The sequence below is a fragment of the Rutidosis leptorrhynchoides genome, chromosome 3, assembly GCF_046630445.1.
Source record: "Rutidosis leptorrhynchoides isolate AG116_Rl617_1_P2 chromosome 3, CSIRO_AGI_Rlap_v1, whole genome shotgun sequence".
Classification (NCBI taxonomy): Eukaryota; Viridiplantae; Streptophyta; class Magnoliopsida; order Asterales; family Asteraceae; genus Rutidosis; species Rutidosis leptorrhynchoides.
In genome coordinates, this window is record NC_092335.1 from 45,743,366 (window position 1) to 45,815,454 (window position 72,089).

Genomic DNA, 72,089 nt, shown 5'->3' on the forward strand with positions numbered 1-72,089 from the left:
TTGACAACATTAGTCCTTCGAGTTTGAAAGCGGGTGCGTGAATTAACCAAACAAATTATTTCAAAAACGCAAATTAACGAGAGATGTTATAATCGAACAACGGAAATATTGAAAACGCTAATTAACGGATGATACGAATTTAGATAATGAAAGATATTATCTAAAAAAAAGACGGCGTTAAAATGAATTAACGAAAAAATGCGGGATGTTACTGATCGGTCCTTATTTGACACGATCGTTTATGAATAACAACGTGAAAGTAACCATATTTGAGTGAAAAATGAGATACTTTGATGTGGTTTTGTGTTTTATAGGTGAGAAAAGAAGTTAGTGCAAAAAGGTGCGAGAAACGGCATTTGAAGTCGAGTTGTGGAAAAAGTTGGAAAAATCAGAATTTTTACACTGGAGTAAAATACACCAGCTTTCAAGTAAAATACGCCAGCTTTTACGCCAGTGTTAATATGGGCGTAAATTACGCCAGCCCGACGTAAATTACGCCAGCCCGACGTAAATTACGCCAATGCAAGTTTCAAAATCATGGAAAAAATCATTTTTGGGCGTACAATTACGCCAAGATTTTACGCCAGTGCAAATATGGGCGTAAATTACGCCAGGCATGGCGTAAAATACGCCAATGCAATTTTGCTGCCGGATTTTGAGATATTTTTGCTTTGGGAACAAGTTATCCATTCCTTATATAAGGGAAACCCTTAGCCACGAATTGGGAACCTTTTTCATCAGTTTTAGAGCCAAAAACATCAACCCTAACATCAAATTCATCACCTTTTCAAGGATCAAAGGCGTGTTCATCATGGTTCATCAAAGATTCATCATGTTCTTCATAATCATCATGCTCGGCTAAGTGCTATTCTTTATTCCTTCCATTGAACAATTGTGTATTTATCATTTCATTCAAGTATTATGTGATTCATGAATTGTATTGAGATTGATTTATGATTTGTGAATTGATTAAGTAATTGTTTAATGCAAGATTTTTGATCTTTATTATTACAAGACAAGTTATTGTGATTTAACAATTGTTCTAAGTCCACATTTTGTTAATCTATTTAGGGATAAAGACTTTTGTATAAATTGCGTAACTTGTGCTCATAATAATGTTTTTAATGAACCTAAGAACCCATGTCTATGTGACTTAAACAAAAGCTTGATAAATATAGTGCTTGCTTGAATGAATTATACCAATCGGGATTTGGAAGGGATAAAGCTTTTTACCTATTGATCACAACACATCACTTTTAATTACTAGTTTCAAGCTCTTTTCTTAAACTTCATAAAGTTTAAGTCTTTTTTATTTAAAGTGTTTAGTTTAGTTTGAATTTAGTTTTAAATTGCAAAACCAACTCCTGAAAATTGCTTGCTTTTGACCACAATCTCCCGTAGAACGAACCTTACTTGCCCTAACTAGTTTAAGGTAATTAAGTTATTTTTGACGGGTACTTCGACGCCCATCAAATTTTGGCGCCGCTGCCGGGGAGGTGTGCGCTTGATTGCAAGCTCTTATCTGTATTTTGTTTTCTTTTAAATTTTGAAAAAGCCATAAAAATTATAAAACCAAAAAAATCCAAAAATATTTTCTCATTTTATTAGTTTTGTTCAGTTTTACGCGTTGTGTTTTCTTGTTTGTGTTTCTTTTCAGGTAGGCGGAAATCCTATTTGCAACAATGGCAGAGAGAGACGCACGAGGTGTGGATTCGTATTACCAACCGGGTGATTATGAAGATCACTCACCAATTGTTTATCCCTCTCCGAATGCGGATAACAACAGAAGATTTGAGGTTCGCCCTCAATTGATTTCTATTTTGCCAAACTACCGAGGTATGGCAACGGAAGAACCTTATGAGCATATCACCGAATTCAATGAGATTTGTGCTACAAATCAGGTAAACGGGTTCATGGATGAAGAGGTACGCCTTCGCCTATTTCCTTATTCTTTAAAAGATAAAGCAAAGCGTTGGTTTTTGTTGTTACCCGCCCGGAGTATCACTACTTGGGAGGTGATGAAAAAGAAATTCCTTGAGGAATTCTACCCGATAAGTAAAACTTCGGATATGCATATGCAAATAAAATCTTTTAGGCAATTGACAGATGAACTTTTTCATGAAGCATACGAACGTCTGAAGGAATTACTTAGATCTTGTCCCCACCACGAAATACCAAAATGGGAACTTGTCAAAGTTTTTTATGATGGTCTTGACTCGCAAAATAGACAATTCCTATTAGCGGCTAGTGGTGGTGTGTTTATGACTCGAAGTAGTGAGGATGAATGGGCATTTTTTGAGCAATTGAGCAAGGGTTCAAAAACTCAAGCTTCGGTTGCACGGCAAACTCACAATTCTTCCCATGTTAACCACGTGTCTAACTCGGGAGGGTCGACTAGGAATTTAGAAAAGGAATTAGATGAGATAAAGATGTTGCTTCCAATCTTTAACAACCCGAACCAGTGTGGTAGTGTTAATTTTGTGCAGGTTCAGGATGTGTGCTCGATATGTGGTGATGCTTCTCATTATGCAAATGGTTGTAAAAAGGGGATATCATTAGGGATAGAAGAGCAAGTGAACGAGATTCAAGGGCGGAAGTATGATCCATATTCCAACACCTACAACCCAGGGTGGAGAAGTCATCCAAAATTTAGCTGGGACAACAACAACACAATGAATGCACCAAACCAACACCAAAACCATTACCCGAACCAAAAAAATAACCAATACAAAAGGCAAAACCATAACTATCAAAACCAAAATTTGTCTCAAAATAATCAACAAAGTCAATCCTGAAGCACGGATGCTAGGATGGAGTCATTCATGGAAGAGATGAAGAAGACTTTGGAAATTCAAAATAAGTCAATTGCGGCATTGGGTAAGCAAATTGGTCAAGTGGCGGAGGAAAAGGCAACACGAGAATCAGATACAATTCTGAGTTATACATTACTTAACCCGAATCATGAATCACAAGGAAGAGGACATGAAGTGAACATGGTGGGCACTTTAAGAAATGGAAAGGTATATGATAACAAGTTAAAAATGCCCAGGGAATCAGAAATCGAGTATGGACCAGGTAAGTCTCCTATTTTACATGATTTAAGTAATAATGTTAATGAAGTTCCGGTGGATTTTGGGGTTGGGTTAAATGTTGAAAAATCGGTAGTTGAAAAGTTTGAGGAAACGGATATGGAGACTAATACTATTCCATTTCCCAAGACTTTGGAGTCCCCGAACCAATTTTCTTATGGGAAAAAGGGACCAAAAATAGATGATATGTGGGAAACGTTTAAACAAGTAAAAATCAATATTCCACTTATTGATGCAATCAAATAAATTCCTGCATATGCTAAGTTTTTAAAAGATTTGTGTGTTCAAAAACGGAAACTCAATGCATCATTGCCCAAAAAGGTAAAATTAACTGAAAAAGTGAGTGCGGTCATTTCTGGTTCACTTCCACCGAAGTTTAAGGACCCGGGTACACCGCTAATTTCGGTTACGGTGGGTAATGTTAACGTCAAAAAGGCTTTATTAGATTTGGGGGCTAGTATTAACATACTTCCATCAAGTTTTGTTAACCGGTACGAGTTGGGAACTTTAAAACAAACTAATATTCTCATCCAACTTGCGGATCGGACAATGAGAACTCCAAGGGGTATGTTAGAAAATGTGATTGTGAAAGTGGATGACTTTTATTACCCGGTAGATTTTATTGTTATGGACATTGAGACTAACTTTAGGGAGACCCAACCGACGATCATTCTTGGTCGTTCATTTTTTGCCACAATTGATGCTCTTTTCAATTGTAGAACCGGAGTTATGGACATTTCTTTTGGTAATAAGAGATCACGAATTAATATTTTTAATTCATTACATACACCGGATGTCAAGGATTGTTTTTTGTTAGATACTAACCATGAACAGGTTCAAAAGTATGCACCGAATGTGAAAGAGAAAGAGGATGTAAGGAAATTTAGTGAAGAGGGTAAGATGAGAGAATTCATGGAATCTCAAATAAGAACTAATGCAGAAATTTTGATGAGTCAACAAGAGTCGATCCAAAATCTTGAGCGCGGGTTGAAAAATCTGAGTCAAGTTCTTGAGACCAAGTTAAGTTCGTCTATTACCACCACTTGTTCATTGCCGGCGAAGGAAACCGTGATAGCAGTATCCACATTTGTTGGGGTAGATGAAAAAGTTTCTAAATGCGAACAGGATGAACAATTGGTAACTCCGAAGACGATTGAGCATGTATCTAGTGATAACAAAATGGCGAATATGTGTGTTCAGAATGTGTCTGATGATACACTTGAAAAATCTGAAGAATTCAGTGGAAAAATAGTCAAAGTAATGGAGGGAACCATAGAAAAACTTGTTAAAAGGTTTGGAGGTCACAAAATAAAAATGAATAAGAATGTGAAGGTTAATTCTCAAGTTGATTATGAAGTGTCTTCCAATTTAGAGGATCTTGAAGGGCCTAAGTGTGGGGGAGACAATGTAAACTCGCCACATAGTTCTGTGAGGCATGATAGTGAGTGTAAGGAATATGGGGATGACCCGGTGATTGATCGTTCTATGAGAAACTTACATAGAAGGGTTCATGATGCTAGGAGTAGAGGAGACGAAAGTTTGAGTAACCGTCTTATGTGTAACTTGTCTCCTAAAGAAAAAGATAAATTGTTTGAGTTAATGCATGTCGCCAAGGAAGATGATGCATGGTTGGAGTCTAAGTTGAGGAAAGTTCGAAAAATTGAATGTTCTCATAGAGTGAAAGAAGGAGGAATCTTCTACAGTCCCGGAATTAGCTGAAGTAGAGAACGAGTCGCGTGCACGACTCAGAAATAAAAACTGCACGAACTATGTGTAGAGTTTTTAAGTCTCCTTTATTTTATTTTGACTTTATTTCTATTTTATTTATTTAGTTAAATGAACTTTGTGGGAATGTTCACTGCAAGCCCTCACGAGACAAAACTCGTCCACTCGAGGGAATAAGATGGTTTAAAGGCTTCTTGCACACGCTAAGTGCAAGCGGGATCCCTACGAAAGTGGGCTAGTTAGATTTTATGTTTTCTTTTGTTTTTGTTTTGTAAGAATAAAGTTGGATGGAAGGAAACATGTTATATGATGAAATGGGGAGTCAGTGTGCTTGTTACGGTTGTTATGGAAGTTGATTTTATTCCAGGTAATATTGTTCTTTTTCTTCTTCTCTTGTTCAAATTCCTCACTTTTACTTAAAAATTATTTTAACATGCATACGAGGACGTAGCATGGTTTAAGTGTGGGGGGGAGGAAGGAAATTTGCACATTTGGCTTAGCTTGAAAAAGTTTGTTGTTCAAAGGTTGTAAGAAATAAATGGTTTTAAATTACCTAGGTGGTCGATTTTTTTTTTTTTTTAATGCTATAATTGAGATGTTGACCCATGAGAGTACCCATAGTGACTAAGAATTAACTTGAAAGTTTTGGACTTGGCCGGTGAGGAATGATAGTGTTAGGTAATTTATTGAAAGCATTTGACCTTGTTGACCTCGGCTAGGTAACTTTAAGAGATTGTATTCTCATGGAGAAAAGAAAGGATGAAAATGAGATCCCACTGTTGTATTCTAGGTAACATGAATGATAAAGAAACACTTTAGGATTTTCTTTTTAAACCATTTTTTTTATTTTACACCATTTTTAAGCCAGTCCACCCAGGTCGTTAGTACACGATTGTGTACTAGATTCAAGTACTTACCATTAGCAGCCTGAACCTTTAGAATGAAAACCAAAGAAAAACCAACTTCCCATTCCTACCCTTAATTTTTGGGTTATTAATGTCGAATTAATCTTACTTTATCTTGTTTAGACGCGGTAACATTAGGTGACAACGCAACTCATTTTTGCTAAGACATAATTGGTTTAAATTTGAATTTCAATTATAACTGGCTATCATGTTATAGTGTTTGTGGTTTTTTGACTAATTCGACTCAGAGTGGTTTCCTAGGTTCCACATTGGATTCCACGATTTACTCATTGGTACATAAGTGCATAACCATAATAATCGTCACTGGTGCAACCCTTATAGAGTTTACTCTTTCCTAGGCAAAGGTCGAACGGAAGTCCTTATATCCCAAGCTATGACAATGATATTCACCATATCCAACACCCATCATCTACATCCTACTTATATCTATATATCATTGTCACCGTCACCACGCATTCAACGTTACATGAAAAAATGTTCCAAATATGTTACATCATGTGCGATATCATTAAAAAAAAAAAAAGATGAGGAGGAAGTGAAAGAGACGAATTTAAAATATATGCCAAAAATTGTGAAACAAGTGCCCTAAAAAGCATGGACCACTGAGGCATAGTAAAAAAAATTAATGAAAAAGAGAGTAGAAGAAGACTATGCCAAAAATTATGAAACGAGTGCCTTATAAAGCATGGACCACTGAGGCATAAAATTCATTCTCGTTGAAGTGTAAAATCAAAGTAAGACTTCTCATAACCTCACAAAAGAACCTACACTGTTCATGTAATGTCGCGTAAAAATGGGCAATGTAACTAATATCCGTTTCACCTGGCTTGTGGTATAAGGTATTTCTAACTAGACTTAGGAGGTTCATTGGTCTAATTGAAATTAATCGTTTTTAACGAACCTTTATGCACTTAATACTAATGTAGACAAGGGCATGAGTTTGGTTATTTACGAAGTTAAGGAGGATAAAACCACAAACATATGTATGATTCTAGTTATAGTTGACATTCCGGTTTAAGTTTTTTTTTTTTATCTTTGTACGAATGAGGGTCACGTTAAAATTTCTAAACCTTATAAAGTTTGATTGGTTCGACATTCGTAACTATTTTACACCAATTTTTATCCGAGTCATGACCAACCCAATAAACTTAACCGGATGTAATTTAACCCATTTTGTGTTTCTTTTGACATGCTACCTAGATACATTTGTATTTATTGTTAAGAGATTAAGTATGGATCATGAAAAAGTTGTGAAGGATATTTGTTTAACTTAGTTCTAAGTGTTGATCTATTTGTTGATTTGGGAAATGATTGAGGCTTATAGTGTTATGCATAGCGTTGGAATTAGTAAGTTAAGGAAATGTCCTATGAGGAAAAGTTTTGTGATTGATGCATTGGTGGTTGAAAAATTGTTTGAGGTATTGAGTGACTGACCCGTATTGCCTTTACATCTCAATTAATAGTTAAAATTGTTTTGCGAAAAGTTATTTGAATTAAGATCACCTAAGTATTGTTGTCTTATAGTTAAAAACAGATTTGCTTGAGGACAAGCAAAAGCCAAGTGTGGGGGTTTGATCGGTCCTTATTTGACACGATCGTTTATGCTTAACAACGTGAAAGTAACCATATTTGAGTGAAAAATGAGATACTTTGATGTGGTTTTGTGTTTTATAGGTGAGAAAAGAAGTTAGTGCAAAAAGGTGAGAAAAACGGCATTAAAAGTCGAGTTGTGGAAAAAGTTGGAAAAATCAGAATTTTTACACTGGAGTAAAATACGCCAGCTTTCAAGTAAAATACGCCAGCTTTTACGCCAGTGTTAATATGGGCGTAAATTACGCCAGCTCGACGTAAATTACGCCAATGCAAGTTTCAAAATCAGGGAAAAAATCATTTTTGGGCGTACAATTACGCCAAGATTTTACGCAAGTGCAAATATGGGCGTAAATTACGCCAGGCATGGCGTAAAATACGTTAATGCAATTTCGCTGATGCCGGATTTTGAGATATTTTTGCTTTGGGAACAAGTTATCCATTCCCTATATAAGGGAAACCCTTACCCACGAATTGGGAACCTTTTTCATCAGTTTTAGAGCCAAAAACATCAACCCTAACATCAAATTCATCACCTTTTCAAGGATCAAAGGCGTGTTCATCATGGTTCATCAAAGTTTCATCATGTTCTTCATAATCATCATGCTCGGCTAAGTGTTATTCTTTATTCCTTCCATTGAACAATTGTGTATTTATCATTTCATTCAAGTATTATGTGATTCATGAATTGTATTGAGATTGATTTATGATTTGTGAATTGATTAAGTAATTGTTTAATGTAAGTTTATTGATCTTTATTATTACAAGACAAGTTATTGTGATTTAACAATTGTTCTAAGTCCACATTGTGTTAATTTAGTTAGGGATAAAGACTTTTGTATAAATTGCATAACTTGTGCTCATGATAATGTTTTTAATGAACCTAAGAACTCATGTCTATGCGACTTAAACAAAAGCTTGATAAATATAGTGCTTGCTTGAATGAATTATACCAATTGGGATTTGGAAGGGATAAAGCTTTTTACCTATTGATCACAACACATCACTTTTAATTACTAGTTTCAAGCTCTTTTCTTAAACTTCATAAAGTTTAAGTCTTTTTCATTTAAAGTCTTTAGTTTAGTTTGAATTTAGTTTTAAATTGCAAAATCAACTCTTGAAAATTGCTTGCTTTTGACCACAATCTCCCGTGGAACGAACCTTACTTGCTCTAACTAGTTTAAGGTAATTAAGTTATTTTTGACGGGTACTTCGACGCCTATCAGTTACATAATACTCTCTTCATCTATTGCTTTGAATACTACGGAGTATATATAAGTTCATTCTGCTGATAGGTTCAAGTTTATTGAACAACAGTTTGGCATCACCCAAAGGGAACTAAACTACTCACGCGATCATCTTCTCGCAGTTGCATAACCCGCTCTCAATTGCTGCCCTGGAAGAAACACGAACCAATTTCACAGTTGCATACCCGCAGGTATACTCGTTCACACGCATACATTTACTTAGTTATATATTATATAATTAAAATATTTTAATGCATTTTCATAATTATTCGCAGGTTTATGTGTTGGTAGTTGGTATCCATGACAAAAAATTAAAAGTGTACATTTTGTAAACCCGTGGATCGTGGATCCTCTCGTATCGCGGGTACGGGAAAAAAATTACCCGTTGGAGGGTAAACGGGTTCCCGCAGGTATCGAAAAAATCTTGGCGGGCGAGTCGCAAGCATTAAATATCTGTGCCCGTTGTCCATGGATGTCATCTCTACTCAAGATCAATCATGTCCAGAGTCAATGTAATATTCGCATAAACTCGTCGTCATCGATAAGGTTTGTCCCACCATCCTGATCAGCACATGAGTCGCTCTGACATTCGCCCCTCATAAACTAAAACAATGGAATAACTAGTATCTCCAAGTTTACACTAAAAACCAGTGCGCGCCACGTTAATTATCCATTACTTTAAACTTATAATAAGAAACTATGACTTTATTTCTTAGCCGATGTAAGACGGAATGTTACCATACCCTCAAAACTCCTATCTAACTAGTGAGTAACTTAAGATAACTACCCGTGTTTCTCTCATTTTTACTTCAAATGTATAGCATAACGATCATTACTTTATCTTTTTTGTTTTGCATGTTTCTGGAAATTTTATTTTGACACGACACGATCTTATAAAGTCTAGTTATCTTGATAACGTTTTGTTTTTCCTGAATTATTGGATGGGTACGTCATACCTTTTATGAAAAGAAAACATAAATTATTTAAGAAGTGGAATCTAAGACGATGAGAACTGGAAAATATATCAATAATCGTATGCAAAATTCCAAGAATTCCACGAAAAAGGACAGGTTTGTAAGAGCACTAGTTAACAAGACTACGTATTACCGATCTCTATCTATATTCATCCATATTTAGTTATTTTTATTGATATATAAAAACAAACTTATAATTTCTGCATGTGACTATTTTTTCCCCATTAAATTAAAATATCAAATGAATAATTGAACGGAAAGGGTGATTAATGTCACCAGTGGCGGCTTAACTAGAATTTTTTTTCATCCGGACAAAAAAAAAAATTAAACTGTAGCAATTTTTTTGGACAAAATATGAAGTTTTGGGGCAAAAAATTGAGGTTTTTGAGCAAATTACGAAGGTTTTTGGGCAAAAGTTGAAGATTTTGAACAAAATTTAAAGGTTTTTGGTCAAAAGTTGGAGAATTTTGGGCAAAATTCAACGGTTTTGGGCTAAAATATGTTGGTTGTGGCAAAAAAAAAAAATTCACCAGGGGCAAATTCGAAAAACCCAAAATTTTAACACTGAAAAAAAATCTACTGGATGCGGGCCCCTTTGGCCCCATGTATTTTCGCCACTGAATGTCACTACAGTTTATCTATTTAATTAAAACTAAATGTTATGGATATTTCAATATTTTTTGATAAACTTTTTTACTATATTGGAGCGTCAAAATAGTACTTATACTACTCTGTATAATAAATACTGCGTATATCATAATATCATATCATAAAATTACATTGATGAATACTTTTTACAATTATTCGTCGTGTTTGATTTCTTTGCTTGTATCGGTTACGGGGTTTCATCTATTGATAATTGATGAACACCCTTTAATCGTTATTTTAGTAAAAAAATAATAATCATAAAATATTATATAAAAAGACTAACTTATATTATATAGTTGAAAAATAACATTTAATTAACCAATCACTGTTAAGGCGATGTATCAGCAGGGCCGTCTCAACATTTAGAAAGCCCTGGGCAAAAATAAAAATGGGTCCTTACACACGCTAATTTGTTTTAATACATAAAAGATTATACTAAATTTATCAATACGAAAGAAGTTTTCAAGAGAGCCGTAACAAATTTTTTTCTTATCAAATATTTATTCGACATTATTTTATTTAATTTACTTAACTGTTCGACAATTCTTTTATTATCAAATAAATATTAAAAAATTTGGGCTCTTTTGATTTTTGGGTCTTAGGCGGTTGCCATTTTCTCTATGCCCGAAGACGTCTCTGTGTATCAGAGTTAGCACCATGTAGAAATTTCTACTCCGTAATTTATTTGTAAATAAATTTACGTAGCTTTAAATCGATTGTTTATAGAATCAAAGTTTATATTAAATTAAATTCACACGCGACTATTCAAAAATAAATGTGAGTATATAGAAAGAAAAAACAAAAAACAAAAATTATGTGGTCAACTCCAAAATAATCTACTCATCCATATTATATTTCAAATAATTGAACGATCATAGTCAAGAAGTGGACGTGAACTTGGAGTTGCAAGAATTAGTTATTTAAAAATTGATATTCTTTTGACATAATTTAAGATAGAAAAATGGAGAGGTGTGTGAGAGAGAAAAATAGGAGTGAGAGAGAGGGCGAGAGTAATCACAATGCGAGCACGTTTAGAGTTCGAGAGCACTACAATGGGAGATTTCAAGATCGATTAACTAGGCTATCCGGTATCCAATTGACATCCTTCATGTTCTTCAACTTCCCGGAAGATTGGAATGTTACGAAACTTTGGAGAACTTTCAAATGTTTCGGTGACATTAGGGATGTATACATGGTGGGTAAGAGACTTAGAAATGGCAAGAGGTTTGCGTTTGCTAGATTCGGCAATGTCAAAGATGCAGATCGTTTGCTTGGTTCGCTGAGCAACATAATGTTTGAGGACCAAATCCAAATCTTAAAAGCAACAGAAAGGGGTGGGGAAGGCTGTTTTAATCAATCAGGTAAAGGGTCCAGTCCCAAGAGACCCACCCACCATAGTAACTTCTGTAACTCCTTCAGAGATGGGCGTAATTATAGGGATGTTGCGGGTAGCCACTATGGTGATCTTAGGGACAAACTCAACAAAAGAGACCTTAGGGAGAAGATTAATAAGATTCATGAGAATAAAAGTGAAGCTTATTCGAGAGAAAGTAAGAGGTGTTAAGTCAAAACTTGGGAATGTAATAGGCATCTGGCGAAAAGATCGATTGTTGGTGTTCTTAAGGACTGGAGAACTATTGAACAATTAATCGGGTTATGTAGAGCAGAAGGTATTACCAATTGTGACATTAAATATTTAGGAGGGCTTAATATATTGCTTGTCTTCTACTCCTCCGTTGAAGTTGATAAAATCCTAAGCAACAAAAATCATGTCTTGCATAAATGGTGTTCCAAAACCTATTTGTTGGGCATGTCTATCCCTGTATCGAGACGTTTGGTATGGCTCGACATAGTAGGCGTCCCGGTGATCTGCTGGAATGAAACCACATTCAAGAGAATTGCTAGTTCATGGGGTGAAGTTCTAGAGACTGATAATTGTCAGGTCACATGTGATAATCAAGATCTTAACGTTGGTAAAGTACTCATAATCACAGAACATATGTCAAAGCGTATTGATGATATCGTCAGTGTCAAAGTGGGTACGTCATGGGTTCAAGCACAGGTCACTGAAAGCCCAACCATCCCTGCCAAGCTTGATATTAAGGAGACTGAAGTTCTCACTGGTAGAGACAATACTGATGATGAAGATGATGAATTTGTGGATGACATGTTTATTGATAATTCTGATAACGATGAAGATGTACTTAGGGATGAATATGAATCTGACTTCAATTCAGATATGGGAGATCACAATAACAATCATAGTGTTAACTTTAAGTTTCCCGTTGATGATGCTAGGGTTGATGATGGCAATCGGAATCGAAAAGTTCAAGAGATGGAAGATGAAGAATCTGATTGTTTGGGGATTGAGAACCTTTTCCAAGAAAATCTTAATGATTACGGTGCTGACAACTCATGGGACAGAAGTAACAGTGCTGACAACTCATGGGACAGAAGTAACGGCGCAACAGATTCCAATGAAAATTTAAATTCTTCATCGCCCCCAGGTAACATATCCCAAAATGAGGGTTACGCATGTAATGGATCACCCAACTCTTTGGGCCATGTTGATAATAAATTGGGCTCGAAGTCACCTGGCCCAAGTGATGTGGATGATTCCTTCTTGGACTGTAATACGGAAAATGGCCCAACTATGCCAAATGGGCAAGTACCTATTCAGGCCAATTCTGTGGAGTGCCATGAGAAACAATATTTGGGCTCACATTGTAAGGTTGGTAACTCAAAAGCTACACCGAGTCAACCTACCATACCAGTCGGAAAAATTGATTGTAACCACGTTTGCAATCCTTCAGTCCAACCTCGCCCAAACCTGCAAAGTTCACAGACTCAGCCAAAAAATTGTGCACAAGTAAAGAGGGATTGTTGTTGGTCAAGTATTCGAAGGTGGAAATCTTCCTCAAGAATGTTAAATGTTAAAAATACGGCAAGGAGAAAGAGACCTGGAAGTAACCCCTTGAGATCAAAATGTACTTCCTGCGCCAATAGAGGGTCATCCTCTTCAAAGGCATCTGGCGATTCTATTGGGAATGATGCAATTGAAGATAATAATCTCATTAGCAAAGACAGCATTCGCGACTATAGAAACAAGCTAGGGCTAAAATGGAAGAAAAAATCTTCCTCTCAGTAAGCTATCTGTCCTTTTTTCGAATTATATTGTTCAATTATGAAGATTATCTCACTTAATGTTAGAGGTTTTGGGTATGGGAATAGAGTTGATAAGTTCGGGTGGGTTAAAAGATTGATTTTAAAAGAAAAACCCATCTTTGTGGCTTTACAAGAAACTAAAATGGGTAGTGTAGACTTAAACTGGATTGGTCGATTGTGGGGTTCGTATGATTGTGACTTTGTGCAAAAAGAGAAAATAGGTAAAGCAGGTGGGCAATTGTTCATTTGGGACTCAAATCTTTTTGAAGCTAAGACTGTTATTAGACTTGACTATGTCATTGGAATCAAAGGGGTTTGGAAAAGTTCAGGCTGCAATATAAATGTTGCAAATGTCTATGGGCCATGTGATGATGTGAATAAGCAGAAACTTTGGAATGCACTGTTTAATTTGATCTCAGCAAATGACGAAGAGTGGGTTTTATGCGACGATTTTAATGAAGTCAGGAACCAGTTGGAAAGATTCAATTGTGAATTTCTCGAGTACAGAGCTGACCGTTTTAATAAATTCATTGCAGATTCTAGATTGATGGAAATTCCATTGGGTGGTAGAAATTTCACGAGGGTTAGTGACGATGGGCTTAAATATAGTAAGCTCGACAGATTCCTGGTAACCGAAAAATTCTACAATCTTTGGAAAGACTTAACAGTGGTGGAGTTGGATAGAGATTTATTGGATCATTGTCCTATCATGCTAAAAGACGAGGAAAGAAACTTCGGCCCAAAACCCTTCAAAGTTTTTGATGTTTGGTTCGACGAAGAAGATGTTAGTGATGTAATCTGTGACGCTTGGAATGTTGCGGTCCCTGATATCAATAGGAAAGATTGCGTGTTTAGAAATAAGTTAAAGAATGTTAAGAACGCCCTTAAAGCATGGAGTAGGAGTAAGTTTAACAACTTAGATGGTGAGATCGATCTATTCAAAACCACAGTTCAGCAACTCGAACTTCAAGCCGAATCACGTGTCCTCACTGATGTTGAATTAGAGCTATGGAGAAAGTCAAGGAAACAGTGGTTAGAGAAGGAAAGAATTAAAACAAACATGTTGAAACAAAAGGCTCGGGTAAAGTGGATTTTAGACGGTGATGAAAACACGAAGTACTTCCACTCGGTTATTCGTAGGAGAAATAATTCCAACACCATACGTGGCCTCACAATCAATGGTACTTGGAATGATTCACATAAGGATATCAAAGATGAAACTTTTAAGCATTTTAAAAGTATTTTTGAAGAACCGAGCATTGATAGACCTAGTCTGGAGGATTTAATATATCCGATGTAAGACCCTATTTCTGTTTCTGACATTTTAGTTATTCGGGACGCCGTCCAAACCTTCGGGACGCCGTCCAGCAAAGAAGGACGGGACGCCGTCCAAGAATTTGGGACGCCGTCCCATGTGTCTGTCGGGCCAGCTGTGAGATTTCAAGATTTTTAGAGGGGTATGTTGGTCTTTTCACATGGTGGCCGGTTTTAAGCCACAAATGGGCAAAGGTTGAGCTCATTCAACCTTATCTTCACCAACAAAACACTCTCAACCATTTTTAGAGAGAGAGCAAGGGTTTTAGAGAGAGAGAGGTGGATTTGGAGAGGAGGAGTCAATTTCTCGCTAAAGCTCGGGTTCTAAAGTTGTTCATCTCGCTCCTAGCTACGTTGTGGTAGCATTGGTAAGCTCAAACTCTGAATTTCATTTGTTTAGATTTGATATTCAAGTTAGGGTTTTGAGTTAGTTTGTTATGAAACCCTTTTAGATGATGAAATGGGTTTATGGTGACTTGTTGTTCTTGTCACTTGGCGGGTTTTGGGTCGGTTGACGATTTGGCCTTGTTTAGGGTTTGATGGTAAGTTTAATCACTAGGTTTAGTGATTATGGAAGTGTTGGAACACTTTTGGATGTGTTTGGTTGCCTAATTTTGAAATGGGTCAAATTAGGGTTTTGGTGTCAAAATGGGTATGACACGTGTTTAACACTTGCGATCGGGCTTAATCGGTGTGTTAGGACCATTTTCACTCGTGTTAGTGGATATTGGTTAGTGTGGGCGCGTTTCGTGCTTGGAAGTGCAAATGGGTCGAATTTGCACTAGGTGTCAATTGGGTTGGTTTGTAAGTCAACCATAATTGTGTTGTTGTGTTTGTGATAATGGATTAGGTACTTTCCATTTGGCTCGTTGCGGATTACTTGGAAGCATTCATCAAGACGACTAGGTGAGTGTTAATATCCTATGTGCATATGTATGTGTAGGATGGGTGCGGGTCGGGGTGAAGTGTTTCTTGGTTATAGAGCTCACTTCACATATAGGTGGATTTGATGGACTTGTGTATAGGTCCAATTGGCACGGTTGTGCGTTTTGATTGGCCACCTTTGGCGGGGTACACAATTTGTGTGTACATTATCACACGCGGTATGATGTGGATTATATAACCCCAATGGCGAAGGGTTAACATTGTGATGCGGACTTAGATATAACCCCAATGACGAAGGGTAGTATTGTGAGTGGAATAATTATACGTATGTGTATATGGCGTATTTATTTGTGAATGTTATGGTATGAACCATCGAGCCGGTAGTGCCATAATGTGTGTGTGTGATAGGATGTGAACCACGAGCCGGTAGCATCGAGTGTGAACCACGAGCCGGTAGCACTATAAAATAATTGATGTGAACCACGAGCCGGTAGCATCGAGTGTGAACCACGAGCCGGTAGCACTATAAAATAATTGATGTGAACCACGAGCCGGTAGCATCGAGTGTGAACCACGAGCCGGTAGCACTATAAATAAATTGATGTGAACCACGAGCCGGTAGCATCGAGTGTGAACCACGAGCCGGTAGCACTATAAAAGAGTATGACTCAATTGCGTATGGTGTGAACCACGAGCCGGTACGCCATCGCGTTATGGTTAACCTTGGGAGTTTTACGCGTTGTTATATATATATTGTATACATATAATGTTGTATTGACGTGATGTAGCTAACCTTCTGGTTGTAGCTTATTGGCATTGTTCGCAACGTTGTTTGCGAACTTACTATATTGTTGGTGTTGTTAGCTTGTGCTTAGTGAACGTACGGTATGCTAGGTTTAGCTTGCCTTATACTTGGATGCTTCGGTATGCGCTATTTGATTATTATTGTGGCGTGTCCATTTTATACATATATATGTATGTAGTATATTTTCACTCACTAAGTGTTAGCTTACCCTCTCGTTGTTTATATTTTTATAGATTGCATGGATGCGGTGGCTCGGGTAAGCGCGAGGACTAGTGGACTTGCGTAGTTGCTTTAGAAGACTTGCCTTTGGATTTGTTTAGGATTGGGTAGCGTGTCCCCAATCTCATGCTCGGTCTATGTTTTGTATAAACTAATGGGTCGAAATAGTCACTTGTGGTATTTTGGGTCGATGTGGGCCCGGTGTCGTAAAACTCGGTTTTTATTATGAAAAACTCTTAGTTTAACCTATTGTAATATATTGTGAAAGTGTGTTGGTTTAAAAGTGTCGGGAAGCGGGTTTTTCACCCGTGTGAAAAACGTAAAACTGATCAGAATCTGGCAGCACATCTGGACGCCGTCCCAGATGGCTGGACGATGTCCTGGTTTTTACAACTGGACGCCGTCCAGATTACTGGACGCCGTCCAGATCAACTGGCTCTAAAAAAAATAATTTTATGGCACTTTTACGGATGGTTAACGGGTTGGGTTGTTACAAGTGGTATCAGAGCATGGTCTAAGGGATTTAGGTGACTTGAGATAGTTGCCTAGACTTAGACTTTTGTGTGTGCTTATTTGTTGCGGGACTTGTAGGATTACGGGTCGGAATGGGTTTAGTTAGTGCCTTGATTGTAGGTTGACTAACGTTTATATTAATAATGCAGATATTATTAATATGCTATTGTGTTGCGATATTGATTCTTGCGTTGTGTTTTGTTTGTGGTTGTGTTTGTTTATATCATCGAGCGAGGCGGTTGTTGTACTAACGAGTCGATGCGGCGTGTGTGCATAATAAGGACTTGCAAACCTTATTACGGGTGCAAATCGTGTCTAACGAGTGATGTACGACGAGTGTTTAGCAAGATGGGACGGTGTTGTGCGTGCGGTTTTATACGTTCGTGGACTAATCGTTTTGCATTCTTTAGAATGACGACACGAAACGAGATCGAGACGAATGACGAGGAGTTTAACTCTAGAGCTGCGGCCGCCGTTGCGGAGCAAATGAGTACGTTTCGAGAAGAAATGGATAGGAAGTATTCCGAATTTCGGGGTAGTAGTGAAATGGAGCGTTGTCTTAAGAGCTTCATGAGGACTAAACCCCCGATGTATGACGGGAAAACGGATCCTTTGGTAAGCACAACTTGGATCTCATTAAGGCTATTTCTTGGTTTTGGGAAAATGTGGAATTCTCAAAAGGTTGTAATGCGTCGTTTGTCACTTTGGTTCCTAAAAAAGTGACCCCTTATGTCTTGGTGATTTCCGGCCTATAAGCCTCATTGGTAGTTACTACAAAATAATTGCCAAACTTCTCTCAAATCGACTTAGAAAAATAATTCCCTCGCTTGTAGGTCCGGAACAAAGTGCCTTCTTAAAAGGTCATTTCATCCTAGATGGTGCTCTTATTGTGAACGAGAGTATTGATTTCCTCAAAAATAACCGAAAAAAGGGTTTAGTGTTTAAAGTGGACTTTGAAAAGGCATTTGATTGTCTTAATTGGGATTTTCTAATGGAAGTCGTGAATAGTATGGGGTTTGGTTGCAAATGGCGAAAATGGATATATTCTTGTCTGAGCTCGGCTTCTATCTCTATTCTCGTGAACGGGTCACCGACAAAAGAATTTTCGTTGGAAAGAGGAGTACGACAAGGCGACCCATTATCTCCTTTTTTATTCATTCTTGCGGCGGAGGGGTTGAACATCATGACTAAAGCGGCAACCGATAGGGGGCTTTTTAAAGGCATTTAAGTAGATAATGACAAAGTTCTAGTTTCTCACTTGCAATATGCGGATGATACCATCTTTCTCGGGGAATGGAACCGGTCGAATGCTTCTAACCTTCAAAACCTTCTTAAATGTTTTGAACTAGCCTCCGGTTTGAAAGTTAATTTCCAAAAAAGTCGTTTGTATGACGTTGGTGTTAGTATTGATGAGTTGAATATTGTTGCAAATCAAATCGGGTGTCAAGTAGGACAATTTCCATTTACTTATCTTGGATTACCTATCGGGTCTAGAATGAATCGAACTAAAGATTGGACTCCGGTAATTGAGAAGTTTAAAAGTAGGCTTTCGAGTTGGAAAATGCGAACGATGTCATTTGGTGGCCGATTGGTTCTAATTAAATCGGTTCTTACTAGTCACCCATTGTATTACTTCTCTCTCTTTCATGCTCCGCCCCGTGTGTTAAATATCCTTGAAAGTGTGAGATGTTCTTTTTTTTGGGGCGGGTCGGATTCGGGTTCTAAAATAAATTGGGTTAAATGGGACAATGTTATTGCATCCTATGGGAATGGGGGGGTTAAATATTGGCGCTCTTAAAAGTGAAAATCTTGCTTTACTTGGGAAGTGGTGGTGGAGGTTTAAAACCGAAACCAATGCACTTTGGGTGAAAATTATTCGTAGTATTTATGGCTCGTGTGGTGGCTTGATGATGAGGAGTGACATACCCCGCTCTTCATCGTTAGGCACTTGGACTAACATCATTTTGGCAGCAAAAGCTTTGGACGATTTGCACATTCCTTTTTGCTCCTCTTTTGTGAAAACAGTGGGGGATGGGACTGCTACATCATTCTGGAACGAAATTTGGGTCGGGGACAGACGACTACGTGACAGATTTCCTAGATTATTCAGGCTTGAAAGTTCAAAAGAGGCTTTGGTGAGTGATCGGCTACAGGTGAACAACTCAGGATCTACTTCGATAGTCTGGAATTGGATCAGAAGCCCATTCGGGGGGTCATCAGGTGAACTCGAGTCGCTAGCTGCACTTCTCTCTAATTTGAATTTGGATCGTAACAGCAAAGATGCTTGGTCGTGGAACATGGCGAGCAACAACAAATTTACGGTAAAAAACTGTCGGCTCTCGTGGATGAACACCTACTTTCGATCGGCAACAACATTATTGAAACTTTCCGTAACAATTTGGTCCCAAAGAAATTGGAAATATTTTCGTGGCGGGTTATCAAGAAGCGTATACCGGTTAGAACGGAGCTCGACAAAAGAGGTATTGATCTCCATAGTGTTAGGTGCCCACTCTGCGATGACGACTTGGAAACTATTGACCATGCCTTAATATTTTGTAAGCACTCAATGGAGTTACGGAATCGTGTTTTCGGATGGTGGGGACTTGGCAACTTCACGAATTTGAGCTCCAACGAAATTCTCCGAGGGATTGCTCCTTCTCAACTATCATGTCGAGGTAAGATGGTGTGGCAAGCGGTTGAATGGGTTTGTGTCTATTTCATATGGTAAAATCGGAATAATATGGTTTTTCGCGGTAAATCGTGGAACGCCCCGATTGCTCTTAATGAAATTCAAACCAAATCCTATGAATGGGTCTCGCAAAGGCTAAAAGGAAATAAATTAGATTGGCTTGTATGGCTTAATAATCCTTGTGTGTATCTTACAATGTAGGTCTAGTCAAAGTGGTTGCTATCTTTGCAACCAATTGGTACTAGTCAATATTTGTGTATCGTGTTGTATGGATGTGAGCATCTGAACCTTGTAACTTTCTCGTGATCTATATTATTGCTTGCCTTTCAAAAAAAAAAAATATTCTTTTGACATAAAGGAAAATACCAAACAACTCCTCCTTAAAATGACAAGATAATGACATAATTACTGAAATAGTCCTTGTAGTTTTAGCCAAATTACTGAAATAGTCCCTTGAGTTTTATCTTAACTGAGATAGTCCTTGTGGTTTTCAAAATGTTGTTGAGATAGTCCTTTTGCTACTGAAATAGTCCCTGGGATTTCTGAAAACCACGAGGACCAAGTAGATCAAAATAAAACCGTGGAGACTATTTCAGCAATTCAAGTGAAACCACGGGAGTAGTAGATAGATTACATAAAGAAACTTCTTTCCAAAAGTTAAATCCCCCGTCAGTATAAAATTTCATGCATAGGGACAACTTTATAAAGTAGGATTATTTGTTTACGGAATTGTATTTATGCTAGTTACAATGTATAAGTGGCATAAACGTGTTTTCTAATGAAAATTTACAAAGCATATTAAGTTGTACATGAATGTTCGAGATGAATTGAACACAATATTTTGTTTTTTCAAAATTAAAATTGTATACGTAGAAGTTATTTGTGGAAAATGGTTAATCTAGAAAACGAGGAAGTAAATCTAAATTGGTGGATAACTTTTTGACGTGATATTATTGTATATTAGTCTAAACGCACTAACATATCTATAAATATCGTCAAATATAACTTTTCCTCAGCTAAATCGATATTGTATATAATATTCATTATTTGGTATTATCTCACATGAGAATTCATAAAAGATGGTATTATCTCACATGAGAATTCATAAAAGATGGTTATTTAGTTTGCCTGTTGGCAAACTAAACATCACAACGAAGAATATTAACGCTTTTTGGCTTTTCTTTTCTTTAAAACTAGTGAAATGACTCGTGAAATTACGGGTTTGTTTAAATGAATTTTATGTATTAAGTGAACGTAAATGCTAAACTCATTTAGTTTAATGACCCGTGAAACCACAGAATCCGACTAAAAAACTCGTCAGCTGAACATTTCATCAAACACCTAAAATGCATATTAAACAATCCACATCCAATCATAAGTGATAATATTGGTTGTCATTTTATTTTAAAAGTGTAAATTAAATATAAATTTAGAATTGGTTTCCTTCTGCCTAACTTTTATACCTTCTCGTACTAAATTCAAAATAATTAATTAAAATAATTCAAAATTATTTAATTTTAATAATTAAAATAATTATTAATAAGATTTAATAATAATACTTAATTAATAAGATTTAACTTTTAATTTAAAATTATTAAGATTAATGACATCATGTAATACCCCGTCAGAATCCACTAACGAAGTATTAACTCCTGGTCCCACAGTTTAGCGGTCACGCCCTCTATATGAGACGTTTCCGAAAAGTATTCGCATTAATCATTAAAACAAAGCCATTTATTAAAGAAAATGTAACTGGAAACATTTGACGTCAATGACTAATGTAAATGAACCCCAAACATCTTAAAAGAAAACTGTTTAAATGCGAATATTTGTTCTTGAAATGAAAATGATAAACATGCTGGATGCCGTCCAGTTCTAGCAGCAAACAGCATATAACTTCAATTAAGCGGAAGCACTAGCTCTATGTACCTGAGATGAAACATGCAAAACGTCAACGAAAACGTTGAGTGAATCTACAGGTTTAGTAAATCATTTTTTAAGTTAGGCCACAAGATTTTTCTTAGAATACATCATAGGAAAAGTACACATTATCATGAACACTTGATTATAAAGCTTTAACCTTTGCGTGAGCCGAGCACACGTCTTTAGTTTACCCTATACTGGCGATAAACCGATCAAGTGTACGAGTAACAACTATATAAGCACATGTTTTTGCGGTAAGGTTTGTCAAACCTAACGGTACCGTCCCTATAAAGTCGAGCTTACAAAGTAACTAATATAATCAAGCTAAGGGATTTTTGATCTGAACTCATATGTATATTCTTGGTAAGTTATTTGTGCCTGATATTGCTCCAAACGAACATATATTTAGTCGTAATATCGTTTCAAAATGTAATGCTTTTAATTGTAATTTCCTTATTTTTAGTTGTAATCGTTTAAATAAATAAGTGCGAAGACGAAAGACGAAGATCGCTCGAAAATGAAGATTTAAAGACGAAAACGAAGATTTGAAAGATGAAAACGTTCAAAATGCTCAAACGTACAAGTTACACTCCAAGTGTTTTAATTTATCGAAGAATAACGTCTAAAAATTGACAAGAGTACAAGTCGCGGAACGCAAAGTACACGATATTAAATTATACGAAAATGCATTCGAGAAATCGGGACCGAGACATAAACCGGGCGTAAACGTACGAGACAATGGAGCAAAAATTACAAGTCAACTATGCACAAGAATATAATATAATATTTATATAATTATATATAATGATATATATATATTATATATATATATATATATATATATATATATATATATATATATATATATATATATATATATATATATATATATATATAATATGTCGACAAGTAAAATGCCAAAAATTTGGTGAGCTGGAATCCGAAGCTCCGCACTCGCGGAGCTGTAAGGCACAAAAGTGCCGCACTCGCGGAGCCGTAAAATTCAAAACTGGCCTGTAAATACTCGAAGCATTCTGCCGAATCCAACCACCATATTTCATATTTCATTTCTAAATCTCTGTTTTTTTTATATATTATTTATATTTATAATTTTAATTTAAGTTAATTTTAATAATAAGGGTATTGTAACGTTTAATTTACGGGTTTTAAGTCGGAGTTCTGTCCGTATACCGCTACGCTAATAATATCGTTATTATCATTGTTATTACTATCGTTATTTGATAATGCTAAAAACGAACATATATTTCATAGCATTATCCCTCAAGAAAGACAAGTTTTTAGTTGCAATTGTTCTATTTACAAGTGATATTCGTTTAAATAATAAAAGGTGAAGACAAAAGACAGATTCGACGAATTGAAGACGCAAACGACCAAAAAGCTCAAAAGTACAAAGTACAATCAAAGTGGTTCCAATTATTGATGAGAAACGTCTCAAAATTACAAGAGTATACGACGCGAAACGCAAAATACAAAATATTAAATTGTACGCAAGGACGTTCGAAAATCCGAAACCGGGACCAAAGTCAACTCTCAACGCTCGACGCAACGGACTAAAAATTACAAGTCAACTATGCACATAAATATAATATAATATTTAAATAATTCTTATAATTATTTATATATTATATAATATATTATAAAAACCGTCGGCAGAAGAAACAACAACATGTGAGTTGGAAAAAGAGGCCATGCGATCGCATGGCCTGGAAGGCAAAAAGCCATGCGATCGCATGGCAGTAGGTGACAGGCCTGATCTATAAATTTCGCAGTTTTTGAGCACATAAACACATCTTTTTCTTTCTCTCTATCATACGATATATATATATATATATATATATATATATATATATATATATATATATATATATATATATATATATATATATATATATATATATATTATATTTTAATTTTAAATGTTAATAATAAGGGTATGTTAGCGAATGTTGTAAGGGTGTAAGTCGAAATTCTGTCCGTGTAAAGCTACGCTATTTTTAATCATTGTAAGTTATGTTCAACCTTTTTAATTTAATGTCTCGTAGCTAAGTTATTATTACGCTTATTTAAGACGAAGTAATCATGATTTTGGGCTAAAAATATTAAGATTGGGTAATTGGGCTTTATACCATAATTGGAGTTTGGACAAAAGAACGACACTTGTGGAAATCAGACTATGGGCTATTAATGGGTTTTATATTAACTAAATGATACCTCGTTAATTTAATATATAGACTTATAATTTGACGTATTTATATATAACCACATATGCTTGACTGTGTACGGTGGGCGGGATATCTATAAATACCAATAATTGTTCATTTTACCGGACACGGAACTGGATTAATAGTTAATAGACTTGTTGAAATAGGGGTGGATTACATTCAAGGGTAATTGGTGTAATTGTTAACAAAGTAGTAAAACATTGGTTTACACGCAGTCGATAACCTGGTGTATTCATTAAACAAAGTATTAAGACCTTGTTATAATTCGAATCCCCAATTAGTTGGAATATTTGACTTCGGGAATAAGAATAATTTGACGAAGACTTTCGCACTTTATATTTATGCCTGATGGACTATTATGGACAAATCCGTATGGACATATCGAATAATCCAGGACAAAGGACAATTAATCCATGGGAATAAACTAAAATCAACACGTCAAACATCATGATTACGGGAGTTTAAATAAGCATAATTCCTTTATTTTCATATTTAATTGCACTTCTAATTATCGCTCTTTTATTTATTGTCATTATATTTAATTGCACTTTTAATTATCGTACTTTTTAATTATCGCGCTTTTATTTATCGCAATTTCATTATCGTTATTTACTTTACACTTTAAATTAAGTCTTTTTATTTATTTAATATTTTACATTAGGTTTTAACTGCGACTAAAGTTTTAAAAATCGACAAACCGGTCATTAAACGGTAAAAACCCCCTTTTTATAATAATAATATTACTTATATATATTTGTATTTTTATAAGTTAAACTAATATAGCGTTAAGCTTGTATAAGTGTATCCCTGTGGAACGAACCGGACTTACTAAAAACTACAATACTGTACGATTAGGTACATTGCCTATAAGTGTTGTAGCAAGGTTTAGGTATATCCATTCTATAAATAAATAAATATCTTGTGTAAAATTGTATCGTATTTAATAGTATTTCGTTGTAAAAATAATACTATTTCCTAGTACACCTCGCACACATCAAGTATTTTTGGCGCCGCTGCCGGGGACAATTCTTGCTTAAAATGCCGGAAGCGCAACGCTATAAAAAAAGATTTTTATTAATTTTTAAGTTTACTTTTATAAAAATACGCTTTTGTAAAAATACGTTTTAAATATTCGAAAATATAAAAAGAAAAACAAAAATATAAATATTTTTAAGAGTTTGTTATATATATATAAAACTATAAGGTTTCTTTATTTTTATTTTGTAAAAATATAAGTTTTATTTAATTTATATAAATATATTATATAAATATATAAAACAGAAAACTGAAAAAAAAATTAAAATAAAATAAAAACTCTCGAGGCCCAGTACTGTAGTAGCCCAAGGCCTGGCCCGAAATCTTAGCTCATGCGATCGCATGAGCCCGAAGGTAAATTCTCATGCGATCGCATGAGGGTACCTGACACGCCACATTTGACTTCTAACATCAATCATTACGGAGTAATTATTATTATTATTATTATTATTTAAAACCCTAATTAGGGTTAGTATTTTAAATTGTTTAATTTTAGTTTTTAGATTTAATTTGTATTTTTAGTTTTAGTTTTTATTAATATATAAAATTAATAGTTTTATAAAATAAATATTATAAAAATAATATTTTTATAAAAAATTGTACTTTTTACAACTTTAAGATTATTTTTATATTTTGTAACTTTTAATTTGTTTTAGCGTAATATTTGTATTTTTCGCTCGTATTTAGTTTTAAGTTCTAGTTTTTGCCATAGTATTTTTATTTCTAGATTTTTAGGCTTTGCCGTAAAATTCCTTAAGTGCGTTTTCTTTAGACTAAGATTTATGTGCTTTAGAATTTTGCGACGCCTTTTTAAGTTTTAGTACCTTTTTAAGTTATTGCCATTTGGGATATAGTATTTCTTTTAAGCTTTAATATTTTTACACGCAACTTTTAATTCTTAGTTTTTAGTTCCTTTTTAAGTTTCGACGCGCTAATTTCTTATTTTTATTTTTTGACGCCTATTATTTTTCGCCTTTTATTTTTCGACGTTTTTCGACGCGCTCTTTTTCTTTCTTATTTCTCGCCGATCTAGTTTTTAGGACTTAGATTTTTTTTTCTATTTCTTATCTAAAATTTCTTTAAATTTAAACGAAAAATTATTTTAAGTAGTTAAATTGATAGACATCAAAATTTTCTGGTTCGTAGTAATAGTTGGATTTGTACGTGGACCGGGTTATTGGAGCCAAACAGTACTCAATTATATTGAGACCAAACGAATCCTGCCCCTCTGCTGCATCTTTTGGCTATTCGAAACGTGGGCAAAATCAGAAAAGTCTATTAATTTGATAACTTATATAATTTTTCTTATTTTTATAACTAATAGGATATTCAGTGAATGCACCGAGCAAAACGTTCACCACCTTTCGTACGTTCACCACATGTAACTCGATCAAGACATCTAGCTAATATTGTCGCCGTTGATTTTTCTTTAGAAACGTCATCTAGTCGACCAAGTACTCCAATTCAAATTTTTGATAATCCATTTTTTGAACCCGACCTTACAATTGAGAATCCGGAGAATATTCAGGGACGATTCATAGATCCTGAACCACTAATCTTTCCTCCGGAACCACCAATCATTCAAACAGAGATTATTGAGGAACTAACCATTAAATCAGAATCCTCTAGTGATTCAGATTCAACAAATTCAATCATGGAGAATCTGGAACCTTTAAGTATGGAAGACCGAATGAGAGCTAAACGCACTGGCCAAGGTCATGCAATTACTCAACCACACATTAATGCGCCAGATTATGAAATCAAAGGACAAATCCTACACATGGTAACAAATCAATGCCAATTTAGTGGTGCGCCGAAGGAAGATCCAAATGAACATCTTCGTACCTTTAATAGGATTTGCACACTATTTAAAATAAGAGAAGTGGAGGGTGAACATATATATCTCATGTTATTTCCCTCGACTTTAAAGGGAGAAGCCAAAGATTGGTTAGAATCGTTACCTGAAGGGGCGATTGATACATGGGACGTTTTAGTTGAAAAATTTCTTAAACAATTCTTTCCGGCATCTAAAGCCGTGAGACTTCAAGGAGAAATTGTTACGTTCACACAAAAGCCAAATGAAACTCTATATGAGGCGTGGACAAGATTTGGAAAGTTATTGAGAGGATGTCCGCAACATGGTTTAGACACTTGTCAAATAGTACAAATATTCTACCAAGGATGCGACATCACTACAAGGAAAGACATCGATATAGCAGCTGGTGGTTCCATTATGAAGAAAACCGCAACTGACGCTTACAAAATTATTGATAACACTGCTTCCCACTCACATGAGTGGCACCAAGAAAAAGATATCGTTAGATCATCTAAAGCAGCTAGAGCCGATTCTAGCCATGACTTTGATTCCATTTCTGCAAAGATATATGTTGTCGAGAGACAAATGAAAAAGATGACTAAAGATATCCACTCAATACGAATTAGTTGTGAGCAGTGTGGAGGACCACATTTGACAAAAGATTGTCTCAGTATTGAATTAACAATGGAACAAAGAGAGAATGTTTCATACATAAACCAAAGGCCTGGAAATAATTATCAGAATAATTATCAACCGCCAAGACCGATCTACAATCAAAATCAGAATTATAACCGAAATGTTCCATACAACAACCAACAAGGTCCTAGCAATCAACAAGTATCCAATAATACTTACAATCAGTAAAGACCTGTTTTTCAAAATAAACCATCATAAACTGATGATAAAAAGCCAAATTTAGAAGATATGATGTCGAAGCTAGTTGATTCTCAAACTCAATTTTTCACATCTCAGAAACAAACCAATGAACAAAATGCTCAAGCATTTAGAAATCAACAAGCTTCTATTCAAAATTCGAAACAAGAAGTAAGCAACCTAGCAAGGTTGATAGGTGAAAGAAAATCGGGAAGTCTACCTAGTGATACAAATGCTAACCCCCGGAATGAAACAGCTAAATCCATTACCACGAGAAGTGGTATTACACTTAAACCACCTGAAATACCTATAATTTCTGATGAAGCTATTCCTACTCCACAAGAACCACAATCTGAACAAGATAAGGAAACAGAACCGGTAGTTGAAAAGGTTAATGAAGATAATACAGTTAAAGCTAAACCTTATGTTAAACCATACCAACCACCACTTCCTTACCCTCGTAAAATGAGAAAAGAGAGACTTGAAGCTGAGCAATCCAAATTCTTGGATATGTTTAAACAAATAAATGTCAATCTTCCTTTCATTGATGTGATTTCAGGAATGCCTAGATATGCTAAATTCTTGAAAGATTTAATCACGAATAGAAAGAAAATGGAAGAACTCTCGGCTGTTACTATGAATGCTAATTGCTCTGCAGTGCTGTTGAATAAGATACCAGAAAAACTTTCAGATCCAGGAAGTTTCACAATTCCATGTTTTCTGGGTAGTCTTAGTTCAATAGAAGCAGTGGCAGACTTAGGTGCTAGTATAAATCTAATGCCGTATTCACTATACACTAAACTAGACCTTGGAGAATTGAAACCAACAAGAATAAGCATACAACTAGCCGATCGATGTAACGACCCAACCCGTTAACCATCCGAAAACGTGCCACAAAAAAAATTTCTGAAACAGTTGATCTGGACGGCGTCCAAAAGCTTGGACGGCGTCCAGCTCTTAAGACTGGGACGGCGTCCAGACATCTGGGACGGCGTTCAGATGTACTAAAACATTCTGATCAGTTTTTCGAACTCACGCGGGCGAAAACCCGCTTCCCGACACTTTTAAACCAAAACACTTTCACAATATATTACAATAGTTTAAACTAAGAGTTTTTCACAATAAAAAAAAACCGAGTTTTACGACACCGGGCCCACATCGACCCAAAATACCATAAGTGACTATTTCGACCCATTAGTTTATACAAAAACATAGACCGAGCATGGGATTGGGGACACGCTACCCCATCCTAATCAAATCCAAAAGCAAGTCTTCTAAAGCAACTACGCAAGTCCACTAGTCCCCGCGCTTACCCGAGCCACCGCATCCATGCAATCTATAAAAATGTAAACAACGAGAGGGTAAGCTAACGCTTAGTGAATGATAATATACTACATACATATATATGTATAAAATAGACACGCCACACAAATATCAAATACCGCATACCAAAGCATCCAAGTATAAGGCAAGCTAAGCTAAGCATACCATAGTCACTAAGCAACAAGCTATAGATACATCAACAATTATAAGTTCACCAACGACGATGTGAACAACGCCAAGAAGCTACACCCGGAGGGTTAGCTACATCACGACAATAAAACAATATATATATATATATAACAATATATAAATGAATAAGGTTAACCCCTTAACCCATTACCGAATACCAAACACCACTATGAAGATTGGCCGAACAACCCGAGCCTTAGTGAATTCGCACAACCCGATATTCACTTCTTCACCAATTCAACTACCGAGGTTGGCCGAACTACCCGAGCCTTAGTGAATTCGCACAACCCGAGATTCACTACCTCATCACAAGATGACCGAACAACCCGAGTCATCATGAATCCGCACTACCCGAGATTCACTTCTCATCATCAAACCCACGGTCATGGGATTATAAAATCCACCACATCGGGGTTATCCACATCACAACAATATCAACCCTTCGCCTTTGGGGTTATAACATCCAAATCACAACCACGTGTGATAACGTACACACAACGTGTACCTCGCCAAAGGTAAACAACCAAAACGCACAACCGTGCCAATTGGACCTATACACAAGTCCATCAAATCCACCTATATGTGAAGTGAGCTCTATAACTGAGAACCACTTCACCCGACCCGCACCCATCCTACACATACATATGCACATAGGATATTAACACTCACCTTGTCGCCTTGATGAATGCTTCCAAATAAACCGCCACGCGCCAATGGAAAGTACCTATTCCATTATCACAAATACAACAACACAATTAGGGTTGACTTACAAACCAACCCAATTTACCCTTAGTGCAATTTCGACCCAAATGCACTTCCAAGCACAAACCGCGCCATAACTAACCAATAATCACTAACACGAGTGAAAATGGTCCTAACACACCAATTAAACCCGAACACAAGTGTTAAACACGGGCCATACCCATTTTGACACCAAAACCCTAATTTTGACCCATTTCAAAATTAGTTAACCAAACTTACCCAAAAAGGGTTCCATCACTTCCATAATCACTAATCCAAGTGATTAAACTCCAAATCAAAGCCTAATCAAGGCCAAAACGTCAACCAACCCAAAACCCGCCAAGTGACAAGATTAACAAGTCACCATGAACCTACTTCATCATCTAAAAGGGTTTCACAACAAACTAACTCAAAACCCTAACTTGAAAATCAAATTTAACAAATGAAATTCGGAGTTTGAGCTTACCAATACCACCACAACGTAGCTAGGAGCGAGATGAACAACTTTAGAACCCGAGCTTTTGCGAGAATCCGACTCCTTCTTCTCCAAATCCACCTCTCTCTCTCTCAAACTCTTACTCTCTCACTAGAACAAGATGAGAGTGTTTGTGTGGGTGTTAGTGGAGCAAATGAGGCTCCTAGAACTGATCTTGTGGCCTTAACTCGTTCCATAAGTGAAAATACCATTTTGCCCCTCTAAAAATCTTAAAATAACCCAGCTGGCCCGACAGACAAACTGGACGGCGTCCCAATTTCTGGACGGCGTCCAGCCTTTAACATCAGGACGGCGTCCCACCTTACTGGACGGCGTCCAGCCTTTAACATCTGGATGGCGTCCCACCATCCTGGACGGCGTCCCGAACAACTAAAAAGTCAGAAACAGGATTAGGGTCTTACAACTCTCCCCCACTTAGAATCGATCACGTCCTCGTGATCCTCGTCACTTAACCAAACAGACCACACTCTACGGTCCTCAACATAAGTCCCAATCCGACTTTCCTAGGCAACTCTTCCCAAGGAATCACCTTTAACAACTAAAATCGTCTCCCGCAATTTGTCAAACCCACTATCCGAGCACTAAAACCATGCTCACTCCCTGTCATCAGGAAAACTCAACCAATCTCGAACCGAGATATCAATCCCCTAGCGTATCCTTACCGAGTACAACGCTAAAAGTAACCAAGTCAACCTAAGGTCAACAACACGAAACGATGGAGACCGAACCAAACGAATCCTTACGGATAACACCAATCACTAAACATCCCTTGTAGTGCGTAATACGACCCATACGCAACTACTGTAACATCATAAACAAACGGCTAAAACCAAAAGCGCCCAAAATGACTATGGCTATGCTAAACCAAAGGTGTACCAAAATCGACAATTCGTCACACCTGTAACAACATGTGAGCGAAGCACGGCTATCGCATCACTAATCCTACAACATGGTTCTCACGACCCCACCATCGGTGTATAAATCAACCGATAGTTCACACAACATGGTCCTTACGACCCCACCATTGGTGCATAAAACAACCAATAGATCAAACCAAACGGTCCTTACGACCCCACCACCGGCGTATAAAACAACCGATAGATCACAACTCAACATGGCCGAAACAACCCGAGTCTGAACACATATGGAGGATGGTCGAAACAACCCGAACCTTAGTGAATTCTCACAACCCGATATTCACCTACCCAATCCATATATCTCACAACGAAATGACCGCACAACCCGAGTCATCGTGAATACTCGCAACCCGATATTCACTACCACCACCACATAGTATAACCGAGGATGGCCGTACAACCCGAGCCTTAGTGAATCCGAACTACCCGACATTCACTACCTCAAACTATGAGTCCAACCAACAGGGACAATCGTACTACCCGAAATATTGTGAATATGAACAACCCGATATTCACGTCCCGCAACACAACTCAGGAATGGTACTCGCATTTCCCACTGGTACTCGCATTTCTCGATAATGTTACACCATACAACATAACACTACTCCCTTGATGAAGTCAGCGGACCCGAAGATCATGCTTCACCAATCTCAACACCGGATGAAGTCAGCGGACCCGAAAGTCATGCTTCACCGATATATCACCTCGCTCATGATGAAGTCAGCGGACCCGAAGATCATGCTTCACCAATCGCATACTCCCATGATGAAGTCAGCGGACTCCGAAAGTCATGCTTCATCATTCATCAATACCACGATGAAGTCAGCGGACCCCGAAGGTCATGCTTCATCAATCACATACGCACTTTCGGCCTCAAACAACGAGTAGTGCAACATCGCGCTCTGTTACACTATAGTGAATCCTAACGGATACCACTAACCATTCACACACTCGAGCAAGAACCACCTATATCAAACATAGGCACAAAACAATAATTCTCTAGAAGAGAATCCGACACACACCTCCCTTAACCGAAGGATTTCACCTTGCTCACCAAACACGTCCATTATCTCTCAACGAGATTTACCACATTACCACCTTGGTGATAATTCAAATCCAAACCATAAGTACAATTTATCCGAAATTTTACTCTACCACAAACCGACCAAATTTCCGGATCTACCAAAAGCATCATCCGAAATCTCACACTACAACTTCCTCGGGCGGAAGTGCAACTCCCCCACTTGGAACTACATCACATAACCTCATCTCTTACAACCGTACCATGCTACCAAAGGTAGACTTTACCAACAATTGGGCTCTCACGACCCATCACCACAGCTTGCTCCAACCGAGAGCACACGAAGGATTTAAATTAATCCTTAAACACTTCGAACGAAAAGTGTACTACAATTACATAAACCACACCCTCGCAATCATCCAATTGCTCTAGTTTGTCAATTTCCACCTAGTCACTCATGTACCTAAGGGTTTCACTTCGGTACCCTAAGTACAATGTAACCGCAACACAATCGGAGTTGAACAACACGCTAGTAGGTATAAAAGAGGCACCTAATGTCGCGTCATATAAACTCCATTACCAACATACATCGAGATTCAAAACACTCGATTTCAAGGGTTCCAACCACCCGACGAACCTCATAGTTCATCAACTTCCACATACAAGTGAACACGCGCTTAACAATCGAACACCAAAACCCATTTCCATGGCTTGGTAGAAACATTTCCCAAATACTAAGGAATGCTTGGTTACACCAAGTCTTACGCCCCTCGTCCAAAAATCAGTCATTACCATAGGGTACTTCCATTAGGAACGTCACCGTTAACAATAACATGTACAACACAATGCAATAACAAATCCGAACTTAAACGCCACATAAATAAATATTCAAATGACATATTTATTAAAATGAAACATACCTCAACGTCTCCTTGCGGCATTCGCCGCCAACTCGAGACAATCCTGCTTGCGATGCCCCTCCTTATGACAATAGTAGCACATCCCGTCATCACTTCTCGGCATTGTGCACTCCCACAACTTGTTGCCCCTAATACCACAATTGAAACATCTAGGTGCACGAGAATCCACCGTGCCTTTTCCCACATTACCCGTACTCGCACTTGCACCCTTATTTTTCTTACCCGGGGCGCCGTACGAATCAACCCTCCTCTTACTTGAAGGTTCACACATCTTTGATCGCGTATACGACTCGAAACCTCTAGCTAAGTTGAATAATTCCGCAAACGATTTCGCTTGACCCCGACTAATTTTACTTTTCAAGTCATCATTCATGGTCCGATAGAAATCCCCCATTAACAAACGATCATTCCCCAAATACTCCGGGCAAAAATGAGCCTTCGCCATAAAGGTCGTCTTGAGAGTATTCAAATCCATAGATCCTTGCCGCAAATTTCGCAACTCGTTACGCAATTCCCACAAATTGGCCGAAGTCCGAAACTCCTCGAAGAATTCCTCCTTAAACTCGTTCCACGATAAGGCCATAAATGTTTCGCCACCGACAAGATCGATCTTACCATCCAACCAATCCTTTGCCCTGCCCCGCAACAGACTAGTAGCGAGTCTCGACTTTTTCTCTGGAGGGCAATCAATAGTACGAAAACACCCTTCGACATCCGAAATCCAAGTTGTGCTTACCAAAGGATCCGGTTTCCCGTCATACATCGGGGGTTTAGTCCTCATGAAGCTCTTAAGACAACGCTCCATTTCACTGCTACCCCGAAATTCGGAATACTTTCTATCCATTTCTTCTCGAAACGCACTCATTTGCTCCGCAACGGCGGCCGCAACTCTAGAGTTAAACTCCTCGTCATTCGTCTCGATCTCGTTTCGCGTCGTCATTCTAACACCGCCCCATCTTGCTCAACACTCGTCGTACATCACTTGTTAAACATGATTTGCACCCGTAATAAGGTTTGCAAGTCCTTATTACGCACACACATCGTATCCCCTCGTTAGTACAACGACCATCTTGCTCGATGATATTCGCAACGCAACATAAACATAAACATAACACAATCGTATATTAATAATATCCACGTATTAATATACACGTTAGTCCATCTATCAATTAAGGCACTAACCAAATTCCCATTCCGACCCGTAATCCTACAAGTCCCGCAACAAATAAGCACACACAAAAGTCTAAGTCTAGGCACCTATCTCAAGTCACCTAAATCCCTTAGACCATGCTCTGATACCACTTGTAATGACCCAACCCGTTAACCATCCGAAAACGTGCCACAAAAAAAATTTCTGAAACAGTTGATCTGGACGGCGTCCAAAAGCTTGGACGGCGTCCAGCTCTTAAGACTGGGACGGTGTCCAGACATCTGGGACGGCGTCCAGATGTACTAAAACATTCTGATCAGTTTTTCGAACTCACGCGGGCGAAAACCCGCTTCCCGACACTTTTAAACCAAAACACTTTCACAATATATTACAATAGTTTAAACTAAGAGTTTTTCACAATAAAAAAAAACCGAGTTTTACGACACCGGGCCCACATCGACCCAAAATACCATAAGTGACTATTTCGACCCATTAGTTTATACAAAAACATAGACCGAGCATGGGATTGGGGACACGCTACCCCATCCTAATCAAATCCAAAAGCAAGTCTTCTAAAGCAACTACGCAAGTCCACTAGTCCCCGCGCTTACCCGAGCCACCGCATCTATGCAATCTATAAAAATGTAAACAACGAGAGGGTAAGCTAACGCTTAGTGAATGATAATATACTACATACATATATATGTATAAAATAGACACGCCGCACAAATATCAAATACCGCATACCAAAGCATCCAAGTATAAGGCAAGCTAAGCTAAGCATACCGTAGTCACTAAGCAACAAGCTATAGATACATCAACAATTATAAGTTCACCAACGACGATGTGAACAACGGCAAGAAGCTACACCCGGAGGGTTAGCTACATCACGACAATAAAACAATATATATATATATATATATATATATATATATATATATATATATATATATATATATATATATATATATATATATAACAATATATAAACGAATAAGGTTAACCCCTTAACCCATTACCGAATACCAAACACCACAATGAAGATTGGTCGAACAACCCGAGCCTTAGTGAATTCGCACAACCCGATATTCACTTCTTCACCAATTCAACAACCGAGGTTGGTCGAACTACCCGAGCCTTAGTGAATTCGCACAACCCGAGATTCACTACCTCATCACAAGATGACCGAACAACCCGAGTCATCATGAATTCGAACTACCCGAGATTCACTTCTCATCATCAAACCCACGGTCACGGGATTATAAAATCCACCACATCGGGGTTATCCACATCACAACAATATCAACCCTTCGCCTTTGGGGTTATAACATCCAAATCACAACCACGTGTGATAACGTACACACAATGTGTACCTCGCCAAAGGTAAACAACCAAAACGCACAACCGTGCCAATTGGACCTATACACAAGTCCATCAAATCCACCTATATGTGAAGTGAGCTCTATAACTGAGAACCACTTCACCCGACCCGCACCCATCCTACACATACATATGCACATAGGATATTAACACTCACCTTGTCGCCTTGATGAATGCTTCCAAATAAACTGCCACGCGCCAATGGAAAGTACCTATTCCATTTCACAAATACAACAACACAATTAGGGCTGACTTACAAACCAACCCAATTTACCCTTAGTGCAATTTCGACCCAAATGCACTTCCAAGCACAAACCGCGCCATAACTAACCAATAATCACTAACACGGGTGAAAATGGTCCTAACACACCAATTAAACCCGAACACAAGTGTTAAACACGGGCCATACCCATTTTGACACCAAAACCCTAATTTTGACCCATTTCAAAATTAGTTAACCAAACTCACCCAAAAAGGGTTCCATCACTTCCATAATCACTAATCCAAGTGATTAAACTCCAAATCAAAGCCTAATCAAGGCCAAAACGTCAACCAACCCAAAACCCGCCAAGTGACAAGATTAACAAGTCACCATGAACCTACTTCATCATCTAAAAGGGTTTCACAACAAACTAACTCAAAACCCTAACTTGAAAATCAAATTTAACAAATAAAATTCGGAGTTTGAGCTTACCAATACCACCACAACGTAGCTAGGAGCGAGATGAACAACTTTAGAACCCGAGCTTTTGCGAGAATCCGACTCCTTCTTCTCCAAATCCACCTCTCTCTCTCTCTAAAACTCTTACTCTCTCACTAGAACAAGATGAGAGTGTTTGTGTGGGTGTTAGTGGAGCAAATGAGGCTCCTAGAACTGATCTTGTGGCCTTAACTCGTTCCATAAGTGAAAATACCATTTTGCCCCTCTAAAAATCTTAAAATAACCCAGCTGGCCCGACAGACAAACTGGACGGCATCCCAATTTCTGGACGGCGTCCAGCCTTTAACATCTGGACGGCGTCCCACCTTACTAGACGACGTCCAGCCTTTAACATCTGGACGGCGTCCCACCATCCTGGACGGCGTCCCGAACAACTAAAAAGTCAGAAACAGGATTAGGGTCTTACAATCGATCAGTAAAATATTCTAGAGGGATAATGGAGAACATGCTAGTTAAAATTGGTACTTTAGTATTTCCAGTAGATTTTGTTATTCTAGACATGGAAGAAGATTCTCGAGTACCTCTCATATTAGGAAGACAATTCTTAAACACGGCCAAAGCAATAATAGACGTGTTTGGTAAGAAACTGACCCTAAGTATAGAGGACGAGAGTGTTACCTTTTCAGTTGATAGAGCCATGCAACAATCGCAATCTGTAGATGATACATGTTATTATATTCAAACTATAGAATCACATGCAGAATTGTTAGAAGAATTTCCAGAATTACAAGGAACAGGAGAATGTTCTTTAGGAGAAGGAACTGAACCAATTGATGAAACTGAAATGTTAGCTACACTTATGGCTAATGGATATGAACCAACAACAGAAGAAATTCAAATGCTAAAAGAAGAAGACAGATATCGATATAAATCATCGATAGAAGAACCACCGACATTAGAGTTAAAGCCACTTCCAAACCATTTGGAATACGCTTATTTACATGGTGAATCTGAATTACCTGCAATAATATCGTCTTCTCTTACTGAAAATGAAAAATCTCAACTCATTTCTGTGCTAAAAGCTCATAAACCAGCCATTGCATGGAAAATTCATGATATTAAAGGAATAAGTCCTTCGTATTGCACACATAAAATCCTTATGGAAGAAGGTCATAAAACATATGTGCAACGCCAAAGAAGACTAAATCCTAATATGCTAGATGTTGTTAAGAAAGAAATAATTAAACTACTTGATGCAGGTTTAATTTATCCAATCTCTGATAGTCCATGGGTAAGCCCAGTTCAATGCGTGCCTAAGAAAGGTGGCATGACTGTCATCACAAATGAGAAAAATGAGCTTATTCCTACTAGGACTGTAACAGGATGGCGTGTTTGTATTGATTATAGAAAATTAAATGACGCCACCAGAAAAGATCACTTTCCCTTACCTTTCATTGATCAAATGTTGGAAAGATTAGCCGGAAATAGTTACTATTGTTTTCTTGATGGTTTTTCCGGATATTTTCAAATTCCAATAGCACCCGAGGATCAAGAGAAAACCACATTCACGTGCCCTTATGGTACTTTTGCTTACAAACGCATGCCATTTGAACTTTGCAACGCCCCTGTAACCTTTCAAAGGTGCATGATGGCAATTTTTCACGACATGATAGAAGAATGCATGGAAGTTTTCATGGATGACTTTTCAGTCTTCGGTGATACATTTGAAATACGTCTAGTTAATCTTGAACGAATGCTTATTAGATGCGAACAATCAAATCTAGTACTTAATTGGGAGAAATGCCATTTCATGGTTAAAGAAGGCATCATTCTTGGACATGAAATCTCAAAAGAAGGAATTGAAGTGGATAGAGCTAAAGTAGATGTAATTGCTAAACTTCCACATCCCACCAATGTTAGAGGAGTTAGGAGTTTTCTAGGTCATGCCGGTTTTTACCTACGTTTCATAAAAGATTTTTCTAAAATTGCCACTCCTATGAATAAACTCCTAGAAAAGGATGCTCCATTCATCTTTTCAGATGAATGCATCAAATCTTTTAATATACTTAAAGAAAAACTCACTAATGCGCCGATCATGATAACTCCAAATTGGAATCTACCATTCGAACTTATGTGCGATGCAAGTGATTTTGCAATGTGAGCCGTTTTAGGACAAAGGATTGAAAAACGATTTCAACCTATATATTATGCTAGTAAGACGTTACAAGGAGCACAAACGAACTATACAACTACTGAAAAAGAACTCCTTGCTATTGTCTTTGCTTTTGACAAATTTCGTTCATATCTCGTTCTAGCTAAAACGGTGGTCTATACCGACCATTCTGCTCTTAGATACCTATTTTTGAAACAAGATGCTAAACCAAGATTAATCCGTTGGATCTTACTCTTACAAGAGTTCGATATTGAAATCCGAGATAAAAAGGGAGCAGAAAATCTCGCCGCTGATCATCTTTCTCGTCTTGAAAATCCCGAATTAGAAGTTCTAAATGAATCGGCCATACAAGACAACTTTCCTGATGAATATCTATTGAAGATAGATTATAATGAAATTCCATGGTTTGCAGACTATGCAAACTACTTAGTATGTGGATTCCTTGAAAAAGGGTTGTCGTACCAAAAACGAAAGAAATTCTTTAGTGATATAAAACACTATTTCTGGGAAGATCCACATTTGTTTAAAAGTTGTCCCGATGGAATAATACGCCGATGTGTATTCGGAGATGAAGCTAGTCAAATCTTAAACCATTGTCACACAGGACCAACAGGAGGGCATTATGGGCCTCAACTTACAGCAAGAAAAGTTTATGATGCTGGATTCTATTGGCCTACAATTTTCAAAGATGCACACCTTCTTTGCAAATCATGTGATGCTTGTCAAAGGGCCGGAAAGATAAGTCAACGTGATGAAATGCCACAAAATGTCATTCAAGTATGTGAAGTATTTGACATTTGGGGTATTGACTTTATGGGTCCATTTCCAAAATCTCATAATAATCTATACATTCTCGTTGCCATTGATTATGTATCAAAATGGGCGGAAGCACAAGCTCTCCCAACTAACGATGCACGAGTTGTAGTCAACTTTTTAAAACGTCTTTTTGCAAGGTTTGGAACACCGAAGCTTTAATAAGTGATCGGGGAACTCATTTCTGTAATAATCAACTTGAGAAAGTTCTCAAAAGATATGGAGTAACTCATAAAATCTCCACCGCTTATCATCCACAAACAAGTGGACAAGTTGAAAATACCAATCGAGCTTTAAAATGTATTCTAGAGAAAACCGTAGGATCAAATCCGAAGGAGTGGTCCATTAAATTGGAGGATGCACTCTGGGCTTTTAGAACAGCCTACAAAACTCCAATTGGAACCACACCTTTTAGACTCGTTTACGGAAAAGCATGTTATCTTCCAGTAGAAATTGAACACAAAGCATTTTGGGCTTTGAAGACATGTAATCTTGATTTACATGAAGTCGGACGTCTACGATTAAATCAATTAAACGAATTAGAAGAATTAAGACAAGAAGCATACGAAAATTCGTTGATCTATAAGGAAAGAACGAAGAAATGGCATGATAAAAGAATCAGAAGTTCAAAAGAATTTAAAGAAGGAGACAGAGTTCTTCTTTTCAATTCACGATTCAAGCTATTTCCTGGAAAGTTGAAATCAAGATGGTCTGGACCATTCATAGTCAAAAGAGTTTTCCCATACAGAACAGTAGAGTTAATAAATTCAAATGGGATTGAATTTAAAGTTAATGGTCACAGAGTTAAACATTACGTACATGATCTGATGGAAGTTGACAACGAAGTTAATCACAATTTCAACACCACAGCTAACTAAGTGTGGGGAGGTTCGAATCTTTTTAGGGTAATATGTATTTCTGTTAGAGTTAGATTTTCTGTTTTCGTGTAGTTCTCGAAAATGGAACCCGAATGGTCTTTCCCTAGCAGACCCTAAAGAACTAGTCTTCTCCCCCCATTCTGAATTTTTATTTTTTTTAGGTTTTACGAGATGAAGACTTCCTGTGAACTAAACCATGGTCTAATGCTACACGCTTTGATCACTAAACGTAATAATGACACCCTTCCAAGTTAAATAGTATCATTAATCTGAGGTAAATTGGACGGAGTAAGAAAAGAATCCAGGAACAAAAATAATAAGTTACAGTTTGGTAAAGGAAAATCAAAATCCGCAGCAAAAAGAAGAGCTCGACACCTTAAAAGATGTCACAAATGCGGAAAATGGTCACACGAAGGAAAATGTTCGACGAATCAGACATATTCCAATACCGAATTTGTTACTTTATGCAGAGATGGACCGTTCATATGTTTTGAAGAAAAAACGTTGAATGCTCGAGGTTACGCCTATGTAGCTATGGAAAATCAATTAGTCCGACTATCTTATGAGTGGACTAAAGCATATCACTAATAATACTATCTCGCAGGTAAGTATGTACAGTTTTTATTTTTATTTTTATTTTTAACCTTTTGATAATAAACGCTAAATTGTTTGCTATAAAGTATTAAATTGGTATTCAATAAAATTAGGTCTTGCGACCGAAATTATTGATATCATACAAAAATTTATTACATCACTGCGAAATTTACCATTTATTCTTAAGGTATAAATATCTTTAATCAATTAACCCAAAATATTTCAAAAATTAGTCATGAGTTAAACTAGGTTATGAAACCGAAATTACTTTACCGAAAATAGGGGCGTATGTTTTTGATAATATTTGATTGATTAAAGTGGGATAAAAGACCAAAAAGATTTTTAATTTTATTTTTACATTGTTTTTAAAATTAATATTAAAATAATATTGTAAACTTTTTAAATCAATATATTTAAAATTGTAAATATTTAAAAAAATTAATATTTTTAATATAAGTTTGTATGTATAAAAACAAAAATATAAATTTAAGTTTGGTGTGAATTTTTAATATGAATTTTTAATTTTATGCATTTTAAATTTAAGTTTGGTGTGAATTTTTAATATTAATTTTTAATTTTATGAATTTTAAATTTAAGTTTGGTGTGAATTTAAAAACAAAAATTTACTTTATTTCGCTAAGTTAAAATTATGATTTTTAAAATTCTTCGTGAGTTGAAGACTAGGTCGTTAAACCGAAATTGCTCTACCCAAGGGAGGGAAGAGAAATTTTATTATCATTATTTTTAATCTTATTGAACTAAAGTATGCCAAAAAATAAAAAAAATAAAAATCTTTACTTTTAAAAACCACGCTTTGAATTGACGAATTTTAAAATTTTGTCGAGGGACGGACTAGGACAACGATCTAAAATGCTCTCATCCTAAAAAGAAACAAATTTTTAAAGTTTTATTAATTATATGTTTTATAAGTTATAAGGTTTTATAAAATAAAAATAAAAAAGAGCCAAAACACTGTACCCGGACCCCCATGCGATCGCATGGGTTTTTAACTCCAACTCCATGCGATCGCATGGAGCTGGAAAACAGGCCAGATAGAAAAGGGCAACGAGTCTGCTCTTCACCATAAACACACACACATATACGAACCTACTCCCAAATCACCTCTAAAATTCGCAATTTTTCACCGTAATTCGTCAAATTTCTCGCTCTAATCATGAAATTGTTCAGAAGCTTTTCAAAGAAGGTAAAAATTACACCCCTAAACTCATAAATTTTCTAGTTTTTGTGATAATTACCAATATTTTACCTAATGCAATTTTGTTAATTTCTAGTAAAATTAGTGTTAAATTGTTAGTATTTTATGCATGTATAACCTAGATTGATGCTATTTAACATGATTTGAAGTCAAAAATTTTAGAAATCTAGGGTTTGTGTTCTTGAGCAATTTGGGACTTTTTGATATAAACAGGTTATGGCCAATTTTTGTCATGAATTATTGCTAAATTGAGTAGTGTAACATGTTTAGGTAGTTAAATGATCCAAACATTGATCCTAAACATGATTTTTGGAGATTAAAGTGGACTTTTTAAGTATAAAATTCATGAACTTGATTAATTTGATATAATTGCCATTTGAGACTTGTTTAATTGCTAGTAATGACTATTTTGACATGTTATTTGAGTTAAATGCTTATGAACTTTGTCTACATTTTCATATGTGCTTATTTGAAAAAGTGTAGAATTGTAAAAATTGTGAAAATGCGTATAAGTTTAAGTCTGATTTAACATGTTATTGTGGTTAATTTAAGTTGTTATTTTGCTAACACTAATGCATATTTGGATGCATAAATTTTGTGTTTAATGTGTTTTGCAGAGAGCCGATACTGGAGGTTCATCATCGTCATCATCTAGACGACCAGCTCCAGAACCAGAACCAGAAATGCAATATGAACCCGAACAAGTACCACAATAGGAACCACAACATCAGCCTGATCAACATGTACCTTATTATGATCCGCTATAGTTTGTTAATGAATTCATAGTATTTCCGATGAATCCACCTGTAGAATACCCAACGATTCCTGAACACACGTTGCATCCTAATCTGAGATTCGATAGACGATGGAGAGATTACCCGGCATATCAAAGTAATAAATTCAAATTAATAACGAAAGATGTAGAGGTGCCTAGGGTAATTGATTGGGATCCTTTGGAAAGGGTCCAACTTGCTGACCGTGTTAGGGAGCATTTGATACAAAGGTATGGCAGTTCTTCTTTTACAGATTGGGAACGATTATTCACCATTCGTAGACCTGTATATAAGGAATGGTGTGTTGAGCTGATGAGTACTATATCATTAAATGTAGATGTAGATAGATTAGATGATAGAAGTTTTCTTAGGTTTATACTAGGCGGTAGGATGTACAGGATGTCCATGCTGGACATGGCTAGGGCATTACAGATATATACTCCCGCTGAATTACTACTACCCGATTGTATGAGTTTGATTTATCGTGGTGAAAGGGTAGACAGGAATTTTGACGCGAACGCCGTTGGAGGCGTATGTCTGATTATAATGTTTTTGGGCGGGGAGGAACACATACCTACTTACATATTAACAAAGCCGAGCTTCGTATAATTCATAGATTTTTGGCTAACTCAATTACACAGATAGGTCACAAAAAGGAAAAATTGACCTTGCATGATTTATTTTACCTAAAGTGTATTCGAGACCCAAGAGGCTTTGTTAATATCCCCTACTGTGTTGGTTTTTATTTATCTAAGATGGTTGAAGGAATACAGGAAGGGGGGATAATTGGAGGAGGTATTTTTGTTACTCTCATTAGAGAGTATTTAGGTGTATATAAGGACCAAGGGGGTCCACTTATGGTATGTAGGGAATAGGTTGAGCCTTTAGGATTGAAGGTTTATGCGGGTGCTAAGGTATTGAAAAGTAGACGCAACCAGGCAATACCCTATGTAGGTAGTCAACCTCAGGTAGAGAGAGGCTCAGATGAGGAGATGGAGGAAGCGGATGACATTAGGGATGTCATTCGGGAGGCTATGACTGATGTCTACCAGCGTGTAGATGAGGTAGACATGACAAACGCGGTGAGATTTCGTCGGATGGAGCAGTGGCAAGCGCGGAATGATTACGAGCATTCCAGGCAATGACAGCATGATAGATGGGACTATCATCAGCGTCAGATTATGAGCCGGCTGTCACCTCAGGATCACTACGTTCCGACCCGACCAGCTTACTATTGAAATGTCCCGTTCTTATTGATTAAAAACGTTCCATATTAATTGATTTCGTTGCGAGGTTTTGACCTCTATATGAGACGTTTTTTAAAGACTGCATTCATTTTAAAACAAACCATAACCTTTATTTCATCAATAAAGGTTTAAAAAGATTTACGTAGATTATTAAATAATGATAATCTAAAATATCCTGTTTACACACGACCATTACATAATGGTTTACAATACAAATATGTTACAACAAAATAAGTTTCTTGAATGCAGTTTTTACACAATATCATACAAGCATGGAATCCAAATCTCGTCCTTATTTAAGTATGCGACAGCGGAAGCTCTTAATAATCACCTGAGAATAAACATGCTTAAAACGTCAACAAAAATGTTGGTGAGCTATAGGTTTAACCTATATATATCAAATCATAATAATAGACCACAAGATTTCATATTTCAATACACATCCCATACATAGAGATAAAAATCATTCATATGGTGAACACCTGGTAACCGACTTTAACAAGATGCATATATAAGAATATCCCCATCATTCCGGGACACCCTTCGGATATGATATAAATTTCGAAGTACTAAAGCATCCGGTACTTTGGATGGGGTTTGTTAGGCCCAATAGATCTATCTTTAGGATTCGCGTCAATTAGGGTGTCTGTTCCCTAATTCTTAGATTACCATACTTAATAAAAAGGGGCATATTCGATTTCGATAATTCAACCATAGAATGTAGTTTCACGTACTTGTGTCTATTTTGTAAATCATTTATAAAACCTGCATGTATTCTCATCCCAAAAATATTAGATTTTAAAAGTGGGACTATAACTCACTTTCACAGATTTTTACTTCGTCGGAAGTAAGACTTGGCCACTGATTGATTCACGAACCTATAACAATATATACATATATATCAAAGTATGTTCAAAATATATTTACAACACTTTTAATATATTTTGATGTTTTAAGTTTATTAAGTCAGCTGTCCTCGTTAGTAACCTACAACTAGTTGTCCATAGTTAGATGTACAGAAATAAATCGATAAATATTATCTTGAATCAATCCACGACCCATTGTATACGTATCTCAGTATTGATCACAACTCAAACTATATATATTTTGGAGTCAACCTCAACCCTGTATAGCTAACTCCAACATTCACATATAGAGTGTCTATGGTTGTTCCGAAATATATATAGATGTGTCGACATGATAGGTCCAAACATTGTATACGTGTCTATGGTATCTCAAGATTACATAATATACAATACAAATTGATTAATTTATGGTTGGAATAGATTTGTTACCAATTTTCACGTAGCCAAAATGAGAAAAATTATCCAATCTTGTTTTACCCATAACTTCTTCATTTTAAATCCGTTTTGAGTGAATCAAATTGAAATGGTTTCATATTGAACTCTATTTTATGAATCTAAACAGAAAAAGTATAGGTTTATAGTCGGAAAAATAAGTTACAAGTCGTTTTTGTAAAGGTAGTCATTTCAGTCGAAAGAACGACGTCTAGATGACCATTTTAGAAAACATACTTCCACTTTGAGTTTAACCATAATTTTTGGATATAGTTTCATGTTCATAATAAAAATCATTTTCACAGAATAACAACTTTTAAATCAAAGTTTATCATAGTTTTTAATTAATTAACCCAAAACAGCCCGCGGTGTTACTACGACGGCGTAAATCCGGTTTTACGGTGTTTTTCGTGTTTCCAGGTTTTAAATCATTAAGTTAGCATATCATATAGATATAGAACATGTGTTTAGTTGATTTTAAAAGTCAAGTTAGAAGGATTAACTTTTGTTTGCGAACAAGTTTAGAATTAACTAAACTATGTTCTAGTGATTACAAGTTTAAACCTTCGAATAAGATAGCTTTATATGTATGAATTGAATGATGTTATGAACATAATTACTACCTTAAGTTCCTTGGATAAACCTACTGAAAAAGAAAAAAATGGATCTAGCTTCAATAGATCCTTGGATGGCTCGAAGTTCTTGAAGCAGAATCATGACACGAAAACAAGTTCAAGTAAGATCATCACTTGAAATAAGATTGTTATAGTTATAGAAATTGAACCAAAGTTTTAATATGATTATTACCTTGTATTAGAATGATAACCTACTGTAAGAAACAAAGATTTCTTGAGGTTGGATGATCACCTTACAAGATTGGAAGTGAGCTAGCAAACTTGAAAGTATTCTTGATTCTATGTAACTAGAACTTGTAGAATATATGAAGAACACTTAGAACTTGAAGATAGAACTTGAGAGAGATCAATTAGATGAAGAAAATTGAAGAATGAAAGTGTTTGTAGGTGTTTTTGGTCGTTGGTGTATGGATTAGATATAAAGGATATGTAATTTTGTTTTCATGTAAATAAGTCATGAATGATTACTCATATTTTTGTAATTTTATGAGATATTTCATGCTAGTTGCCAAATGATGGTTCCCACATGTGTTAGGTGACTCACATGGGCTGCTAAGACCTGATCATTGGAGTGTATATACCAATAGTACATACATCTAAAAGCTGTGTATTGTACGAGTACGAATACGGGTGCATACGAGTAAAATTGTTGATGAAACTGAACGAGGATGTAATTGTAAGCATTTTTGTTAAGTAGAAGTATTTTGATAAGTGTATTGAAGTCTTTCAAAAGTGTATAAATACACATTTAAACACTACATGTATATACATTTTAACTGAGTCATTAAGTCTCGTTAGTCGTTACATGTAAGTGTTGTTTTGAAACCTTTAGGTTAACGATCTTGTTAAATGTTGTTAACCCAATGTTTATAATATCAAATGAGATTTTAAATTATTATATTATCATGATATTATCATGTATGAATATCTCTTATTATGATATATATACATTAAATGTCTTTACAACGATAATCGTTACATATATGTCTCGTTTAAAAATCATTAAGTTAGTAGTCTTGTTTTTACATATGTAGTTCATTGTTAATATACTTAATGATATGTTTACTTATAATAGTATCATGTTAACTATATATATATCCATATATATGTCATCATATAGTTTTTACAAGTTTTAACGTTCGTGAATCACCGGTCAACTTGGGTGGTCAATTGTCTATATGAAACATATTTCAATTAATCAAGTCTTAACAAGTTTGATTGCTTAACATGTTGGAAACATTTAATCATGTAAATATCAATCTCAATTAATATATATAAATATGGAAAAGTTCGGGTCACTACAACTATCCTCCACACCAGCCCGAGATGAGACCGCCTTATACTCTCTACGACCCTAACCAGGCATACCAGTACACCTATCACCAACCATGGAACCCAAACGATGACATGAACTGGAACCCCTATCCATGATTGATTTAGTTCCGGTTGGTAATTTATATGATTTTTAATTTTTATTATTTCTGTTTATTTATGTTTAAACTTATGATATTGTGATACTTTTATTGTAATATTTAATATTTTTATTATGTTGTACTAATATTTCATATTTGATTTGAAAGTGAGATTTTAAGTCCCATTTCAAATTGCCATGCATGTTTATATTTGTATGTATGTATATTTTCAATTGTACAAAACAGGGTAAAACAGCGCATTTTCAAAGACTGGCATTAAGTTCAGCAAAAGATAGTACTTTTGACGACAAAACGAAAAACAAATGTGATGTAACAACAAGACAGAATGAACAAATGATATGCACCATTTATCATTCAACAAACAAATGCCAATATGTTTGAAAACTTTGGTAAAATTTAATCATTTTTCTACGCTAATCACCCTCAATAATTTAAATTGTTACTGATTTCTTGCAAATAAGGGCATTGCAAGATCTTAAGTGTGAGAAGGGGTTAAATTCTTTCGGATTTTAAAAATTTTTAATTTAAACACCTGGTTACCATTAAAAATACTAGTAACGCAGTAGTTGTATTAGAATCTAGTGCTCTCTGATAATAAAGAACAGCCCTAGTCTTATATACTGACTACCCAATTCTAATAAAAATTTTCAAAATTTTCAATTAAATGAACTCAAAATCATGTTTATACATATTTATGAACGATAAAACTAGGTGTTAACACCGAAATTATTGTTACCTCGGAAAGGACATAAATTGAGAAACAAACCAAAATGATAGAATTCATTTAAAATGGAATAGAGGACAATAAAAAAGCAAATAAAAGGAAATAAAAGCCAAGTGTGGGAAAAATTTGCCAAGTTATTTTGAACATATATCACATATTTTTGTACAAATAATTGAAGATACTTTTGCTTTAAACTAATCTAAACAGTTTTACCCAATTTACTGTAATATATATTTGAAAGAAAAGATGGATCTACACGATGAATCAATTCCATCATTAAAAGAAAGTAAAGTCTTCCGAAAATGAAACGCGCTTCTTGATTTAGGTCATGAAGTTGTCGTCCAGACCAGCTGTAGGTTGACGAAAAATCTAGAAAAGTCATCTCTAAAATCAGCAGGAAATCCACGGACCTCAGCATCAAACAGGGTCGCCAAGTGGTCAGACTTATCCTAACCATGAGAGGATCTGTCTTGTAAAATGGGGAGGACGCCGTGCAAATTAGCTGGATAAGACTAATGAATCAGATCCCCAGAAAGGATAATCTCCTTAAAAATCAAAAATCAGCTTTTAAGCCTGATATTACTCAATCCTAGAGATTGACCTTAAAGATTGAGAATTACAAACTCATGGAATTCAATGATATATAAACTCGAGCTTGAACGAGAAAATATTTTGATCAAAATTACAAACCGATTTGTTTTCTGAAAACCCATTTTTAATGCGTTCATTACCATTGAACGTAAAATCCTAGGAATTCACCTGGAATTCATTAGGTCACCTGAACCAAAATCGGGTGTCAACCGTAAGAACGGTGGTTGCATATCATGGTCGAAGACAGGACCTTGTGCCAGACCGAAGAAAAATTATAAGGGTGAGCTTTACTATTGCTCCTACCAAGGATAGTAATTGCATCTGACACGTTATAGACCATAATTAAAAGCATGTCAGGGGACATTGCCTTAACAGTTGCTTGTTCAACGCTTTCCTTTACAACCGGACGGTAGTTTATCGAAAGGTAATATACGGAACAAGTATACTGGACGTGTTGCTTTCCTAATACGAGGTTAGCAAGTGGGTGACACAAAACCACAAGTTTTGAGCTAAAATTTTCAAATCTGAAACCCACCAAACCCACAAAAATAATTTGCAAACACCGGTGAAGGGTTATTCTGGAAAACTTATCTAGGGTAAAAGCTAGATTGAATTTTCAAAAAAAAAGATCAAATGTTTTCATAAAGATCCAATTTCCTTAAAGGATCTAAATTTTATAGTCATGTGGGACTGTAAACCACAACGTTACTACCATTGTTTATACCACCGTATAAAAATCACTGATGTACAAAGTGTGAAGAATAAAAATGAACATATATTTCATAGCATTATCCCTCAAGAAAGACAAGCTTTTAGTTGCAATTGTTCTATTTACAAGTGATATTCGTTTAAATAATAAAAGGTGAAGACAAAAGACAGATTCGACGAATTGAAGACGCAAACGACCAAAAAGCTCAAAAGTACAAAGTACAATCAAAGTGGTTCCAATTATTGATGAGAAACATCTCAAAATTACAAGAGTACAAGACGCAAAACTCAAAATACAAAATATTAAATTGTACGCAAGGACGTTCGAAAATCCGGAACCGGGACCAAAGTCAACTCTCAACGCTCGACGCAACGGACTAAAAATTACAAGTCAACTATGCACATAAATATAATATAATATTTAAATAATTCTTATAATTATTTATATATTATATAATATATTATAAAAACCGTCGGCAGAAGAAACAACAACATGTGAATTGGAAAAAGAGGCCATGCGATTGCATGGCCTGGAAGGCAAAAAGCCATGTGATCGTATGGCAGTAGGTGACAGGCCTGATCTATAAATTTCGCAGTTTTTGAGCACATAAACACATCTTTTTCTTTCTCTCTATCATACGATATATATATATATATATATATATATATATTTATATTTTAATTTTAAATTCTAATAATAAGGGTATGTTAGCGAATGTTGTAAGGGTGTAAGTCGAAATTCTGTCCGTGTAACGCTACGCTATTTTTAATCATTGTAAGTTATGTTCAACCTTTTTAATTTAATGTCTCATAGCTAAGTTATTATTATGCTTATTTAAGACGAAGTAATCATGATGTTGGGCTAAAAATATTAAGATTGGGTAATTGGGCTTTATACCATAATTGGGGTTTGGACAAAAGAACGACACTTGTGGAAATCAGACTATGGGCTATTAATGGGTTTTATATTAACTAAACGATACCTCGTTAATTTAATATATAGACTTATAATTTGACGTATTTATATATAACCACATACGCTTGACTGGGTACGGTGGGCGGGATATCTATAAATACCAATAATTGTTCATTTTACCGGACACGGAACTGGATTAATAGTTAATAGACTTGTTGAAATAGGGGTGGATTACATTCAAGGGTAATTGGTGTAATTGTTAACAAAGTAGTAAAACCTTGGTTTACACGCAGTCGATAACCTGGTGTATTCATTAAACAAAGTATTAAGACCTTGTTATAATTCGAATCCCCAATTAGTTGTAATATTTGACTTCGGGAATAAGAATAATTTGACGAAGACTTTCCCACTTTATATTTATGCCTGATAGACTATTATGGACAAATCCGTATAGACATATCGAATAATCCAGGACAAAGGACAATTAACCCATGGGAATAAACTAAAATCAACACGTTAAACATTATGATTACGGGAGTTTAAATAAGCATAATTCCTTTATTTTCATATTTAATTGCACTTCTAATTATCGCTCTTTTATTTATTGTCATTATATTTAATTGCACTTTTAATTATCGTACTTTTTAATTATCGCACTTTTATTTATCGCAATTTCATTATCGTTATTTACTTTACGCTTTAAATTAAGTCTTTTTATTTATTTAATATTTTACATTAGGTTTTAACTGCGACTAAAATTTTAAAAATTGGCAAACCGGTCATTAAACGGTAAAAACCCCCTTTTTATAATAATAATATTACTTATATATATTTGTATTTTTATAAGTTAAACTAATATAGCGTTAAGCTTGTTTAAGTGTATCCCTGTGGAACGAACCGGACTTACTAAAAACTACACTACTGTACGATTAGGTACACTGCCTATAAGTGTTGTAGCAAGGTTTAGGTATATCCATTCTATAAATAAATAAATATCTTGTGTAAAATTGTATCGTATTTAATAGTATTTCGTTGTAAAAATAATACTATTTCCTAGTACACCTCTATTATTCTTATAGTAGTTATTTTTATTGTTATCGTAATATTATTATCGTCGTTATTATCGTTATTTATTATTTATTATTGTTATCGTTTATTATTCTTAGTATTGTTACCATGTCCACTTTATATAATTTATATTTTTATGCCGTTATAATGTCCAACTAAATACCCATAGTGGTGACTAAAATGTAGAACCTCTGGACGAATGGATTGAACTATATTATAATATTATGATGTAATTTTGACTATTTTTAACATTAAGTTTAATCACCGACCCATTATTATATAATTTAATATTTTCACCCCTATCACATAATTTATTAAATTAATAAGCGAAAGTGCATTAAATTTACATAAATTATGCTTCAACACCTCGGTGATCTAGACGGACATATGGACAAATTATTGACAACAATTTAGAAGTGTGATTCGGTGGTTTGGGTAATATTATAGTTTATATAATCGTGTAATTATAAAAAAAAGGAAGACCGTTATAATTTTGGTTTTAACGAAAGTTAAAACTGGATTAAATCTCAATTTGAATAGTCGGGGTATAATTTAATTCGCTAAAACGAGATCTAACGAAAGTTAGATTTAATTTTAGTTAGTTAAATCTTTATAAATCGGAAGACAAAATATAAGGATATATATTAAAACATCGTAACCGGACTTAAAAACAATCCATAATTCAGATGGGACATATTTTAGTAGCCACTACTTTACCTTATTTTAAAATCTCATCAATTTCACTTTTTACCATATAGTAAATTTTAATTACTTTTTACTATTATGCTATATTGCCATGAAAAACCTTATTTCTTCTATTTTGTCAAATTAGTTAAATTGTAATTTTATTGTCGTTAATTTAGTTATTTCGTTTTAGTTAAATTTAAATTACGTTCAATTAAGTAGTAAACCCTAATCCAAAATCCCCCTTTTAAATAAGTTTAACTTTTAGCGATTAAAGCCTTGAAAACTCCATCTCCCTGTGAAACGATCCGGATTTACCAACGAACTATTACTACACGGATAGGACAAAGTTGCCTATATGTGTGAAATCAATCCTAAATCATAAAAACGCCATATAATCACAACCAATTCATGTAATAATTTCAATCCAAATCCGATCAAAATAAAAGGACACGATCACGAACATCAACTTTTTGGCGCCGCTGCCGGGGAAGTTGGCAGTTAAATAAATAGATAATTTTTCTGATTCGTAGTAATAGTTGGATTTGTACGTGGACTGGGTTATTGGAGCCAAACAGTACTCAATTATATTGGGGACCAAACGAATCCTGCCCCTCTGCTGCATCTTTTGGCTATTCGAAATGTGAGCAAAATCAGAAGAAAAATCTGTTTGTTTAAAGATTTTTTTCATTATTTTTATGTTATTCGATCCTTTCGTGAAAATTCATTTTCAAGAAAGTTCAATGTTTATACACTTAGTGAATAAATCCTTCAAGACTACATACAATTTTGTAATTGTATGACTCGTTCAGGAAATCCTAAACTCGTTGCACTTAATCCAGAGCCTGAAAGAAACTTGAACAAAAGATTAAAACAAGAAAAACAAAAAAAATTAGGTAGTACTAGTAAACCGAAAACACCAAAAAATATCAAAAAACCAAGTAGGAAACACTAGTGGTCAACCAGAAATCTAAACTGAACCAGAAACCATCGTCATTAAAGAAGAAATGGCTGAAGTAACACCTGATCCAAATGATCTACCGATGTGGAATACCAGACAAACTGTTCCCCCTCTCGCACTTGCACCTATAAGAAGACCTGAAATTGAGGCTGAAAACTGGGAAGTTAAGGGGCAGTTTATGCACATGGTACGTGAAAACCAATTCGACGGAAGACTTAATAATAATCCGATAGAACATTTAGAAGCTTTTGAAGATTTATGTGAACTGTACAAAAACAAAGATGTTTCTTCAGATGCATTTAAGTTAAGAACTTTTCCATACTCGTTAATCGGAGACGCAAAAGCATGGTTGAAAGCATCAAAACCTGATTCTATCACAACTTCTAATGAATTAAGAGAAAAATTCATTACCCGATTTTTCCCACCGGCAAAAGCTGAAAGACTTAGAACTGAAATCACCACTTTTAAACAAAAGGCGGATGAAACTCTTTATGATGCATGGGAAAGATTAAAAAGAATGTTAGAAGACATGACAGTTCATACTTTTGAATGGACACCGTGGTAGCGATGAAATTGTCCGCAACACGGATTGCAAAAAGGGCAAATAGTACAAACTTTTTATCGTGGTATTGATGAACATACTCGTGTTATATTGATGAAACTCTTTATGATGCATGGGAAAGATTAAAAAGAATGTTAGAATACATGACAGTTCATGCATGGGAAAGATGAAATTGTCCGTAACACGGATTGCAAAAAGGGCAAATAGTACAAACTTTTTATCGTGGTATTGATGAACATACTCGTGGTATATTAGATTCCTCCGCTGGAGGAGTATTTATGTTCAAATCACCAAATCAAGCGTATGACATGTTAGAAGACATGACAGTTCACACTTTTGAATGGACACCATCTAGAGATCAACTACCTAGAAGGACGGTGGCAAGCCTTGAAGAATATGAAGACAACAACACAACCATAGCTTTACTGTCAAATCAATTCAAAAAGTTTGGAAGAGAAATAGAGAAACTAAATTCAACAGTTTTAGCATTGCAAGTAGGCTGTGAAATCTGTGGACAGCCACATTTCACGAAAGTTTGTGATATCAATGATCGGCCAATGAACTCAGTAGCACAAGCTAATTTTATGGCCAATCAAAGACAAGGCAATTTTCAAGGAGGGAATTCTAATTATCAACCTGCAAACCCAGGATATCAAAACCCGAAGAATTTTGCTTTTCAAAGAAATGGACCACCTGGTTTTTTAAATAGAAACCAACCTCCATTTCCACCTCAACAAAATTTCCAACAACAACAACTGTTACCTCAATTACCATATCAACAACAAAATCATAACACGCAACCAGTAGAGAAGAAATCTAACTTTGAAGAAGTTATGATGAATTTTGTCAAAAGTCAATAAGAAACGAATGAGCAAGTGAAGAGACAACTTCATCAATCCTAAACAGAAAACGAGCAAGTACAAAGGAATCATCAAGCTTCAATTCAAAACCTTGAAAGAGATATGGGAAGAATATCCCAATTGCTTGCTGAAAGGCAATCGGGAACTTTTGTAACACCCCAGGTAAAACGTTCCCCGTAGCATGATATTGTCCGCTTTGCAGAGATAGGGACGTACCCTTGTCTCCCCCGTAGGTTGCTCACGAATTTTTCTTGCCGACCAAACACGACGAGCACTTTTCTAGGAGGTCACCCATCCTGGTAGTACTCTCGCATGAGCACGCTTAACTGCAGAGTTCTCATGGGATCTGCTGCGCTTGTGGTCCCAAAACGCGTCATGCTAGGAAAGGTCTCCACACCCTTATAAGGCATGCTTCGTTCCCCTCTCCAACAGATGTGGGACGGATGTAACACAGATGTTAGAATCCTCCCCCCTAATGGGACACAGCGTCCTCGCTGTACACGTTTGGTATGGGGCCTGGCTCTGATACCATCTGTAACACCCCAGGTAAAACGTTCCCCGTAGCATGATATTGTCCGCTTTGCAGAGATAGGGACGTACCCTTGTCTCCCCCGTAGGTTGCTCACGGATTTTTCTTGGCGACCAAACACGACGATCACTTTTTCCAGGAGGTCACCCATCCTGGTAGTACTCTCGCATGAGCACGCTTAACTGCAGAGTTCTCATGGGATCTGCTGCGCTTGTGGTCCCAAAACGCGTCATGCTAGGAAAGGTCTCTACACCCTTATAAGGCATGCTTCGTTCCCCTCTCCAACCGATGTGGGACGGATGTAACACGGATGTTACAACTTTACCATCAAACACGCAACCAAACCTTAAGGGTAAGGAAACTCAAAATTCAAGTAATATTTCACAAGTTAATTCAATCACTACGCGAACTGGGTTAACCATTAACCCAGAGATTCCAAAGCCTCTCACTCCTATTCATGTTTCACAAGAAAACGAACATGTGGTGGAAGAAAATACGATGCCAACCACAAGTGCACCAAAGACTCAAAATCAACCACCATTGAAGGTATACAAACCTCCAATTCCATATCCACAACGTTTGAAGAAAGATAAATTACAAGCACAATACAACAAGTTTGCTGAAATGATTAAGCAAATTTGTATAAATGTACCGCTTGTAGATGTTCTTGCGGGTATGCCGAATTATGGAAGGTTTATCAAAGATCTTATAGCAGACAAAGAAAAATATGCAGAAGTTTCAACCACATTCCTTAATGAGGAATGCTCGGTAATTTTGCAAAAAAAAAATTTGCCACCAAAACTTGGAGATCCTGGAAGTTTCATCATTCCTTGTCTAATGGGAGATTCAGTAATGTACGATGCATTAGCTGATTTAGGAGCAAGCATTAACCTTATGCCTCACTCCTTGTACTTAAAATTGAACTTAGGTGATTTAAAAACAACTAGGATGTGTATACGATTAGCTGATAGAACTTACAACTATCCTATTAGCATTGCTGAAAACCTACCGGTTAAAGTAAATCACTTAATCTTTCCTAATGTTTTCGTTGTTCTTAAAATGGAAGAAGATAGTAAGGTTCCCTTAATTCTAGGGCGTCCCTTTTCTAAATACTGCAGACGCAATTGTGCGCGTAAAAGAGAAAAATCTCAGCTTAGGTGTGGGGGAGGATAGAATTATATTGAACATAGATAAGGCTTTGAAACACCCTATGTCTCCTGATGACGAATGTTTCCAAATAGACATTATTGATTGTTGTATTGAGGAAGAACTACAAGAACTATTAAATGTCGACACCTCAAATTTCACCCCGATGGGTGAAGGTGAAGATTTTGATGTCGATATAGAGTTAGACAAGCTGTTGAAGGTAGTCACTGATGAAGAATACGTAGAAGAAGAAATTCCGGGGAAGATGAACCTTTTGAAGAAATTACCGATGGTAATAGGTTCCGAATAAAATCTTCCTTGGAAGAACCACCCACCTTGGAACTTAAAGAACTCTCGGAACATTTGGAGTATGCTTATCTCCAAGGAACGTCACAATTACCTGTCATTATTTCATCAAAACTTTTCGATGACGAAAAGGGTAGGTTAATGTCTATTTTAAAAACCCACAAAAAGGCAATTGCCTGGAAAACAACTGATATTCCAGGGATTATCCCTGCTTATTGTACCCACAAAATTCTAATGGAAGAAGATTTTAAACCCGTGGTACAAAGGAAATGGAGGTTAAACCCTAACATGAAAGAAGTTGTCAAAAAAGAGGTTATCAAATTACTTGATGCTGGGTTAATTTACCCTATATCTGATAGCCCGTGGGTAAGTCCTGTACAAGTAGTACCCAAGAAAGGAGGTATGACTGTTATTCTAAATGATAAGAACGAACTCGTTCCTACAAGAACAGTCACTGGGTGGAGAGTCTGTATAGACTATCGTCATCTAAACGACGCTACAAGGAAAGATCATTTCCCGCTACCATTTATCGACCAAATGCTAGAATGTTTGGCGGGAAAAGATTACTACTGTTTCCTTGATGGATTCTCCGGTTATTTTCAAATTCCAATTGATCCAAAAGACCTAGACAAGACCACATTTACTTGTCCATTTGGTACTTTTGCCTACCGACGAATGCCATTCGGATTATGCAACGCACTAGGCACCTTCCAAAGGTGTATGATGGCAATTTTTCATGACATGATTGAAGAACGTATAGAAGTCTTTATGGATGATTTCTCTGTTTTTGGAGACTCCTTCAACTCATGTCTCTCAAACCTTGAACGAATGCTAATTTGTTGTGAAGAATCAAATCTTGTTTTAAACTGGGAGAAATGCCACTTCATGGTGAAGGAAGGCATTGTTTTAGGACACAAGATTTCTCGAGCTGGAATGGAGGTAGACAAAGCTAAGATAGACGTTATTTCAAAACTTCCTCCTCCAACCAATGTTAAAGGAATTCGTAGTTTCCTTGGTCATGCGGGATTCTATCGGCGATTCATAAAGGACTTTTCCAAAATCGCTCGACCCATGACTAAACTTCTTGAGAAAGACAGTACATTCGATTTCAACGAAGAGTGTCTAAATGCTTTCTCTATTCTGAAAGGAAAACTTACGAATGCACCTATTATGGTATCACTCGACTGGTCCAAACCTTTCGAGCTAATGTGTGATGCTAGTAATTTTGCGCTAGGAGCTGTTTTAGGTCAACGTCAAGATAACAAATTTCAACCAATATACTATGCAAGTAAAACACTTACAAGAGCTCAGTTGAATTATACAACTACTGAGAAGGAGCTTCTTGCAATAGTTTTTGCTTTCGATAAGTTTAGATCTTACCTGGTGTTATCTAAAACAATTGTTTATACCGATCATTCAGCCCTAAAGTACTTATTCAAAAAGCAAAATGCTAAGCCTAGACTAATTCGTTGGATTCTTCTCCTACAAGAATTCGACATTAAGATCAAGGATAAAAAGGGTGCTGAAAATCTCGCTGCAGATCACTTGTCCCGTCTTGAAAATCCTAACTTAGAATCACTCGACGAATCTATTATTCAAGATACTTTTCCAGACGAGTTCCTAATGAAAATTAAAACGGAAGAAGAAATTCCATGGTTTGTGGACTTTGCCAATTATCTAGCCGCAGGAATTCTTGTTAAAAATCAAACTTATCAGTAAAAGAAGAAATTTTCCTGATCTGAAATTTTACTTCTGGGAAAGCCCTAATCTCTTTCAAATAGGAGCAGATCAAGTTATTCGTCGATGTGTATACGGTAAAGAAGCTCAACAAATTCTGGAGCACTGTCATCAAGGATCAACTGGCGGACATTTCGGACCAAGCTATACAGCTAAGATGGTCTTTGACTCAGGTTTTTACTGGCCAACTATTTTCAAAGATTCTTACAACATGGTGAAAACCTATGACGCTTGTCAAAGATCTGGAAATATCTCCAAGAGAGACGAAATGCCACAACAAAGCATCCTAGTATGCGAAGTATTTGACATTTGGGGTATTGACTTCATGGGTCCATTCCCCGCCTCTAAAAAATGCAAATACATTCTCGTAGCAGTTGATTACGTTTCTAAATGGGCTGAAGCAAAAGCTCTACCCACTAACGATGCTCGAGTTGTTATCAGCTTTCTTAAAAACCTTTTCTCACGATTCGGGCTTCCAAAAGCATTAATCAGTGATCGTGAAACTCATTTTACAAATAAATTACTCGAGAAAGTGCTTAAAAAGTATGGAGTTAATCATCGTTTCTCAACCTCTTACCACCCTCAAACGAGTGGCCAAGTTGAAAACACAAATCGAGGTCTTAAACGAATTTTAGAAAGAATGGTTAAGAATAATCCAAAAATCTGGCATCGAAAGCTAGATGATGTGCTGTGGGCATTTAGAACCGCATTCAAAACGCCCATTGGTACCACTCCTTTCTGATTAATATATGGTAAGGTGTGTCATCTACCTGTCGAGGTTGAACACAAGGCATATTGGGCACTAAAAGAATGTAATACATACCTTGTGGAAGCCGGAGAAAATCGATTCTTACAATTGCATGAATTAGACGAGCTAAGACTTCAAGCGTATGAAAACTCGAGACCTTACAAAGAGAGAACTAAGAAATGGCACGATGCTCGCTTAAAAGAGAAGAAAGCATTTGAACCGGGAGACAAAGTTCTAGTTTTTCAATCACATTTTAAGTTTTCACCTGGGAAACTTAAGTCCTGATGGAGGGGACCGTATGAAGTAAAACAAGCATTTCCATCCGGATACGTAGAGTTATATGACAAGAATTGTGGTATTTTCAATGTGAATGGTCACAGACTTAAATTCTATTATGAAGGGTTCAACAACACTGAAAGAGATGACATCACATTCTACCCTAATGACAAATGAATTCAGGGTAATTTTAGCTAACCACTCGCCTTCTTAAAACGTTTCAAATTATTTTAAGAGTGGAGCCCGATTGGTCTTTTCCGCTAGTAGACACTAAAGAACTAGTCTTCTCCCTGCATTCTAAATTTTTTTTTTGTTCTGTATAAAATTAATATGCTTTTTAATTATAAGTTTTGCGTGATTTTTAAAAAAAAAATTAATTTATTTCATTAAGTTTAAAAAACAATTTCTAAAATTCGTCGTGAGTTTAACACTAGGTCGTAGAACCGAAATTGCTTTACCCAAGGACGGGGCAAAAAATTTTGCTTTCATTATTTTAATATTTTTGATCTAAAGTATGACAAATATATTATATTAATGTGGGGTAATATACCAAACTTCAAAAATATGTATATATGTTTGTAGTTTATTTTATGTACTAATAAGGGTAAAAGATGCATTTTCAAAGACTGATACTAAGTTCAGCAAAAGCAACCAATTTTTGACGAAACATGTGAAAAAGATGACGGAAAATTTTGGGATAACGGTCAAATCAACATCAACAGATTAAACAAAAATCCCGCAAGTTACGGCTTTTTAGCTTAAGAGGTTTTAACTCCCTTTCTATACTAATTGCCCTCGTTAATTTTATCTTGTCTGATTTCATTGCAAATGAGGGCATTGCATGATCTCAAGTGTTGGGAGGGGTATAAATTCTCTCGAGTTTATACACTAGGCTTATTTTCTAAATTTAGTGAAAATTTGAAAAAATTTTAACTAAATGAATTCAAAATCATGTTTATACATATTTATGAAAGATAAAACTAGGTGTTAATGCCGAAATTGTTGTTACCCTAAAAAGAGGACATAAATTGAGAAACAACTAAAGCGCTTGAATTTATTTATTAAGATAAAAAAGACGCATGAAAAAAGCCAAGTGTGGGGAGATTTGTCAATATATATGAACTGTTATCACATGTTTGTACGAAGTTTATTGCAGGTACTTTTGCTTTGGGCTGTATAAATTTGTTTTACCCGATAAATTGTAATATAAATGAAAGAAAAGATGGATCTACACGATGAATTAATTCCATCATTAAAATGAAGTAAAGTCTTTAGAAAAAGAAACGCGCTTCTTGATTTAGGTTAGGAAGTTGTCATCCAGACCAGTTGTAGAGTCTACGAAAAACCTTGAAAAGTTTTCTCGAAAATCAGCTGGAAATCCACGGACCTCGGCATCAAACAGGGTCGCCATGTGGTCAGACTTATCCTAACTATGAGAGGATCTGTCTCGTAAAATGGGGAGGACGCCGTGCAAATTAGCTTGATAAGACTAATGAATCAGACCCCCAGAAAGGATAATCTCCTTAAAGATTAAAAATCAGCATTTAAGCATGATATTACTCAATCCTTGAGATTGACCTTAAAGATTGAGAATTACAAACTCATGGAATTCAATGATATCTAAACTCGAGCTTGAACGAGAAAATATTTTGATCAAATTAAAACCAATTTGTTTTCTGAAAACCTATTTTCAATGCGTTCATTACCATTGAACATAAAATCCTGAGAATTCATCAGAATTCATTAGGTCACCTGAACCAAATCGGGTGTCAACCGTAAGAACGGTGGTTGCATAGCATGGTCGAAGACAGGACCTTGTGCCAGACCGAAAAATTATAGGTGATCTTTGCTATTTCTCCTACAAAGGATAGTAATTGCATCCAACACGTTGTGGACCATAATCAAATGCATGTCATTAGACATTGCCTTAACAGTTGCTTGTTCATCGCTTTCCTTTACAACCGGACGGTAGTTTACTGAAAGGTAATATACGGGACAAGTAAACTGGATGTGTGCTTTCCAAATACAAGGCTAGCAAGTGGGTGACACAAAACTACAAGTTTTGAGCTAAAATTTTAAAATCTGAAACCCACAACACCCGCAAAACATTTTGCAACACCGATAAAGGGTTAAATCGGAAAACTTATCTAGGGTAAAAGCTAGATTGAATTTTCAAAAGACCAAATATTTTCAAAAAGATCCAATTTCCTTAAAGGAACTAAATTTTCATAAGTCATGTGGGACTGTAAACCACAAATGTTACTATCATTGTTCATACCGCTGTATCAAAATCACTGATGTATAAAGTGTGAAGAATAAAGAAGTGATTTGTGTGAAGTTTGTTTTATTTCAAGTTCTATATTGTTTGAGGACAAGCAACGTTCAAGTGTAGGGATATTTGATATTGCTCCAAACGAACATATATTTAGTCGTAATATCGTTCCAAAATGTAATGTTTTAATTGTAATTTCCTTATTTTTAGTTGTAATCGTTTAAATAAATAAGTGCGAAGACGAAAGACGAAGATCGCCTCGAAAATGAAGATTTAAAGACAAAAACGAAGATTTGAAAGATGAAAATGTTCAAAATGCTCAAACGTACAAGTTACACTCCAAGTGGTTTAATTTATCGAAGAATAACGTCTAAAAATTGACAAGAGTACAAGTCGCGGAACGCAAAGTACACGATATTAAATTATACAAAAATGCGTTCGAGAAACCGGGACCGAGACATAAACCGAGCGTAAACGTACGAGACAATGGAGCGAAAATTACAAGTCAACTATGCACAAGAATATAATATAATATTTATATAATTATATATAATTATATATATATATATATATTATATATATTTAATAATATGTCGACAAGTAAAATGCCAAAAATTTGGTGAGCTGGAATCCGAAGCTCCGCACTCGCGGAGCTGTAAGGCACAAAAGTGTCGAACTCGCGGAGCCGTAAAATTCAAAACTGGCCTATAAATACTCGATGCATTCTGCCGAATCCAACCACCATATTTCATATTTCATTTCTAAATCTCTGTTTTTTTATATATTATTTATATATATAATTTTAATTTAAGTTAATTTTAATAATAAGGGTATTGTAACATTTAATTTACGGGTTTTAAGTCGGAGTTCTGTCCGTATACCGCTACGCTAATAATATCGCTTTTTACCGTTCCAACTCGCTGTAAGTCTCCACGTCCCAACTTTATTTTCACGTATCGTTATTATCGTTATTATCATTGTTATTACTATCGTTATTATTATTATTGTTGTTGTTATTTTTATTGTTATCGTAATATTATTATCGTCGTTATTATCGTTATTTATTATTTATTATTGTTATCGTTTATTATTATTAGTATTGTTACCATGTCCACTTTATATAATTTATATTTTTATGCCGTTATAATGTCCAACTAAATACCCATAGTGGTGACTAAAATGTAGAACCTCTGGACGAATGGATTGAACTATATTATAATATTATGATGTAACTTTGACTATTTTTAACATTAAGTTTAATCACCGACCCATTGTTATATAATTTAATATTTTCACCCCTATCACATAATTTATTAAATTAATAAGCGAAAGTGCAATAAATTTACATAAATTATGCTTCAACACCTCGGTGATCTAGACGGACATATGGATAAATTATTGAAAACAATTTAGAAGTGTGATTCGGTGGTTTGGGTAATATTATAGTTTATATAATCGTGTAATTATAAAAAAGGAAGACCGTTATAATTTTGGTTTTAACGAAAGTTAAAACTGGATTAAATCTCAATTTGAATAGTCGGGGTATAATTTAATTCGCTAAAACGAGATCTAACGAAAGTTAGATTTAATTTTAGTTAGTTAAATCTTTATAAATCGGGAGATAAAATATAAGGATATATATTAAAACATCGTAACCGTACTTAAAAACAATCCATAATCCAGAGGGGACATATTTTAGTAGCCACTACTTTACCTTATTTTAAAATCTCATCAATTTCACTTTTTACCATATAGTAAATTTTAATTACTTTTTACTATTTTGCTATATTGCCATGAAAAACCTTATTTCTTCTATTTTGTCAAATTAGTTAAATTGTATTTTTATTGTCGTTAATTTAGTTATTTCGTTTTAGTTAAATTTAAATTCCGTTCAATTAAGTAGTAAACCCTAATCCAAAATCCCCCTTTTAAATAAGTTTAACTTTTAGCGATTAAAGCCTTGAAAACTCCATCTCCCTGTGGAACGAACCGGATTTACCAACGAACTATTACTACACGGATAGGACAAAGTTGCCTATATGTGTGAAATCAATCCTAAATCATAAAAACGCCATATAATCACAACCAATTCGTGTAATAATTTCAATTCAAATCCGATCAAAATAAAAGGACACGATTACGAACATCAGTGCCAAATACGTAAAACATTTGTAAAAAGCATGCATCTCATCCCTGTAAAAACATATTAGGGACTGTAGACTCACCTTAGCAAAAGCACTCGTAAAGATCTTAGCAAATCGTACTGTTGTCGAAACTCTCGACTGAACAACGCAACCTAATCAAGTAAATCATCTTAAGTATACACTAATAGGTCAAACTTTGTCAACCCATAGTGTATGCAAAGTCCTAGTGCTCAGACTGACTCAACGAACAAGTAAAAGTCAACTAATCCAAGCAAGTCAACAAAAGTCAACCAAAGTCAACCCTAAAGTCAACTCGGTTAAAGTAGTCAACTAAAGTCAAACATCTTAGTAGGTCATGTAAACATAATCAATAAGTCAAACCTAGGTCAAGTATCACTTTACAAGTCATAATTAAGCATATTGCACATTTGCACTTTAAAGCACGTCTTAGAAATTCGTACGTCGTAGAAAGATCCTACTATAGCTCATAGAACATAAATCATTAATTCATGACCAACTCCAGATCTTAACTACACTTAAAATTTATTCCAAAAAGTCCGGCCAAAGCCTCATACGATAAATAAAAGTCCAATATCAGAAAGGATCAATTCATAGTTCATTACAGAAATTTCTGCCCGCGCGTCAGTTTTTAAACATTTTTCATAAAATATAGGAAATATATTTTAACGAACGGTCAATTGGTATCATCTCAAAACATCTCAAAGTTTAATTTATAAAATAATCAGAAGCATTTATTTAGCCAATTTGTACATTTTATCAAAACATTACAGACTCAATAGTTTTTGAACATCAACCGGACACATCACAAAGAAGAGCATATATCTCATGGCAAATCACGTTCTTGCAAGTTCACATACAAATGAAACATGACAAGGAACACTTAAACTAACATATCCCAGAAGTTCAAAGTCTAAATCATTTCCTAGTTCACTCTAGAATTTTTATGTAACTTTGAAAAACGATTCAGCTCTCTTTAAAAACCAAATCTTCGTTTTGACATAACGGGAGCATTACATAACCTTTTTAAGCAAATCTTTAGTCTAAATTGCATAAATTTTCACAAGGAATATAGTAGTATACTTTATATAAGCTAAACCACAAAGCATGCAACTCAGAAAATTCGGATATCATGCAAACCCTAACGAAAACTTCGATTAAGCATATCTTAAGCATACGATAACGAAATCACGCAAAATCGGAGTCTAAAATTAATAACTTTTCGATATCTTTCTAATTAAACATATTAAAAAATCAGATCTCATGTCAATTAAATCAGATTATTAAAATACAAATTCATTTTTCGAACGTACAACGTTAATTACGCAATCAATCAATAATTAACAACACTAGACACCATTAATTGAGCACTAGACTTTAATACACTATGTAATTGAACAAAAAAAATGAATTAATAAACTTAGGGTTAACAATTATACCTCAAACGATCAAATTGCTTATACTATCGCGTAGAGAACGATGCGTAGAACAACGTTCGTGTTTAAGACTTGATCAAATTTTGAGTTTTGGTGATGATGGTGGTGTGGTGGTGATCGACGGCCAAAGGGGAGAGGTAAGAGAGCAAAAGTCGACTACCACTTGTGGGGAATGAGGGTTCTTTCTCTAATTTTTCCTTTTATATCCCATTAGGCCCTAAATCCCATACTAATGACCCAACAAGTCAAGCTTAAGTCCACTAAGGGAATGGGGAGGGGGGTTCGGCAGATGGCCCTTCTAGGGAGGTCATTGGGCTCGTTTTGCTTAATTGCTTGTACGCGCATGGTCCGTTTCGAATGTCGTTAACCGTACCGGGTCTTCGGAACGTTAACTAGTCGTTGAAACGCAATCAACGAGTTTAATTCATTAAATAAATAATAAATTAAAAAATAATTTTCTTAAAGTCAATAATTATCGAAAATAATTATTGTGTCGTTTTTCTGAGTTCCGTAAACTGAAAAGCTTTCTAGACGATAAACTTAATCGTAACATTTTCTAGTTATTTCGCTAACCGAAATAAGTTCGTAAATTAATATAATATATTAATTCAAACATTTCTCTAATAAGTATGTATTTAATTCTATTAAATACACAAATCTACGTAACCACCGTTAAATACTTAACGGATAATTAACGATAGTAAACGGAAAAATTCGGGTTGTTACATTACCCACCTGTTATGAAAAATTTCGTCCCGAAATTTTAGTGGTCATTCGCCGTAGTTGTCTCCTCGGGAAACAGTTGCGGATACTTAAGTCTCATCTGATCTTCACACTCCCATGTGAATTCTGGTCCTATACGGGCATTCCATCTAACTTTAACAAGCGGAATTCTGCTTTGCTTCAGTTGCTTAATCTCGCGATCCATAATCTCAGCAGGTTCTTCAATGAAATTAAGCTTAGGATCAACTTGCACTTCGTCTAAAGGAATCACCAAGCTTTCATCTGATAAGCACCTCTTCAAATTGGAAACATGAAAAGTATCGTGAATCTCGCTAAGTTCCTGCGGTAGTTTCAATCTATATACTACCGGTCCAATTCATTCGGTAATCTCAAACGGTCCAATATACCTCGGACTTAACTTTCCTCTCTTACCAAAGCGCACTACACCCTTCTAGGGTGACACTTTGAGCATAACCTTGTCTCCAACCTGAAATTCCAAATCTTTCTTTTTAAGATCTGCATAGCTCTTTTGACGATCTCGTGCTATTTTCATTCTTTCTCGAATCCGCACGATTTTCTCAGTCGTTTCATGTACAATGTCAGGACCAGTTAACTGACTAATTCCTAACTCAGTCCAACATATAGGTGATCTGCACTTTCTGCCATACAATGCTTCAAAAGGCGCTGCCTTTATACTCGCGTGATAACTATTGTTATAGGAAAACTCTACTAACGCTGGATGTCTATCCTATCCAATTCCAAAATCAATCACACACGCTCTTAACATGTCTTCTAGTGTCTGAATGGTTCTCTCACTTTGCCCATCAGTCTGTGGATGGTAGGCTGTACTCATGTCTAAACGAGTTCCCATGGCATCTTGCAAAGCTTGCCAAAATCTAGATGTAAATCTACTATCTCTGTCGGAAATAATGGATAACGGCACTCCATGTCATGAAACTACTTCCTTTATGCAGATCTACGCCTACCTCTCTATCTTATCCGTTTCCTTAATCGTTAGAAAATGAGCTGACTTCGTAAGACGATCAACGATAACCCAAATCGTATCATAACCTCCTACCGTTTTAGGCAATTTAGTGATAAAATCCATAGTAATATTCTCCCACTTCCCTAATGGAATCTCTAGCTGCGTCAACAATCCTGACGGTTTCTGATGCTCTGCCTTAACTTTAGCACAAGTCAAACATTTACCAACATAGGTAGCGATATCAGCCTTCATATTAGGCCACCAATACAGTGCCTTAAGATCTTGGTACAACTTGTCGGATCCAGGGTGAATAGAATACCTCATCTTGTGTGCCTCTTCTAGCACTAGTTCCCTTAATCCGTTAAACTTCGGTACCCATATTTTGTCAATAAAATAACGGGTTCCATCATCTCGAGTAACAAACTTCTTATCAATTCCTCGAAGTGATTCGGTAGCAACGTTCTCTTCTTTCAATGCCTCTAGCTGTGCGTCACGTATCTGAGAAGTAAGGTTCCTTCGAATAGTCAAGTTTAATGCTCTAACTCGAATAGGCTTAACTCTCTCCTTCCTACTCAAAGCATCTGCCACTACATTAGCCTTACCAGGATGATAGCTAATGTCGCAATCGTAATCGTTCAACAATTTAATCCAACGTCTCTGTCTCATATTAAGCTGTTTCTGATCGAAAATATGCTGCAAACTCTTGTGATCAATGAATACTGTGAACTTAGTACCATACAGATAGTGTCTCCACATCTTCAGTGCAAAAACTAAAGCACCAAGTTCTAAATCGTGAGTCGTATAATTTAACTCATGTATCTTCAATTGTCGGGATGCATATGCAATCACTTTCATATGTTGCATCAACATGCAACTAAAAGCTTGCCGTGAAGCATCGCAGTAGACTACGAAATCCTCGGTTCCTTCGAGTAAAGACAAAATCGGCGCAGTCTTTAACTTCTCTTTTAACAACTGAAATACAGCTTCATGCAACTCTGTCCATTCATACTTCTTACCCTTATGAGTCAATGATGTTAACGGTCGGGCAATAATAGAAAATCCCTCAATGAATTATCTATAATAACCAGCAAGACCTAAAAATTGTCGTATCTGCGTTGGAGACTTAGGAGTCTCCCATTTCTTTACCGTCTCTATCTTCGCAGGATCAACTTGGATACCATTGACACCTACGATATGACCCAAAAATTGCACTTCTCGCAACCAAAAGTCACACTTCGAAAATTTCGCGTACAACTGATCCTTCCTGAGCATCTCTAGTAACAAACGAAGATGTTGTTCATGTTCTTTATCATTTTTAGAATATACCAATATATCATTGATAAACACTATAACAAACTTGTCTAGATATGGCTTACACACACGGTTCATGAGATCCATGAATACAGCCGGTGCGTTCGTCAATCCAAACGGCATTACGGTAAATTCATGATGACCATAGCGTGTCCTAAATGCTGTCTTCGGTATATCTGCTTCCTTCACTCTCATTTGATGATAACCTGACCTTAGATCGATCTTAGAATAACATGCCGATCCTTGCAATTGAACAAACAAGTCATCAATCCTCGGCAACGGATATGTATTCTTGATAGTCAACTTATTCAACTCTCTATAATCGATACAGAGTCTCATAGATCCATCCTTCTTCTTCACAAACAGTACTAGAGCTCCCCACGGTGACGAGCTCGGTCGAATGAATCCTTTATCTAAAAGCTCTTGCAGTTGACTAGATAACTCTTGTAATTCGGGTGGTGCAAGTCTATACGGTGTACGCACTACTGGTGCCGCTCCAGGAACTAAATCAATCTGGAACTCTACATCTCTATGCGGTGGTAAACCGGGTAACTCATCTGGAAACACGTTGGAAAATTCTCTAACAATGGGCACATCTTCAAGTTTCTTGCCTTCAGATTCAGTTTTGCTCACGTGAACCAGCATAGCAAGACAACCCTTTCTCATGGGTTTTTGCGCCTTCAAAGTTCAAACAGTTAACAAAATGTAACGGCGTATTGCTTCGCTCTCCATACACCATTAAAGGTTCACCTTCAGTAACAGGAATGTGAATCGCTTTCTGATGACAAACAATGCAGGCCCTATTCTCGGCTAACCAGTCCATTCCAACCACAAGGTCGAAACTTCCTAGCTTAATCGGTATCACATCTATCTTAAATGACATTCCAGCCAAAGTCAAAGTACAATCACGGTAAACCTTATCCGTACTCATTAGATTACCATTTCCTGGCTCTATAGAATATAAGTTTTCTAATGACGATACAGTATTCTTAAGATTATGGCAACAATCTCTAGACACAAAGTTTCTATCAGCTCTGAAATCGAAAAGTACATAAATATGTTGATTATCGAGAAGAAACGTACCCGTGACTAGCTTAGGATCATCACGAGCTTCACTGAAGTTAATGTTAAAAGCCCTTCCTCTTGCAGGTTCATTAGTCTTACTAGCAGTTGGGCAATCCTTCCGGAAATGACCTTCTTTTTCGCACCCATAGCACACATTCGTACCAGCTTTACACTCGGCAGCCAAATGTCCACTCTTCTTGCACTTATCACACCTTTTCAAAAAATCCCCCGGATGATGCCTATTACACTTAGCACACAACTGGAACTTTCCCTTATAACCAGAATTAGCATTTGGGGTTGCACCATTACTCTTAGCAGTATCTTTTTTCTTAAAGGGTTGCTGATTGTAATTCTTCCTCGAGTTATTATTATTGTTGTTCCATTTCCATTAAACGAGTGTGGTTCACAACTCAAGAAAGTCTTGTACGTACACCCTACTTGTCCATTGTTTTGAGTATTAGTCGCATCTTGGTTTCGCTGATTCGTAGCGTTCATATTGTTACTATTTGTTCCGTTTCGGAGTTCTGCCACAGCCTCGGTTAATCCTTCGAAAATCCACCGACGAACATCAGCTTGGAAAACTGGCTTGGGCGGCATTATCTTTCTGGTCAAGATAACACATTCGGTTAGTGTCAATGAAATCGACGTATAAAATGTACTAGCAACGGAACGATGCATAGTAACTAATATTAAATCATAGCAATTTTAGTAGTACTAGTGATATGTAATAGCGATATATAGCGTTTAGTAGTAGCAGTAGTAAGAACAATGTACACTAGTAACATTATCACTAATTAGCAATAGTAGTAGCAACACTAACCATAAATCGTCATTAATAAACCAACACTTAAAGAAATAAACTTTTCGTTCAAGATTCTTGTATAACCAATGAAAGTAACATATTTCTCATGTCACAAGAAAAACCACATAAGTAAAGCCACATCTAACAATGTATGCGCGAACATCATATAATAAACAATAATAATCAAATAATGTTTAATAGCGTGGAACAAGTCTAGTCAAGCGATATCTATTTGCGTTTCTGGAGTTCCTTCAACAAGTACTTGACCATTTTCTCCAAATTTTCGACTCGCAACGTGAGGTCACTAGGGTTGTTGTCATTAGCAGCAGCAGTAGAGGTACTATGTTTAGAAGTAGATGTAGAAGCGTCATAGGGATGGTAACGTTGACACATATTTAGTGACTGATTATCGTAGCGAAAACTCTTACAAAATGGGTTGTTGCCTCGAGCAGGTCCTTTTGGTGTCCTACAGTGGACTCTCGGTCCATAGGGGTTAACATAGTCGGGTTTAACAACAGGTGACTGGGGTGAATCGGGTACATCAGGTTCGAATTCAGATTCGGGTTCCGATTCTTCCTCGGAATCCTCTGTCGGTTCCTTTCCTTTAGGCTCATTCTCATGCTCGGTTTCCATCTCAGGTTCCGATTCGGTATCATCCACAAACTCGAGTATCGTATTCCCTTGCGCTTGCACAGTTTCCTCGGATTCCGTGTCGGATTCGGTAAGAATGATAGGATTAGAAGAAGTCATCTAGCACGAAAAGAAAACACAAGTTAGTCACTTAGTAATCATGCCATAATAGATACCAAGTAACATAGTAATTTATTTAACTAGGGTTCATGTAACTTAACAAGTCTAAGGTTACAGTCTAGACGCACTAGTTGTCCTAACGTTCGACTCTCTAATGCAGCCTAGTCCTAGGTAACCGATATGCTCTGATACCAAATGTAATACCCCGTCAGAATCCACTAACGAAGTATTAACTCCTGGTCCCACAGTTTAGCGATCACGCCCTTTATATGAGACGTTTCCGAAAAGTATTCGCATTAATCATTAAAACAAAGTCATTTATTAAAGAAAATGTCACTGGAAACATTTGACGTCAATGACTAATGTAAATGAACCCCAAACATCTTAAAAGAAAACTGTTTAAATGCGAATATTTGTTCTTGAAATGAAAATGATAAACATGCTGGACGCCGTCCAGTTCTAGTAGCAAACAGCATATAACTACAATTAAGCGGAAGCACTAGCTCTATGTACCTGAGATGAAACATGCAAAACGTCAACGAAAATGTTGAGTGAATCTACAAGTTTAGTAAATCAATTCTTAAGTTAGGCCACAAGATTTTTCTTAGAAAACATCATAGGAAAAGTATACATTATCATGAGCACTTGATTATAAAGCTTTAACCTTTGCGTGAGCCGAGCACACGTCTTTAGTTTACCCTATACTGGCGATACACCGATCAAGTGTACGAGTAACAACTATATAAGCACCTGTTTGATGTTGCGGTGAGGTTTGTCAAACCTAACGGTACCGTCCCTATAAAGTCGAGCTTACAAAGTAACTAATATAATCAAGCTAAGCGATTTTTGATCTGAACTCATATGTATATTCTTGGTAAGTTACTTGTGCCAAACACGTAAAACATTTGTAAAAAGCATGCATCTCATCCCTGTAAAAACATAGTAGGGACTGTAGACTCACCTTAGCAAAAGCACTCGTAAAGATCTTAGCAAATCGTACTGTTGTCGAAACTCTCGACTGAACAACGAAACCTAATCAAGTAAATCATCTTAAGTATACACTAATAGGTCAAACTTCGTCAACCCATAGTGTACGCAAAGTCCTAGTGCTCAGACTGATTCAACGAACAAGTAAAAGTCAACTAATCCAAGCAAGTCAACAAAAGTCAACCAAAGTCAACTCTAAAGTCAACTCGGTCAAAGTGGTCAACTAAAGTCAAACATCTCAGT

The 72,089-nt window shown here is 36.1% G+C and overlaps 3 protein-coding genes and 1 non-coding gene across 4 annotated transcripts; 3 read left to right on the forward strand and 1 right to left on the reverse strand.

Annotated features, from left to right (window-relative positions):
• The first annotated feature begins 1,682 nt into the window (after positions 1-1,682).
• Positions 1,683-2,795, forward strand: LOC139899936 (uncharacterized). The gene has a single exon (XM_071882760.1). It carries the CDS (start codon positions 1,683-1,685, stop codon positions 2,793-2,795), a length of 1,113 nt encoding a protein of 370 aa, XP_071738861.1.
• Positions 2,796-13,383: 10,588 nt separating this feature from the next.
• On the forward strand, positions 13,384-18,328 carry LOC139899937 (uncharacterized). Its single transcript, XM_071882761.1, has 2 exons — positions 13,384-14,545; positions 17,934-18,328. The coding sequence occupies exons 1-2, from the start codon at positions 13,384-13,386 to the stop codon at positions 18,326-18,328; spliced, it is 1,557 nt and encodes a 518-aa protein (XP_071738862.1).
• A 520-nt stretch (positions 18,329-18,848) lies between these two features.
• On the forward strand, positions 18,849-19,996 carry LOC139899938 (uncharacterized). The gene is made up of 3 exons (XM_071882762.1): positions 18,849-19,235; positions 19,376-19,804; positions 19,991-19,996. Exons 1-3 carry the CDS (start codon positions 18,849-18,851, stop codon positions 19,994-19,996), a joined length of 822 nt encoding a protein of 273 aa, XP_071738863.1.
• A 33,632-nt stretch (positions 19,997-53,628) lies between these two features.
• LOC139903757 (small nucleolar RNA R71) lies at positions 53,629-53,735 on the reverse strand. The gene has a single exon (XR_011778551.1). It is a non-coding gene; the product is annotated as a small nucleolar RNA R71 (small nucleolar RNA).
• Between the last annotated feature and the right edge of the window lie 18,354 nt (positions 53,736-72,089).

Excerpts from the sequence above, each read along its gene's own strand:
- LOC139899936 (XM_071882760.1), top strand. The coding sequence starts at position 1,683 with ATGGCAGAGAGAGACGCACGAGGTGTGGATTCGTATTACCAACCGGGT.
- LOC139899937 (XM_071882761.1), top strand. The coding sequence starts at position 13,384 with ATGAAGATTATCTCACTTAATGTTAGAGGTTTTGGGTATGGGAATAGA. Across the intron at positions 14,546-17,933 it reads ACGTGGCCTCACAATCAATG|GTCCGGAACAAAGTGCCTTC; the intron begins GTACTTGGAATG and ends CCTCGCTTGTAG.
- LOC139899938 (XM_071882762.1), top strand. The coding sequence starts at position 18,849 with ATGTTATTGCATCCTATGGGAATGGGGGGGTTAAATATTGGCGCTCTT. Across the intron at positions 19,236-19,375 it reads AAAGTTCAAAAGAGGCTTTG|CAAAGATGCTTGGTCGTGGA; the intron begins GTGAGTGATCGG and ends GGATCGTAACAG.